The sequence below is a fragment of the Spea bombifrons genome, chromosome 2 (assembly GCF_027358695.1).
Source record: "Spea bombifrons isolate aSpeBom1 chromosome 2, aSpeBom1.2.pri, whole genome shotgun sequence".
NCBI lineage: Eukaryota > Metazoa > Chordata > Amphibia > Anura > Pelobatidae > Spea > Spea bombifrons.
The window spans coordinates 15,984,598-16,056,686 of NC_071088.1; the positions used below are offsets into that span (position 1 = coordinate 15,984,598).

Below are 72,089 nucleotides of genomic sequence, written 5' to 3' on the forward strand. Positions count from 1 at the left end.
AGGAGAAACATTTCAGCTCATCAATGTAAACATGCCTTGAGGAGGACCAACCTGCTTCTTGAAAGAGAAGCTCACCATGGTTGCACCACCATAGTACATAATTAAACTTAAGCAAAATTATGTTACTCAATTGACTACAGCGAAGGACAGACTGGAGATGATAAGGCGGCCCTGGCATGGCCTGGATAAACATGGATGCACGTTTTGTTTTTATAATCGCTGATATCCGGCCAGAGGACACAGACTGCAGCACCCAATCTGCTGCTGGGCCGACTCTATCAATATATACAGGCTTACTGTTCCACCAGGCATCTGCCCGGTATCCCAGATGGCCACTAGGTTCCTGACAACAACTCATCTTCAAACAGCTTGGTTTAGTGAATAAACCCAGTTAGTTTTAAATGGATTCTCATGGTCGCACAGTCTGCAAATTACTATAGGAAGTCCCTGACTTTGTATAACTCGGCGACATGTTTTGTTATACAGTACACTGTACCTTATGTTACCAGTAAACTTGTGCATTCGGATTCTGCCAACCGCTCCTGTGTCTGTCTCCTTTTCTGCAGTTCGGCTAATTCTCTTGCCTCTTCCTTTTCTTCTGTCTTGCATCTTCTTTCTCTGTCTGCTTCTCCGCTCTGTTGTCCAGGCTTCCCCAGAACACTTCTGCAAAACCACCAGGACAGTCTTTCCCCATTCCTTTAATTTTTGTTGCAGAAGTGCTCTGAGGAAGCCTGGACAACTGAGCCGACATTAGGGAGAAGCAGATGAAGAGCGAAGACAGAAGAACGAGAAGAGGCAAGACAAGTAGGGGAGCTGCGGAAAAGGAGACAGGGACACAGAAGCAGTGGGCAGAAAAGGTAGAGAGACATTGAGATTGTTAGTGAGAGTGAGTGATCCGGATCTACATATATAGGAGCTACGTAAGTCGGGGTCCATTTGTATTTGGGGGCTGAGGGCATATTGCAGCCACTTGTTTATTCTATGTGTGTTCTGTATTTCTTTTTTGCCTAATAATAAGACACATGCCTTCTCTGGACTAAAAATGTACTTCATGGCTGGCCCTATGGTTTATTGCACCCTACATGGCCTACGTCTCCAGGCAATATTTTGCAAGGAACATATACTTCATATACTTACTGTTTCGGGAACATTTTCGAATATTTCCCGGGCCTCTTCTTTATTGCACAGTTCCTCAACACATTCTCTTTCAAGGTTCCCTGCTTTACTTTCTTCAAAAAACGAATTTGCTCGACGCTTCCTCATGAGGAATTTGGACGCATGCTGTTGAGACAAAACTTTATAAACAAAAACATTGTAATTTGGGAAATGCTTTATAGAAATCATTTTATTCATTTATCTCAGTTTTTATTTTTGCAGAATATGGCCAATATAAATTCCTAGAATGGGTTGAAGACTCCTTTGACTTGGTCCAAAAGATCAGTCGAAAGTCAAAAGACCCTTGGAGTAGATGAACAAAGAAAATATGGTTCTAATCAGGTCCAAAGTGGCCATCTGGCACACCAGGCAAATACATAGCGTGCAGCCCCGCATGTCCAGCCTTCAGCCGGCAGGTGGCCTTAAAGTGCCAGGGCAGCCTTATCATCACCAATCCGACCCTGGTTCTTACATCATTATTTTATCTGTTTGATATTACTAAAGTCCCTCATTCTTACACCTAGATTTTAGAATAGGTTCAAACTGTAACAAGGAAAAATAGGCAGTGCATTATAATTATAAGAAAAATAAATCAAACAATGATGAGCTCAGGCCATTGAGGGCTTTTGGAGCAACTTCTACATTCCTGAAAATGTGGACCTCTGCAATTTCCTTGTCTAGCTTCCAGGAAGGAATGAAGCACAGAGGCCTTCAATAGACTATGCATCGTCAACACATGGTCTGAATAATGATTATTGCAAAATGGCCTAATATTCATGGGTTTGGCATCTGCAATGGTTAACAGTGGAATAACTGAGAGGGTGGTAGATAAATGGAACAGCCTCCTATCAGAAGTGGTAGACACTAATATTGTGAGGATATTTAAACATGTATGGGACAGGCATAAAACTATCCTGAATCAAGACAAATTAAGGTTGATTCAAGGTCTGAATCAATACATAAGAACAAATGGGCAGACTAGATGGGCCGATTCGTTCTTTATCTGTCGTTAGATCCTATTTTTTAGTCTAAAAGGCAGAGGAAGAAGCTTGTTTTATTTACAAAAGAAAATATTTAACAATGAACCTGGCGAGTTATAACATTGCACAACCTTTACTGAAACTAAAAACGTGAACATGTTGGAAAACAAATTTTGCCAACCAGTTAAACGCCATTCAAGAAAATCTTCAGCGATCAAACTGAATAAATAAAATAAAATGCAGTTACATAGAATTTGGCGGCAGATAAGAACCATTCGGCGCATCTAGTTTGCCCAGTTAGATAACACGGGTTATTCTTATTTAACGGATGCATAATTGGGATAGACAATCATAGGATGTGTTATAAAAGAAGAGTAACTTGATAGTTCTGTGTATTGTATATTTCAGCAAAGGCAATTATAGAGCAACAAGGCCCATGCTTCTCCCACTGCCCCGGCCCCATGCTAGTTCCACCATCCTGTCCCAGACTCACAATGGGACCGTGAGACCCCAAATTTTGGAAAGGGGTCACTGGGGTGACTGATTACCAAAGAGGAGGGATGAGAGCGATGAGGGGGTAGGGCCCTGCTTGTCTGGGCCCCATACCCAAGTACTGGTTGTACCCCCCCTGATGGTAGCTGTAGAACTATAGAGTTGGGTCCCCAGTCTCCTGTGTATAAACAGATCAGGCATCTGACAGATTGAATACATTGCAGCATGTGACAGCATGGGGGGGACAACAGGAGAAGAACAATAAGAGGGCAGACTGAGCTCCTGATCACAGGGACTCTGTACAGGCCACAAGTTAAGCTACATGATACACAGCCCTGTGTGGATTAAATGCCTGTCACACTCTCATGCTCTCATCACACTAATCCACTGGTAATCTCAGATCTCTGCTGCCCCACTGCCAATCCCACAAACTACCCCCTTCCTGGATCCTATCGCTGAGCGCAGACATTGAGAAGATACAATGTATCGCTTCACGAATCTAAAGTATCAAGATGGGAACACCGAGGAAGAGGAAAGTGGGGTAACCCTTCATGTGCCAGAGGCATGAGCTCTACAGGACTTACATGTGCGATCCTCGCAGAAGATGTCCTGATGGAGGACAAACGAAGCCAGCAGACAAGCCCAAATCCTGCACAGTAGGGCCATGCTGTTATACGGTGCGCTTGGTACCGGGATCCCCCCAACCAGCCCTGGCCTGTTCACTGATCACTGAAGCTGGGTGTGAGCTGAGCTCAGCCTCGCCTCCAGTGCAGTGGGGCTGGGGGGGAGCTGTGGCAGGGGAGGCTGGAGGGAGGCCCAATGATCCCAGGGCATTTCCAGGAAACATCCCTCCCCTGTAAACTAACATGAGCTGTACATAAACAAAGCTCCGTGGGGGTCAGGTATCCACAGAGATCACTGGTGGGGGGATTATTGCAAAACGTAGTGTTTACATTGTCCAGACCTGTGATAGGGGGGCAGAAGTGGCTTTCATCACCGAGGTCAGTCTCTGGAGGAGAATCAAATGTTTGCAGTACTTTAGAACTGCTGGGAAGGTGAGGGTAACATCAGGCTGCAGATCTGCCTCCTTTCTTCTATTTTTCTAACTGAATATCCTCCAAAAGAACTAAAGAATGTCTGTTTTTAACCCTTAAGGATAAAATCTTGCTTTGATTTTCTTTCAGCATTCTCGCCACCTCTTTGTTGAATCCTACTATACCCTCTGTCTATATCTCCATCTATCTATAATTTACAATGCCAAAAAAAGGAAATAAAATATTGTATCGCTTTTAATAACTATGCATTTTATGCAGCTAAAGCAAATTATTCTTAATAATTCATAAAAGTTTCTGAAAAGCAGATAACCGAAGCCCTCAAGGGTCATTCTGCCACTTGTCTCTTTTTCCCCAAAGCTCTCGTTAATTATGTTGGAAAATTAAAATAGTTTTTTTTTTTTTTTTTTTTGCACACCCTTTCATTTTATGTTGGTGGGAAGGAGTACTATGGAGGCCAAAGTGCCAATTTGTGCCCCAATATTTGTATAATAATCTAAAGATTTTTGGACAACTTAACAAAAAAGGTCATTATACCAGCCTAAATAACCATTATACTTTTGGATTTACACGAATGTTATTTTTAACGAAATTTGACAATTTTGTGCATTCGTTTGAGATAACAAGGAGGGTCCCGAGCGAAACAAGCGAAAACAAACTGCAATATCTCTGAAATTCCATCAAGATTTGTTCATTCATGGCGTAAAGTAGGACGGGACGGTGTGTAGACGGTGTGTTCCATTGATGGTTATGGTTGTTATTGATGGGTCCAACGGCCTGTGGGATTTTTTTATTTTTACTCTGGCCAATCAGCGTTTACAAGGGGAAGAGCTGAGCAGTAGATACAGGGATGCTGACTCCATTTAACTTGTTAATAGCAGTTACAGACTGACAGGAGTTGGAGTGTGATACAGTCAGTGACAGACAGTCCAGTTAGAGTGTTGAGGCTGAGATCGAGGCACAGCTACCATACTGCAAGTTGGGTTATACATTTTATTTTTTTTCATTGTTACTGACGAGTTCAAAATATTTTGAAAGTGTCTGAGAAGGAGTGATTCCAATTTTCTTGGATTAGGCAGAGCTGCTGGTAAGTGTGTGTGCGAAAAAGTAGTCAGGTGAACCCTGGAATATCCTGGCTGTAACAGCGCTAAAAACCATGCACACCCCACATACCAAAGTAAGGCGCAATTTTAATTACTATCAAGCAATCATGGAGAGATTGTGTTCTGGTGAAGCATGGAAAAAAACACCACCAGTGCCACCACAACCGCCACTGGTTCTACCACTACTGCAAGCACTGCCAGATTTTCCCAGATGGGCAGGCACCGATAATATCAGCAGATCTATTTTTGGTCCAGAAGAACATGAGGAAGAAGAGGGAAGTTGCAGCAGTTCCTCCAGCAGGAGTGGGCCTTATTCCGTCCAAGTGAAAAAGGATGTGTTCATCGACTATGCCAATGGAAATTATGATGGATTTAGATTATGAGCCAGAGGACTCAAGCAACACATCCTCTAGTGAGTTCTCTGTTAGATATTGTTAGATGTTGTTCCTGAGACGCAGCAGCGTAGCTATGTTACTGTTTGCCTTACATGCACTGGCACCACCGCCACCGTCACAATCATCACTAATACTGTAATTTGTTGTACTGCGCAGCCTGTGACTGGGCACACGAGCCAACATAACATGGAAAGGAAAAGTGAGGGCAGTGAAGTGAGGGAAGAAGGATGAAAAGCCTATCAGAGCACACTCTTTGACCATTCTTCCTGCCAGGGTGCAGATGGACACTGGGAGAGGAGCCGCTCTGCACTGGATTAATTAGGTAATACCAGCTGTAGAGCAGCTCCTCTCTGCCTGTGTCTGACCGTCTCTCTCATTAATCCAGAGCTCACAGGAAATTCAGGCGACTGCAAATCTAGTAAGTCTACTACAGGATGGGGACTCGTGCCCCCTACCACTCCAGGGCCCTGGTGCAACACTATGCAGCTAGCAACATCACAATGGTGGATTACGGTGGCCACCCACTAGAGGTTCTTCAACCTCTATATGAGTTATTTTGTTGTGTGTTATATTAACATACATAGATATGATGTTTTCTGGGAATGATGTGATGCACTCCACGATAAACACTGTGTTTACATAGAAACTGTGACATCTCTGGATGTTGTAATGTATCAAGCAGTTGAGATAAACAGATCTAGTGATTATACATGTAAATATACACACAAAAGTGAACAAGGTATGCAAACCTACAAAATAATTCCATTCTTTATATAAAGCTGCACCAGGATCTGAGGGCAAATGGGCATTTAGTTAAACGCCACAACGGACGGGGAAAAGTAGTGAATGAACGGAGTAAGAGGGGTTTGCTGCTTGATAATGTTGGGGATGAGGTTGCTAATCAATTTGTGGGGTAGGATGAGAGGGTTGCCAGATCATGTGTTCAGAGGGGTGGTATGAGAGGGGTCAATAAAGTAGAGAAATGAGAAGAAATTAGATAAGAGACAGAAGAAAGAGGGAGACAGTGAAGAAAGAAGTTGGAAGAGGTCAACAAGGGAGGCAAAGACAGAAGAGGAGTTAAAGAACTAGAGAAAGGATGGAAGGAAGAAATAAAGAAAGAAAGAACAGAAGAGAGAGGGAAGAGGGATAAGAGAGGGAAGAGGGATAAGAGAGAAGAGAGGGAGGGGAAAACATACACAGAGAAGAATGAGGGGGATGTAGAAAGTAAAGAAGTGAGAAGGAGAGAGAGAGACATACGGAAAGATGACAAAAGAAAGGGTTACAAAATGAATAAGCAGTGCACATTATTTAATGGCGGAGACACACGCTAGTAAACAAGTAACGTCATATTATGAAAGTAACAATGTCTTTCTACAGAGGGGAGTGACGGAATAACTGCCCCCCTGTGTCTAGACGGGGACAAGCAGGGTGACTGATGCGTCTCACTAACAATCGCTGCAATCCGTTTACATAAATAACACGCATGATCAGCACTGGACTTCGGACACAGCTATCCCCACGTGCCCTTATAGAAGCTGGAAGGGTGCCTTCTTGTAACCACGGCAACCCGCATAGTAACAGCGTCATTAACAACCTTTGTTGTCATCCAGCTCACGCTGCCTTGGTAACCCCTCCTTTCCATGCTACGCTCTACCTGTCCGCCAATGGCGAGACGCGGCACCTCTGTCACGTGGGCTGTACGTCGCTCGCGACACCGCTATGGCCGCGCAGTTTTGCTGTGGAGTTGGGGGATAATCGGCTGACGAGGGGCCGGTACAGCCGGGAAAGGTTGCTGGTTTGCCCGTAGGTGAAGCAAGAGAGTCCGGCGTGTGATGTAGGCCTCGACGTGAACACTGCTCGCTTAACAGTGAGTTAATTAGCGTTACTATCAATGAATACCATGAGACGTGAGATTATCCGCAGGCCCCTACAGCGGTACCTCAGCTCTAAATACAGACCTAAAACTGACCCCTTATATTGGATGAGTAGCCTTTGGCCAGTGGCATGTGGCTGGCATGGTGGCTTCTGGCTCATCCCTGCCTGTTGTTGTTATTTGGTTTATGTGGAGCTTATTAAGTCTATGGATTTCATTCAGAAATATGTTATTTCCACCAAACACCGTATGAAATAAAAATACACCGTCAGCGAGCCACATTTCCATTTATTATGAAGTAGTGCGACGTGGGGCTATTCACGTACAGCCCGACCCCAGCATTACGGTAACCGCGGAGTACAGTTATATTTATCAGGGTTTAACTCGGAGTCTCCGGGTGAGGGGGCAGATTCTCAGTCCGGAGATGACTCCTTATCCTACATTGCCGTGATCATCTGTAAGACCCCCACTTGGTGCTTATTGATCAGCGTTATTATTATTGTGTTATGGCTGATCTCCCTGCTTGAATGCAGGTGACCCAATTAATTGTATCATTAAATAATGACAAGTCAGGGTTTCCACGGGAACCGTTACTCTAGCAGTTTGAGTAACATTTTGCGACTTCATAGGATCTTCACAATGGGCTATTAAAGAATTAAAATTTAAGAATGTCCTGACGGTCTGCTCATTTAGAAAGCTCCCTGGAATGCAGATATTAGACCCAGACATGGGGTAACGCTGTGCTGTGACAGTCCATGCGCAGGGAGTATATTCACGTACTGAGCAAACATAATGTGTACAAGAAATCATGGCCCAAATGGCCCTGTCACTTTAAGGAATGCGTGCAGTCCTTCTATGCCTTCTTATACTATAGCAGCTACACGGCGCGGGCCCAATCGGCCCCTGAATAAGTACGCAGCCCTAGCAGCCAGCGGCCCACCGAGTACCTGCCTGGCGTGCCAGATGGGCCGGTCTGGACCTGCATGAAACGCATTCAGGCGCTGTACCTGCTGCTGTGTAAAGGCCAATAATGGTCACGGCTACTAAACTGTAGCTATGGGCCCTGTTGCTACCATACAGAGATAGTAAACTCGCCGATGCTTTACCGAGCAGCCTCTGCTTTTAATATTCGCCTCTAATCTCAAAGTTCTAGGTATACCTTTACTTTTATTATATATATCACTTTATTAAATGTATATATGTGTATATATATTGTTTTGTGTTCTATGATGTGCAAATATAATGGATTAAATATATATATATATATATATATATATATATATATAAGATTGTATAGATTACATCGGAAGCAGATTGGATTCTTTACCACTAGCCGTTTATCATATAGTTACCCGTGTTTGTTTGTTTTTTTATAATACTTTTAGGTTCTCTAGTACTGTACAGATCTGACTTGCAGGACCTTTCACGCTGCTCTGGAGGAAGATTATTTTATGAATTCGTGTGGCTTTTATAGGAATGTTTAGTCTGATGGCGAATTGCTGTAATTGGTTAAAACGTTGGCGGGAACCAGTGAGGTAAGTCATATGACTGCAAAGAATTTACAATCTATTTTGTTATTTTCCAATTATTTCCAGATTATTACTACTCTGGGGTTATCTATGCGTCTGTAGGGTTACGTTTGGTCTCGTGAGTTATCATAATAAAGTATTTTGTCACATTTTATATGAATATACCCTAACATGCTGTGCTTTGCTGAATGGAAGTCAGCGGCTTATTTTCAGTGCTGCTTCAGTGTCTTGTAGAAAAAGACATTTTTTGAGTCTAAAAACGTAATGATTTGTTACTATCCTCCTGTAACCATTTACTTTACTGGAGTAAGTCTTTTGTCCTTACTTATGAGGTTTAAGTGTTCATGGGGCCTAGTTTTATATCTTCTAAAATACTTTGTTCTGTTTTTTTTGTGGCACAGTCTGCTTATTAAGATGGAAAAAGATGTATGTAGCCGTATTGACCAAAAAAGAATATAGTATTTAATTGAAAGGCAATGGCTTTTATTAGGACTATATTGTAAAAAAATGTGTATAAGATTTCATTGGGAATCCAGCTCCCTCTGCTTGTTCCACAAAGGCGCAGAAAAGTGGGTGACCCCGAGGTAGAAGACGGGCAGCGGCACGAAAGGTCTGTGAGAGGGCGAGTAGTGTATGTAAGTGTATACTGTAGTGTCAGTCAGTGTGTATGTGTGTATATGTATAGTGCTAGTCAGTGTGTGTCTATAAATGTATGGTGCCAAAGGAGGTGTGTGTGTATGGTGTAAACGTGTACATCAGCATGTGTGTTTTACTGTAAGGTGTTAGTGTTACGGTATGATGTCAGTGTGTGTCTGTACAGTGTTAGAGTGTGAAATTGTATGTGTGCGTATGGGGTTAATATGTGGTGTTAGTATGTCAGTGTGTGGCATTATGGTAAGTATACGTGTCAGGGGTCAGCCTAGGGTTAGTGGATACGCACTGCACAGGGTTACACCGCATCATGGGACCTATGCAAGCGCCAAACATACGCGGAAGTGACAGGCACACTGAGCTCCATCCCAGGTACATTCATTTATGTATTCATTGTTTCATTTATGTTTAGAAATGTACTAATGAAACTTTATTTAATGAACATTGAACTTTTCTCCAATTATTTAATGTATGTATCATTTTATTTAGAAATGTAAATGCCATATATGTAATGAATTGAGCAATACTTTATTAAAAACGTTCTGTTATTTATTACCTATATTTTGTGAGATATCTTTATCTTTCGGACATCTCCTTAGATCCAAACCAAATGTGTCTACCTTTTGGGTATTATACATCTTGTTACGTTGTGTGTGTGTGTGTGTGTGTGTGTGTGTGTGGATAGCAGTCTTGTGTCTAAAGGTAAAGTGAGGATGGAATTTAGGGGAATAATAATGTTGGTCATTGGATTGGAACATGAAACATTTCTGCGGAGTATTCCCACGTGTAGAAGGGCGGCTCCAATCCAGTGTTAGCTGATGTCTTGGATTATCGCTGTAATCCTGTGTATTGGATATTACTGCTATCGACACGTGCCTCTCAAGATGAGGTCGAGGAGATAACTTTAGGGAGAAAATGTAATGACAATATTCTAGTAGAGATTGTGCATGCATATGTACCTAAAGACATTTAATTAACGTCTTCATCACCAGGGAAGAAAATCTATTTGCATTTAGTGTAATCTGCAGATAAGGTTTGTCATGCTTTGGGATATCTAAGGGGCCAAAAGTATTAAGGTCGTTTTGAGGTACGTTTTGGTGATGAAAGAGTTAACTTTTTGAAATAGATTTCTTTCACCCAACATAGCACTATCCCCTATTCAGTTTATTTCTGCCTGCTTTAAAATGAGACTAATAATTTTTATTTTCATTCTTTTGACCCACCTGACACAGTCCTCCAAATTCCATCCACTAACCTACGTCTGAATCCCGCCAACCTTGAATTCCCACCCCCCCCACAAAAAAAAGGGGGACTGCAGCTTTCAGTTTCAGGTGGGGGCATGCGAGTCAAATAGCACAGACTTCGCCTGAATTCTGCTGCAATTTAGACAATGAAATAATTGCTTAAAAATAATGCAACTAAAGAATCATTTATGAAACAAGAGGGAAGGATCGTGATCTCCTCTTGCCCTCTTCCCCTTATGCTGAAGGGTGATGGAAATAAAATAAGCCCAGGTGGGTTATTTATATTAAAAATAAAAAACCCTTTGTAGAGTGATAGTCCTCTATGCTTCTGCCGCTCCCTCCACCCGGCCTTGTGGAATAGGGAGAGTTAAATGAAGCCCTACCTGCCATGCCATCTCACCATGCCAAGTCGCTCAGGTACGCAGGGGCACGGCACGCATTTAACTCAACATTGTTAAATGTCACAATATATATAATACCGTATATTATATTATATATATATATATATGTCTGCGTTCTCCTGGCAGAACTGGCTATGAGGGGGCACCTGATTGTCTAAGTCAGGGGTGTCCTCAGCCAGTGTCATAGCTGAAAGAGCATTATGGGAGATGTAGTCCTGCAGCAGCTGGAGAACCGCAGGTTGGACACCCCTGGTCTAAGTGAAGCCAGCGACCCGCACAGTGTGCCAGAGGGCCAGTCCCGGTCTGAGCATTCTGATTCCTTACTTTTAACCCGTTTAACATTCTGTATTCCGACAACAACACCCTAAACCCCCTCTTGCTGACCTAATTGGTATTCCGGCTCTGTACAGTTGAGTGCGTTTGCGAGCAGTTTGCCTCTGGGCAGAATCAGCCGGATGCAGGATGGGAATGACTTTGTTCTGTTTGGTAGTGTGTTAGCTGAACTTGAAACGTTACACGACTTTGCAGGACTTTTTTGTTCCTTATGATGAGATGGCACCTCTTAAATTTCTTTGAGGACGCCAGTATTCTTATTAAACCTAAAACGTAACACTGAGAATTCGCCCAGTTCGTATTCTCTCGCAGACATGTGACACTTCTCCTTTAACGTGATTGAACGGAGTACTCTGTGGCCCAGAATCCCCTTTGCCATATGGATAGGAATGAAAGTGACCTGTTTTTTTCTTTTCTATCTTTCCTTATATTTTGTAGAAAGGTGACGTTGGTGATGGTGGGACTGGATAATGCTGGGAAAACGGCAACCGTGAAAGGTATCCAGGGAGGTAAGTGCTTTCTGTAGTTGGACTGTTTGTATGGGGTTAAAGAAGAGCACCGACCCTGGATATAATATCTTCTAACACTGGATACATTTTATGTCTATAGCATGGACGTATCCACCTTAATTTCATGTTCTCGGGATTTGGTTGATTTTCTCTTCCTTGTTGGGATGCTGCTTTCGTTTCCAGTCTTTGTCGGGGTGGAAAAGAACATTAAGACTATACATTTATTGATATTTGAGTTCTGCCACCTATTGCCACAAATCTCAGCTTCCTTGGATTCAAGTGTCCCTTTTAAAAGTTACATTTATCGCAAAATAACGAAGCATGTGCTTTTAGAGACTTAAATAGGTGAAAGATTGAAAGGTGCGATAATGACAAGCCCCCCTTATTCAGTGAAAGCCTTTTCTGACTATCCCACAGGTGACGCCTCTGGGCTGATGAGCTTACGCTTCTGTGAAAGTGACATGAGCTTCAATATCATTGTTTGTTGCGCAAACCTTTTAAACGTCCAGATTTTGTGTTTTCACTGTAAAAACAAACAATTCCTTCTACTAGAACATTTTCTTCTTTTGGAACGTAAGCAATACTTGTGGAGAAATGCATTTTTGTGGCTGCAAGGAAATAGGATAACTAAGTGTTTTTTCCTTTAGTTTGTTTATGGAGACTTCTTAATGACCCTTTGTGTGTTTTGATCTTTCCTACAGAGTCTCCTGAAGATGTGGCCCCAACGGTTGGATTTTCAAAGGCCGACATTAAGCAAGGGAAATTCGATGTCACGATGTTTGATCTTGGTGGTGGAAAAAGAATCCGTGGAATTTGGAAGAACTATTATGCGGAGTCCTATGGAGTGGTGTTTGTTATCGACTCCAGCGATGTGGAGAGGATGGAAGAAACAAAGGAGACGATGACAGAAGTTCTAAGACATCCCAGGATTTCAGGGAAACCTGTATTGGTGTAAGTAAAAAGAAGCCGCTCCTCATTCACTTGGGTGGTTGTGTTATTTCAGAACCACCGATTTTATTGTACAGTTTCAGTGTATTTTTTTTTTTTGCATAAGTTGTTTGCGGTAGTTATCGGATATGTATTTGTTTAAAAGCCATTTAGGAGCCATAATAAAATGTATGCTGTTTAACTGAACGTGGAAAACACTTTGGTTGTGCTCATTTGAGCGGGACCCTCCTCACCTGTTGTCTCCGTTAGTCAATTTGTTATGTTACATGCTACTTGTTATGTCTTGTCTACCCGTTGTACAGCGCTACGGTATTTGATGGCGCTATATAAAACCATTAATAATAAATAATAATTGCCGCCATAGGTGTATTTAGACCTAGTCCAACTTAACTAGACTGGCGTTCGGAGAGGGTAGGAGGTAGTGGAGATCTGTCCATGTGGCAAACCGTGACACTTGTATATGATGTTATACCCCATGCCACGCAGGGTGCGGCCACTAGAAGGTATATCTTTGACCTCTGCACCCTCCCCACAGAGCCCCCTCTTTAAATAAAATACTGATTTCTATATGAGAAGGCAAAGCTTTTATCCGTGTATTCCGTTTACTCGGTTAAAGCTAGTTGATCAAGGGTTGTAAATGCTCTACGCTTCCTGCATCTTCGTGATCTGTTTCCTTCTGGAGTTCTGTGATGTAATTATAGTTCTGCCAGATCTCCTGCCGCTATAGGTGAGAAATGGACCACCTCTAATTTGGATACCATGGATCACAAATCTCCTTATCCTGATCGCAGGTGACGGTCCAGTGATTTCCCAACTCTAGTAGGGCTAGCCCAGTGTTCCTTTAACATGTGTTACGAGAAAGAAACCATACAAAACATATAATTAGTCTGAGACTGAAACCCTTTGCCCTCGTTTCACGGAGACTATCCCGTCCTGTTATACTAATCGACACTGCGTAGTTACAATTCACTTATCAGAGCCGTTTATAAGCAAACAGTGGTGGGGCGATAAAAGTAAGCACGGGTTTATGACCGAATGACTCAGGCTCCAATGAAGACGTTGGAATATGATTGAAAGGCGATACACAGTATTTTATTGACTCTCGTCTTTACTGTTTACCGGATGTGCTAATTTGGCACCAGTTTCACCAAAGCAGCCTAGTGATCTCATTGTATGCTAGGAATTGCGACTTGCCGCCGACTTCTATCACAGCCGGGACCTTCAGCAGAGCCCCCCACATCGACCTGCCTTCTGGTGATACGTGGGGTTGGATTGTGCGTGATTGAATGGAGGTGGATTAGTAGCCATGGCCAGCAAGCTCTGTTTTTTTTTTTTGATTAATGAATATATTAATTTATGACGTCATTAAGTTTATCCTGTATGTCATTTCTGAGAGGTGCTCATACGCTTGACTGGGTTCATTCATTGAGCTGCAACGTGCAAAAGGGCCAGAACTTATTTCTGTGTTGCTTAAAGCAAGTTAAGCAAATACAATTAAGACTAGTTGAGATTTTGTTTAAAAATGGTCTATAAGATTAAGGAACAAAATTAGTAACTTCTGAGAAGTGTCACATTTATTATAATTATTGATGTAAAACAAAGAAATATAGCAGAATTACCTGGTTTATAAAAGTATTAGATTGTAAGCTCATGAGAGCAGAGTCTGGTTGTAAAGCGCTCTGGAATCTGCTAGCGCTATATAAATAAATGTAACATAAAATAGTTTCAGTTCTCTGTACGGTAACAGGAATACTTTAACATACAGACAGTATTTATCGAGGCGAAGGAGCTTAAACATTAATGCAGGGGTCGACAAATCCCAGGTCGCCATGGCGACTCAAAATTTTGTCCTGGCGCCTAGGAGTTTGTCAGCCTCTTACATCCACAAAAAAATGCCCCCGTGTCACCACGCGGGGGCGCTGCTGCTGCTGTCTGCCCAGGAGTCTGGGCAGACAGCACAGCCACTCAGAGCCCGCCCCCAAGCCTGTGATCACTCCCACGGAGTGATCCTGTAGGCTGAAACCGCGATTGCAGGGAAACCTGCAATAGCGTTTTCAGCTGCCACAGGCAGCTTCAGGAAAGGGGGTTCAGTGTTGATTGGGTCCCCACACAAGTGTGGGTACCTGACACAACATCCCCCTGCTGCCTGATCGCTCCATGAGAGCGACAGGGCAGCGTTAACCTCTTCAATGCCGCGGCATTTAGGGGTTAATTCCCGTTTTTCAAGGGGCTCTGCTGCTGGTGGTCTGCCTGAGCTAATATAGTTTGGGTGTACAACCTGGGTATGTGACCTTCCGCAAACATCAATACGCTTTGACGTTAAATAAATAGAAGCAATCAAGCAAAATGGTTCCACGTATGAATGTTTCTACTTAGCAGTGTCCTTAATACTGTTCCTTTTCAATCCATCCATTTCTAATGTAATCCATGAAATCCATTACTCGATTCATTGCTTATTTCAACCAAATGGTCAACCAAAACGGTTCCCACAGTACATAAATATGGTAGTGTGAAATTATATATATGATTTACCGTATATATATAATGTAAAGGATACATTCCTTTAGCAACAAGGACAACAGCAGCATAGTAATCTGCATGGATTTTTCTTTTTATATTTCACAGCCAGCCTAAATTTCTCATTAGTCTTTTGGACGTGGTCTTCTGTATTTTTCGTAGCAATTTCAATATTCTCTATCATTTCTCCCTGTTCTTCTACTAAGAGGGAAATCTGGAAAAACAAGTCTTTTAACTCTTTCATCTGATTCTCTAAGTTCACGAGCTCTTTGTGCCGCTGTTCAATCTCTGATAACTTCACCTTGGTGATCTTGACCTCGGTGATCAGGTTCTCGTTGAAGATGTCCCACTTGCCCTGTTCCAGCATCTTGTCCACCTCCTCCTCGGAGACGTCTTTCCCGGCCACCTCGAGCTGCCGTATGATGAACGTTTTACACTTGGCCTGCTTGCTGGCGATAGTCTCGTTATATCGCAGCATAATGTTGTGAAAGTTTTTGCAAAGCGCCGCATGTTGGGTCCTAAGAATCCTCGCGAGACTCGACGACGATCCGTTGTCCGCTTCCGCTTTATTTGCGCGCTGCAATAACGCATCCAACCGCTTCTTGATGTTCTCCGCTTGGGTTTTGATGTCTCTCGTAACACTGCAGTCCTTCTTCAAAACGCTGAATCGCCTCATGGACGACACGAGGACTTTCTGCTGCTGCCCAAACCTTTGGACGTTTTCGGAAAGTTCAACGATATCTTTTTGGATTTTCTGGACTTCGTCCAAATAACTTTCTATAATGGGTTCTTTCTCAAAAATAACCGCTTGCTGCTTGATCTCCGCCGGTTCGTTGAGATCCTCCACGGGGGGCTCTGTTTCTTTTGACAATTCTAATTCTTTCGCTTTCTGGATGAATTCTTGAAGTCGGTCTTTCATTTTCGTCCCTTTATGGTCCGGCAACGAAATATATTACGTGCCACAGATACCGCCAGGATCCTGAATACATATACATAAAAGAAATGATTAATCATTATGAAGGACCAACACTAGTAGGTTTCTCCAGCTAGAAGGGCTGCGCTGGCCCTGTGTAATGTATAATCTAACGTGTACAGAGACTTTGACATTTTATTTATTTAACTATATATTATACAGGACCATCCAAAGCACTTCCAAATATATAGTGATAAATGGAGCTGAAGCCACAACTCTCCAAACAAGTTAGTCTTAAGTTTCTTTTCTTGGGCAACTATTTTATTTGTAATGCTTTTCAAGACGTGAAATACCCAATGAGTGCTAAACATAAAGAGTCATGTAGGAAAGCTAGTTCTGAGCTGAATTTTGAATGAAGAATACTGCTGGTTGCTCCTGATGATTGTTGCCCACCGTGGGATTCTGTCCCTGCCATAAAATTCTTTTAAGCCATGTCGTTCTCCATGATAAGCGGGGCTGTGCTCACTGTTTATAAGTAAACAGCAGTCAAACAAGATCCTGTGTAAACATGATGGAGCTGGACTTAGCGTCACAAGCTGCTAGAGACTCCCTCCGAGTCAACTCTGCTATCAGCGCTCAGGTCACGCTGCACCCTGAAAAGGGACCCCTCGCCAACCAGTGCAAAAATGGGGACATCAATAGCGGGCGATGCGAACTGTGCATCCCTGCGCTAAACCCCGAAGATAGGCCGCACCCCCCAATTTAAAGACCTAAAGTGGGGGGGAAAGTGCAGCATACGATACGGTAATTGCAAAAGGGTCAATTGGCCTTTTAAACTTAACTTGGATTAGCGAACACAACGTGCCATGGGAACACAGGAGTGATGGGAGTGATAACGGGCCATGGGAACACAGGAGTGATGGGAGTGATAACGGGCCATGGGAACACAGGAGTGATGGGAGTGATAACGGGCCATGGGAACACAGGAGTGATGGGAGTGATAACGGGCCATTGGAACACAAGAGTGATGGGAGTGATAACAGGCCATTGGAACACAGGAGTGATGTGAGTGATAACAGGCCATTGGAACACAGGAGTGATGGGAGTGATAACAGGCCATTGGAACACAGGAGTGATAATGGGCCATGGGAACACAGGAGTGATGGGAGTGATAACGGGCCATTGGAACACAGGAGTGATGGGAGTGATGGGAGTGATGAAAGGTCTCTCTATTCCATTAAAAATCAGCTGTTTCCAGCTGCGGTGGACATTTACGTGTATCTCTGTATATTGTTGAATAAGGCATGGTGAGCATTCCAGCTCTATGTAGCATATCCCCAGCTTACATTCATTTGAACCTTTTGTTTGTGTCACACAAATGGGGTCAGCTTTCTAAATTTACAGATATGTCAAGTTTTTTTATTTTTACATTAAAATTAACTGATTTTGGAAAAAATACTTTAAAGCTTTGTGTCTTTCCAAGTGATTGGTTTTTCATTGGTTTGCCTTGATGCATACAGTGTGGACTAATCACTACGTTAAGGGGACTGCACACACCCTTTGATGTGTCACAAGCTTTCTGTGCATGCGCAGCCACCTTATCCGCATAGCTGATAGCGAGCAAGTATATCGTAGAAACTTGTCCAAAGATAGACACTCTCTGTATGTTTGCCCGCAGTGTGACCAGCATAAAGGAGAAATTATATGTTCAAGGCAGATAAGAGCCCTTCGGCCCATCTAGTCTGCCCGTTTTTCCTGTAAGACCTTAATTAGTCCTCGGTCTTTAATTAGATTCTGGATATCCATATATCTAGCCAATGCATGTTTAAATTCCTTCACTGTGTTATCCTCTACCACTTCTACTGTGAAGCTGTTCCATTTAACTACCACCCCCTAAGTAAAGTAAAACGTCCTTACGTGGCGTCTAAAGCCCTGGCCCTGTAGGTTTTAGATTAGGACCTCTTGTTCAAACATTTCTCTCATTTTGACGTAAATGGCTGCCTAGTGGATTGTTTAGAATATTTTTTAATTTAAAAAAAAAACTCTAGTCCTATTTATTTATTTTTTAATTTGCACTGGTCTTCGTCACGGAGCCATACCACATGTCCACAGATCCCCTAGCAGACGTTGTAGACTTCTGTTCAGGCGTTCAATCACCGTTGGCATAACTGGTGCTCGGCATTACACTAAACCTGAGAGCCAGAGGTGCTTACAAAAGGGAGACAGGGCTGCCATCGAAATAACCCGAAACATTGTATACATTTACTGAAGCACATCCAGCTCAGACGCCCAGACTTCTTCTTTTTATGGGTTCGTCTAGTCTATCATGTGAAGCAACCTGCTTTTACCTTTATATGTGCTGCCTATGGGAGCCACTACTCTCATCGGGGGGGAAGTGTGACCAATGTGAAGAATAGATCTTTACAAACTTTATGAGCCGATGACGCCAATCATGTCAGCCTGAGCTCTTACGTCCCCGTCCCCCCCACACTGAGCTATTTGGTGGATTTCTCCAAATATAGAGATATTCCACAGATTCGCTGTAGTTTTGCCCTCACAGCTATGATCGTACGAATGAATGGTATGAGAACTAGTAGCCCTGCAGCTTCCCATGCCCCTGCCCTGTTTCTGTGCCCCCTGCCCTATTTCTCTGCCCCCCTGCTTCACACTCCATTTTTAGAGACTTCAATTTGACAAACTTTCTCAATGATTGTATGGAATTAACGCATGCTGTGCTACTTAACTGTGTGTTCCCCACACATCCCATTATTGTGCCCCCCGGCATGGGTGGGTGTGCATGTGCCCCCTGGCATGGGTGGGTGTATGCGCATATGCTATCCAGGGGCTATCTGGATTACTGTTGTTTCTTTTCTTTTCACTCTGTTGAAATTCATTTTGTTTGTACACTTCTTAGACATGTGGCTCTTTCACATTCTTTTAAATGTTCTGTTTTGTTACTTACATCTCCATGGTAGCGCAAAAAATAAGTTTCCACTCCAAAATACAGCTTGTAAATATAAATAAAGATTTTTTTTTTTACCCTTAAAAAAGGCTAGGAGGCTGTTCCACTTATCTACCACTCCTTCCCATAATTTCCAACTTTTAACCCTTTTTAATATATCCAAAATTTTGGCAAAAGTAAGCTCGTCGATTTTTCTGTAATATGTACACAACCATTACAATGTAGCTAGGTTGAAACAGAGGTCAGCCCAAATATAAAAAATGATTTAACAAAGTGCATGAGGGAAGCTGCTAGAACAAGACGTCATAATCTAGGACTACTGAGTCAGAGGTGTAGGTGTAATGTAAGTTACTTTTACTTTACTGAAAGGGTGGTAGATAAGCGGAACAGCCTCACAGCTGAAGTGGTAGAGGCTAATACATTGAGGGAATTTAAACATGCTTGGGATAGGCTATGGCTCATTGATATATCACGGGGCCAAGGACTGATTAATGTCTGAGTGTTTATATCAAGAAAAGCAGGCAGAGTAGATGGATATAACGGGGCTTATCTGCCGTCAGAATGCTGTGCTTCAATGGATCACCAAGTTTTAAAGGTGCAGCAACCTAAATAACGTCATTTATTAATAAGATCGTAGCGGCTTACCTCGTTCTTGTGATCTGTTATATTCTTTAGTTATTTCAGTCTCTCCGTAGCGATGAGCCGCTCGTTATTATATCTTCAGTAATCCTCTCCGTTTAGGAGTTTCTTCTGATCAGGAAGCTAAGGTGGAAGTGATCAGCGTATGTGAAGAAACCCGGAGCGTTTGCTAACGGCGAGGAATCTTGTCCGGCAGGTTGATGCTGGGAGGCGGATCTCTCTGGTCGCTGACCAATGGAGAAAGGAGTCCAAAGCTACTCAATGCTTACACGTCCTTTCCCTTTCAGATTATGGATAATATTTATTCCGCATGTTTTTCTTTAACTCACGGGTGCATTAAACTGCCTCACTTTGACTTGACAAGTAAAGGGTTAAATTGGAGTTTAATATAAAACGGGGCAAGGGCATCAGACCGGTTTGGTTGGTTTGAAGCTGTAGTAATGTGTTGTATTCAGCGGGGTGACCGGATGCCGATACTGTGCTATTTTGGTTCATGGATTGTGGTGAGGACGACGACAGAAGGGTTAAAAAAAAAAAAAAAAAAAGTCATGTTTTTTGTTTTTGCTGATAACTTCTGTAACTGCTGTTATACTTCTTTGGTAGCGCATTTAAACCAGATTGCCTGGCAGCGAGATACGCAGTATATGGTGACAGAATAATAATAATTATTATTCGTCCCCCATTTACCTTCACTAGAGGGACATACTGCGGCACCAATGATTAATGAAAAAAAAGAGAGAAGCTGCAGCTCCAGAGCCAAAGTGCACTGCCTCCTGTTTTAGTTTTTTTTTTAAGGCCAATTTGGCTTCTTAAGCAGCAATTCAACGGCAGAAACGCACTTCCACGGAAATCAGTGGCACGTTGGGCGCTTGGGGGTCTCAATGGACCTCCCTGTCACAAGCCACAGTTGGATCTGTCTGGCTTAGAAGCTGGGGGGCAGCCAAATACATAGGGGGGGCATAATTTAAAGGAGACACTCAGATGACCATTTTTGATTTTTGCAAACCCTTCAGCTCAGGCAGGTCCACGGAGGGCCACAGTCCGTCAGGGCCTAGAGATGTTTCTAATTGACACAGGGTAACATGCTGTCACTATCACAACCCCGCTTCTATCCAGCTCTCCTATGACTCCTGCAATATGCTAAACAGAGCGATAAGCTGGGAGGTATCGGGTGACTGGTGTTCTAATCAAACATATGACATCATGCAAGGTTATCAGCTCATTATTAGTAAAACAAACCGTACTCATGCAGAATGACATCTTGACACATTCTGCCCGAAAGGGTTACCGGGTACGCTTTCCCTTTAATAACAACTTGAGCCCTGAGCCATGCCGCACCCTCAGGCCAGTCTAGTAAGAAAGACCTCGCGGTGACGATAGGCACAGGAATTTCTATCAGGGGGCGCTCCGGGGCCACAGCGTGTAATTAAATAACCTGATCGGCTTCACTGTAGGAAAGCAGCATGTATGAAGCAATACTGGTTCCGTGTCTAACCACAATTCCTATTTACATTTTAATATACCTTTCACTTTTTCACATTTCTAAAATCCTAGAAGCTGCAGCTGCCTGGCTTCTGGGATTTATTCAGCTACCATTAAGACGACTTTAAACAGTAAGAATAATTAACCATCCTCCGAAATCTAGCGGTGCTTCTGTAGGCCTTCAGACCTAGCAAGAAGACCTTCAGACCTAGCAAGAAGACCCAGACCCAGAGAGCGTCTAGTGTTGGAAGATCTTGGCAGGCCCTGTATGATCTGTATTTAAATCAGTGAGATTTTTTCCCCCATATCCTCACACATTGATTTATACATTATACAGGGCTAGCTCAGCAAACCTGCCAGTGTTGGCATAATGAACAGTAACATGAGGGAGCAGAAACCACTTGTCAAATCTCAATTTAGTGAATAAACCCCTATGTATGGAAGATTAAAGGAAAAGCCCTCTGAACGTTTCGAGTCTTTACAGCAGGAAAAAACAAGCAAATTTGAATGGTTCTAATGTCAACGTTTGTGTTTCTGTGTTTAAACTAATTAGTCGATGTCGTGATCGTAAGTATCTCATTGTCTGCTCGAAACACTGATGGGGTAAAAGTAGTTTTGGTCTCATTAGCAAAGTAATGGAATCCAGTAAACTTGGGTCACTCTGGATCATGGCAATTCGGGGAGTCCTTTACAACACAAACAGTATGTTATGTCCAAACAACACCTTCTATTGTAAAGGCTTCTCAGCTTCATAACAAAAGAGCTCCTGTGTATTAACTGTTTTTATTGTGTCGCAATCATCACATCCGCATATTCTAAAGATAAAACGCTTTGCAAAGTCTATCACCCTTTTTTAAACAATAAGCAGTTGGTTATTTTGACGCTGTGTGTGTGTGTGTTTGAATGTATCGGCCTGTCTGTGTATGAATTCACGCGTTTCGTGTGTGAGAATGCCTTATTAACCTGTCATGCTGTTCATTCTAAATCGCAGGTTGGCAAATAAGCAAGACAGGGAAGGGGCATTGTCCGAAGCAGACATTGTGGAGTTCCTCTCGTTGGAAAAACTGGTGAATGAAAACAAATGTCTGTGTCAGATTGTAAGTCATTCCTTCTTTTTTTGTAATGAAATTACATAATTATAGTAGCAATTAAACTGTAACCAATAAGCAGTGATTATTGTGCGATTCAAATATGTATGTGTGTGTGTAATATATATATATATATATATATATATATATATATATATATATATATATATATATATATATATATATATATATATATATATATATATTATATTATATTATATATCTTACTGTATCTTATTATGATGCACCAGTGAGTTAAATTCCTCAACCCAGCCAGACGGAAAAAAAAAATCAGACTGTTTGGTTTGACCAATCAACTGCTTGGATTAATTAGGGAAATTCCCCAAAAAAACATTTTGCTGCCTGAGCATAACACACAGTGCTGTATACAGTAACAGGTCGGCGTTTAAAAAAACAAACTTGTTTTTATCTCGTTTTGTTCCAACGAACTGCTTTTATCTGCAGACCTGGAGGCCGCCATTGTTGTCATTCATGATGTTTCAGGTGACTTTCGCTGCTCGAGCACCACACTGAGCGGATTCTTTATGGCAATGCTAATGAAGCCTTAGACTTTCATTAGTCAGAGCGTCTGGGTCATTAACAATGAGCCGTCCTATTGTTTACCCCAAAACAGGGTGTTTGTCTACTAGATTGGGTTAAGATAACATTATATTACGTTAAAAAAAGTAATAATAATAATAAAGAAAACGGAACAATATATTTAGAAACATTTTTTAATTTGATAATAGCAATACAAAAAATTGTGGGGGTTTGATTTTATCAGTGCTGCAGAACATCAACCCGTGTGTAATAGGGACGTTTAAATTGAATTATGTCCTGAAATCCTGATACCTGCTCCAAATCTGGTGTCCGTGTGTAGTCATCAATGATAAGAAGCAGTTGGATGGCACAAAGTCCCCCAGTATTTAAGCTTGTTTTAGAGTAAAGTGATTTGTTAACAGTATTTAAATGTTTATTTGGTAAAATCTGAGACCGAGTTGGAATGATGTATGATTTACACTATTATTTTCAGGAGCCGTGTTCAGCGATGATCAGCCAGGGGAAGAAAATTGATAAATCTATAAAAAATGGGTTGAATTGGCTGTTAAGTGTGATAGCAAAGGACTTTGAAACGCTACATGAACGTATTCAGAGGGAAACGGCAGAACAGAGAGCCCAAGAAGAACAAGATAAACGTGAAAGAGCTGAGAGGGTGAAAAGGATACGAGAAGAAAGGTACTGTGTTGCCCCAAAGAGGATCTGCCCCGTACTAAAATACAATCATATATGTTGATGTAATATACAGAATATGAAGAGATCAATTAATTGTGTCTGAGGAACAGAGTACTTGAGGTATTATTGATGGAAATGATTGACAAGTTGATGGGGGGCTTTTTTCTTCTAATTAGAATTAATCATAATCTCTGAACATAAAGCATATAGTTTAGGTCTTTTCAGGTCTGCTGCCCCTGTAATAAATTTTCTCTTTGTTCATTTCACGGCTTTTTTAGCCTTATAGTTTAAGTTGAGCGTTTCACAAAGAGAACTTTGTCTATTGTTCTTAACTCTTTTTGATAAGTGGTTTTCCCAATTCGTGGTAATATATTCTCTCTGGCGGTGCATTCTGGGTATGTACCTGATTTCACAGAGCTCACCATGTCCCATGGGGATCAAGTAGTATAACAAGAGGAAGAGCAAATTATTTGTCTGTAATGCAAGAGAGATCTTATATGCACCCAGCTATAGGTAAAATAAGGGGGTTTATTCACTAAAAGAAGTGTTGGCTGTTTACGGTTTATCATGATGTCCAACACTTTTCTCCAGTAAGAAACCTGACCCTTAAAGATTTTAGATTTAACTCTACATCAAATACGGCCAGCAAAGCTCTCCCTGTAGCAGATGTTCACACAACTCTCCTTCAAACTCTCCCTTTAGTGAATACACTTAAAAGATGTTGAGTGTGCACCCTGAATTGGTAGAAGCCGGTTCATTCTAAATCACAGGAAGCTTTTGTGGGTCCCACGCAGACATTGTCAGTAGAAAGAAGCTATAAAATTAAAGATATGCGGGAGAAACGTGCAGTTGAAACCATACTCTGTAATAAATAACTTATTTACCCTTAATAATATTACTATTAATAATAAGTTGAAATGTTGATCACATGAGCGTAATTAAAGGGACACTCCAGTGTACAAAATCAAATAAAGCATATTCAAATAATTTGTAAATACTTTAATATGAATTCTTTAAACCTAAAAGAATTGGTTGACTTTTGGTAGAGGCTGCAGAGCCGCAGTGCCCCGTCGCTTTTGTGATTTGATGGTTCATGGGTGCTTCATGGGGCAAATGCACATGAAAGGGATCCTGCACAACCCCATATACATTTGCATAGAGAACCCCACGTAACTTTAAAGGGGCCTCTTGGATATCATATGTATTGAAGACCATCAATATACTATTTAAAAAGAAGTCAAGGTTATTACTTTGTTGCATCTATTTTTTGCCCTAGATGTTGCTTCTATTCATAAGCATGGGCTGGCCGGCCCTGTGAGCTTCCTGTTTATTACACCCCTTGTATAAGTCATTGATGGTTGACGGGATGGTACACGGGAGGAAACGCTTGGGTGGCTTTCAGTCTCTCCCGGGTCTGGGATGGCAATGCGAAGCTATAAAGTGGGCAATGTCTGATTTATGAGACCTGTATTAATTCCACGGCCCCCGAGGACAGACTGTGAGAAAATAAACCGAGGCCAGTCTGTGAGCCTTTTAAAGTAGCCAATATCATAACATGCCCAACCCTAATGTAGTTACCTTAATAAAGCTGTGAAGATATTTGCAGTAGCCTTTTCATCTCATTTAAACGAAATCCAGTGTTATTTGCAATATAACTGAGACTATATCATATTGTCAGCAATGACCGTGTACCTATGGTACAGCATGCACACTCCTATATAATATAAATGCTGAATCTACAGCTGAAGCTGCAGGAACATGGTGTAAGAAGGTCTTTATATCGTACACGCAATATGCTTCCCCTCTTTGTTTATTTTTATTTATTCTTTATGAAGCACCATCATATTCCATAGCGCTGTACGACGGGTAAACGGGACATAACAAGTAGTTTATAACATAATAATTTGAATAATAGAAGGAGGGCCCCACTCAAACGGGAGGGTGTATTACTTGAGGTAAAAGTGCCCCTTTTAGGCCCTAAAATAAGCATAATTATATTGTACATGAAACATCGTGCATTGCTGTGGGTAGGTGAGCATGCATTGCCTTGAGTTGTGCCAACGTTGTAGAGGATGAGCCAGCTTAAATGCCGCAATTGTATTCATCTCCTACATAGATTTACTATCACAACACGGCAGCTCCTGTAATAACCTTGATTAATGCCTGACTTTCTATGCTGCCATTCTGCTTGTTTTGTGCCGTTGAAGTTTTCTCACTTGTACTTGATAAATTTACCGTAATGACGCTACTGGGAAAATCCAGATGACCTTTTAAAATTAGATACTTCAAGGGGCAGCCGTGGTTCTAAAGTGAGATACATTGGATTTACAGAGATGAAAAAGAAAAGGAGGATGCAGAGAGGGAAGGGACTCGGGCAGATGAGGAGGACTCCATTCCTGTGGTCAATCCTTTCCAGCCCATATCGGCTGTGATCACTGAGGTACGTTGCATCCGTTAACTAGACCATTATGTGCAAACACCATTCGAAGAGGTATTAAAAAACACAATGACACACAGAGAAAATGTCGAGGTTCCATTTACACTTTTGCATCATAGGGAAGGTTGTGAAGGCAAAAGGCGAGGAAAATATTATATTATGCAACTCCCCCTGTCTGCAATACTTTTTGGTTCTGTACGTGGATAGACTGGCCTTGACCAGCTCTATAGAGCTCAGATGGACTGAACATCTTGAAGGACAGTGGAACATACCCTCTTCATGATACGACTATGTACTGCGAGTGGTTAAACTCAATGAGACTTTCTTCTAGGGAGGGTGGAGCTGGCCCTACATAATACATAGTTTAATAGTGGAGATAACGTTAAAGAAGTCTTCCTATGTTAATTATATGTTATGCAAGGCCTGTCCAGCCGTTGTTTGAGGAGAAGTTCTCTTGCTTCATAATAGAAAGTAAACTCCAGAAGCTCTGTTTGTTTGTCACCTGCACAATAAAACACGTGAGACTTCTGATGGAAGAGGTAGAAGAAGGCCGCAGATTAGCCCACTACATTCTAGAAATGATATATGGCATACATAGTTGGTTCCTGAAGACCACATTGCCAATCATGTATGACACACACACTTGGCACTGTTAAGTTTATCTCATAACGATTGCTGCTACAAACTACAAAAAAATATTAATGTTCTACCATGATAATTTAAGAATGGGTGTTCTTTTTTCCTTTACATCTACCAACTTATATGCATTACTACGTTTGTAGAATGAAGAAAAGATCAGAAAAGAGAAGGAAAAAAAGCGACAAAAGATAGTTAATGGGCAAAATGGAATTGATATACCTCTTGAATCAAAGAATGAGGCGCACATGGAGTCTGGGAGTGAGTGCAGTCAACGAAGCCAGACACCCCCAGAGGGTCATTTACTGGAAGCTTACAAAGATGCTCTAATCCAGAAGCTGGAGCAAGATGATGCCGTCTGTAACTCTTCTGAACGAGGGGATTCAGGTATTTTGTGTTTTACTATGATCATGCGTGACCTGGAATATGGCATTCACTAAAGCAGTTTGTGGGAGAGTCGTAATGAATTACGAGGGAGTAGCATTGTTGGGTCTCTGGTGCAAGAATAAATGAGCCGGTGTGCATTATGCTTAGTTAAACTTCCCCACATTTATTTAAGAGTGGCTAAAAAGAATTTAAAACGTGAAGTGGGTCTTTTGAAGGCAAAACTAGGTTTTGTCAGTCGGGTTTTAGTATTATGCCGTTGGCTAGGCTGGCAGGACAGCATTCTCAGGCAACAAGAATCAATGTGATCAAAATGTTATTATACGTTTCAGATTTTATTTAGAATTGCTGATACTGTAACACACGTTTCAGCTGTTTCTGGCTAGAGAGTTACAAACAAACCATCAAGTAGGGGGGTACATTGTATCTAAGGCTGTTTTTTAAGCATTGATGGCATGTGAAAGATAATGGTTTTTGGAACTAGATCATAACTCCACTCCGTGGGGGTCGTCAACAGGAAAGAAATTATGTGTATCTTTGCTGGAATGCAGGTAGTTTCATTTTTAATGAAGTTCCCCGTGCTCAAGCTAGGATACCCAAAGTTGGTCTGTTTGTAGCCCTTGAGTCTTGGCGTTGTGTACCTCAGTACTAGATCAGTAGCTCCCACCTTGGTTCCTTGAAAGTTTTGGGAGTTTGTATTGGCAACAACACTATTACACCTACCATTTGTGACTTAAGATGTTGCTTTGTCCTTTTAGCGCATAGTAAAAAGAAAGTAAAAAAGCTTAAGTTAAAAAGGAGTCACAAAGTCGAGCCCGTGAATACTGAGGAACCCGACCACATGAGTCCAGCCACACCTGCACCTCCGTTACCTGGTGAGTAATTAATAATGTTGTCCTGCAAATCTTGGAGAAGACCAGAGGACCTCTCGAGTGTCGTTCTTTTTTTAGATGAACGTATAAACTCTTGCTTTTAAGCGCGATCAACACCATCACGTTTTTATACTTTATGGACATGCTTTTCCATCCCTGAATTCCACGGAACCTCTTCCTACTTCTTCCAAGACTGTTTTCATTGAAAAGCAAATCTCACGACCAGAGCCATCACTGTGGGGCACACATTCGTTTTTAAATGAAGTCATCCGGCATCTGAATGCTGCGACTGCTAACGTTTTTAATGCAAATTGTATGAGTTTGTAGTGTTTGTGTAAATTTATGCAGAAATATCATATCAGTATTATAAATTGTAAAATGCACTTTTTTTTAGAACATTTAATATTTGGTAAAATTGATTCCGGATAGATTCTATTTTAACCGCCTGGAGATGATTTGTTGTATTGTTTTTTTAATTGTCTTGTAACAGGGCTGTGTAACTGGAGGAGGGATGCATGTAACGTGTATGAAACCTACGGGCCCCAGCAGTGTGTCAGTTCTTAGATGCTTGAATCCTTGCAGTTCAGTAGGGGAAGCATTTAAAGGCTGCGCACGTCCTCAGCAGGACCCTTACTTTCCTAGGGTGCTATTGTGGTCGGTCCCTTTGTAGATAAAAAGGGCGCATCTGTAATTTCAGAGCACGGTGGCCCCGTAGCCTGTGAATGTCGGAGATATCCAACCCGTTTCTTTAAAATGTAACACAGCTCTGTTTTATAGTATTATGTCTTTACTCTTAACTGTCGCATCTATTTATCATTAAGTTTGTATCAATTGATTTCTCCCTCCTACGTGCCCTTTTTAGCACCACATTTTTGTTATCTTGTGAATGAACCTGTCTCTGTTTTCCCTGTAGTTGGCTGGGGAACCCCAAAAGTTTCTAGACTTCCAAAACTTGAGCCTCTTGGAGAAACACATCATAATGGTAATTGTAAAATGCCTTTATTTTCTGTTTCTTCGCATGCTAATCACTTTCCATTTGCATGTGATCACTTAACCATTAACCCTCGAAGTAAACACCATTTTGCCGCTTTCTTTGACCATTCTGAGCCGCTGTATGTTCTTAACAGATAGAAACACAAGGGTACTGCTTTCCTCCCCTTATGGATTTACTTATATATTCCTATGGAAATTGGCTTATAATCCTCAAAAAGAAAAATATTTGTACATTTATTTAAAAAAAAATTATCAATCTAATTTTGGGAATTGTACTCGCATGTTCTACATCTCTACCTAGCAAAAAAATATTTGAGCCGTACGTTCACAGATTTGTAAAGCTACTATTTTTTTTAGAAAGAAAAAACATTTGTATGCAGGATGAGAAATATCACTTGTTTTAATAAATCACCCATACCTTAGTGTATGTAATTAAATAAAATGGTTAGAAATATAGTAACATCGTGGAAGTGAGAAGCATTTACCCGAATACCATCGCTCACGGTATCCCTCAATTCACATACATGCATGTTTCCGGTACGGTTATTATATATGGTGCGCTCTATGTTTTTGGGGTTGCTTGTGCAATTAATTGCCCACTTTCAGATATGTTAAAACAGATTTCACACATGGACCTTCTGCTTTTGCTAATTTGTCCACTAATTCTAATGTCTGTCTTATGTGTAGCTTTTTATGTGTTATGCTTTTACTCTAAATAAATAACCAACTAACAACTGGATTTTGTTTTTTGTGTACTCAAATATAATTGTGTAATAAACTAAAGCATGTTATGGTCAAAGTACATTTCTTGCCCACATATAATTGTTTGTGTGTATGTAATTTCAGATCACATACAGTCTATATATTACACTACTGTTCAAAAGTTTGGGGTCATTTGAAATGATTTTTTTTAATGGAATATTTTCATAGGCGTACAGAAGTCCTTTATCACTCCCATCACAACTGTGTTCCAACGGCACGTTGTGTTCACTAATCCAAGTTTCAGATTAAAAAGATAATTGATCGTTTTGTTACAGGTAAAAGTTTTCTTGTATTCCATGAAAACAGCTAAATGACCCCAAGCTTTTGAACGGTAGTGTGTGTTTATATAACAACAAAAAGATGCATCAATTTTAAAACACATAAAATGCCATTAACCTTCTAAACTTGGATTGAAACAGATCTCGACGACATATGAGTCTGCATGTTAACTGGTGATATATCAGTATTTATTTATTATAGGCCGCACCCGAATATAGGCCGCACCCTAAAAGTCTTGCCCCCAAGATGTGCCCCTGTGGGAATTCCCAGCAAGGGAGATTGTTAAAGCACATCGTGAACGTCTGCATGATGCGCTTAGGCGACCTCCCGTGCCGGCACTGCCCCCGTGGGAAGTGCCGGCAGGGGAGGCTGTCTCAGGGTATCGGAGAGTAGGATGCAGGTCCCTTGCACCGCTGTGGGGGATCTGTATCCTAACCCTGCTGCCTACCCGGCGCCTGGAACTGCGTGTCCCGGCCGTCGGGCGATACGAATTGCGCGTTCCTGCGCTAGACCCCGAATATAGGCCGCACCCCCACTTAAAGTGGGGGGAAAAAAGTGCGGCCTATATTCGGGCAAATACGGTAATTACATTCAACATAAATATGGTCCTAATGCGCACACCAGCAGCCAGAATACAAAAGATCTCACAATTTTTAGGGTTCACTAAAGAGAAACTTGATGGAGAGTTTGTATTTTGTTCAGCTCCATGACGTCGTTATACATAAGAGCTTCTGCAGCGGGAAGAGTTTGGCTGGCCCTGTTTTATGTATAGTTAAATCAGTGAGATTTCATCTGTCTTCTTATGTATTATGCAGGGCCAGCCCATCCCCTCTTGCTGGAGAAGCATGCCTGTGTTGGCAAATGAACTAAACCCCTGTAAGCGATCACAGAGCCATAGCTATCTCCTTTTGCGCCTGGGGAGAATGGAAAACTGTGCCCCCCATCTATACAGACATACACTGCCCTTACACATGACTGCCCCTACACACGCCTGTCCATACACACATATATGCACATACACTGCCTTTGCACATGTCTGTCCACACACAAGCTTACAAACACACACATATACACAAACACTGCCCTTACACCCCTTTCTCCCCATCTCTTACCTTTCTCAACCTCCATAGTGTCATGGGATTGCGAGGTCTGTTGTTTCAGACCTGCTTTGGCGCTCCCTAATCCCTATGCGCTGGTTATTGATGCAAAGCGCGGGGATGATGCCATATGCCGGCGTTCGCGTCATTTGCTGGAGCGTAGTGATTAGGGAGCATGGCAGACCTTGCGCTCCCTGATCTTGGGCCGGTTAGAGGGGGATTGTGATCTCCACAATGAGCCCTGCAGGCTGCAGCTGCTGATCGGAGTGCCTCTCTCGCCTCACCCTTCCTACGACCCAGATTGATCATATGATAGAATTCAGCTTTAAACCATATCATTGACTGGAAACCATTTCTCAAGTTGATATCGGAAAGTTTCAGCTTTTGCCCCATATCCATTCATGATATTACTGATATTTGATGCTTATTTTCAGTTACGCTTATTGATAACGTTACCCTTTTGTTCTGTGTTTGCTGTTTTATTTTGGAATAGATTTTTATGGGAAGCCACTACCTCCGCTCACAATACGGCAAAGACCCAACAGCGATGCCCACGACGTCATATCTTAAGTATTAAACTCTAACGTCTGTCTCTCGATATAATCTTTATCCATCTGTCTCACGTTGCGTTCGGATTCTCTGCTCCATGTTTCTTCGCCCGCCACGAGTTGTTTTGGCAGATAAATCCTGGTAGCGGATTCACGTCGTTATTGCCGTCATTGAATCTAAAGGTTTTTAGTATTATTACGACTGTTTGTATTTCAAACTTTTGATTACACAACTGGTATAAAATTCCACTTTTGTACAATTTTAAAGGTACTTTTTATATTTTGCACCACTTGCTGACGATATTAATCTAAATACAGTTATTTCCTCCACAGTCGTACTTCTTTTAAATGTCTGTTACGTTGACAGAGCTGACATTTCGATGGCCTTTTGATTGAGGCTGTTGACTTTAAAGGGACTGTAAATGTTATTTGTATATACTTTTTTTTAACAAAATATTAATAAAACCTAAAATATAAAATAAATATATTGAAAAATTATGTGGTCTGATTTTTGTTCCCTGTATATATTGACTTTAAAAGAATTTTTAGCAAACTTTTGACAATGTACAAACTTCCTCATGGTATGCAAAATTCTACGGAAAACGAATGTTTTTTCTCATGTTCATATGGATTTAGAATGATTTTACGAACGTGAGGTGGAAAACTTAATGTAATTGCATTAGCTGTAGCTTTTAGGGGAGCTTCTGTGGGTTCCTCAGCCCAGAACCATGTCCTTATCAGGATTACGCAACACCTGGAGACACTTAGGGGTTAACTCAATGGCAGGAGAGATGAGGTTTCAACTCTCACTTCACTATGTATTATGGAGGGCCAACAGTGGCAAGTTTCCCCATAGTGAAGAACTATGCCAAAGCTAGTGTCCACACTTGCCTTTTAACCATCTCAATGCTGGTCTGCCCGTTACTATTCCTATATCTTAGTACTGGTGACAAATTGTTACCAGGGCGTTTAAGTGGTTCTATTAATTACATATATTCCCTTTTCTTTGTTTATGATACCTTGAATAAAGGTTAAATTGTTTTTTTCGATTATTTCTTTTTTTATTTATTATTTTGGTTTGTTCACCAAATAAAAGTAAAAAATCTTAGGTTTGGAATAGGGGGCCGGGCACGTTCCATACATATATATTTTGTGATATTTTACTCAACTTAACTAGTTGAGGGACAATTATCATAAGAAAATAAAAAAATGTGTGTATAGGGGTTTTCAAATATTTTCATTATTATGTATTCATATTTGATGCTGGACTATAAAGTTAATGGTGTCAAATGAAAGCTCTGAATGTCTTTTAAAAAAACAAGCTATATATAATCTGTGTGGGTCTAATTTTTTTTTTTTTTTTTACTAGGTTTTTGAGTTTGAAATACCCTCCGTAAACAAGGGGTTAACCAGGACCTAGATAAAGTGATCTTACTCGGGTATACCTGCAGTAGCAGGAGCTAGTGGCAAACATGCTATATACATAAGCCGCAGTTTTTATTTAACCCCTTAGCGACATTTGCCGTGCCAAGCATGTCACAGGAAAACAGTTAACGACAATCGACGCACTTGTTACATCATGGGGTTAAATTAGCTTAGAAAGCAATCAACGATCCTATAAATTATTTTTTAGAAATGCTTTATAGGAAATAAAATGTCAAAATAATCTAAAACTCTAAAGAAAGCCCTTCTTGTCCCGAATAAAAACCATATATAATTGGCGTGGTTTCGGTAAATGAGAGAGAAGAAAATGACAGCTAAACACGAGCACCGCAGCCACGGTCACCTAGGGTACAAAAATTAAAAAGCAGTCCAGCTACGAAGGGGTTAAATGTGTTTTATTAAAACTGCTCGTGGGTTGTTTTTTCTTTTTCTTCACGTAACTCTTTCGGAGGTCGGGGTAGAAAGTCACATTTTCCCCCAACACCCATCTAAATGTCACATTATTTATCAATCTTTGTACCGTTTTTAAAGGCACCCTGCAATGACCCTGAAAAGTTAATGGGTGCAAGGCGCTCATTTAAGGCGCTCTGCTGCATAGTTTTCTGCCTAACGTTAACCATACAGAAACCGACGTTCTGTAACTCCCATCACTGCTATCCACATTTGGAAAGACTGCACTAACCCACATCTGCGGATCCACACACCAACGTCTTTGCTTTCAGAGTACAGTGGAAAGCTCCGGATTGGTGAATGAGAGTCACGTGGCGTTCAGGGAAAGACGCGTGAATTCTGGGAATTGTAGTTTAAAGGGGTATAAACCCGTAGATTTGATTAGTGGTCCGGCGCAGTTATTCACCTACACGATCGTTACATAGTTTCTGTTATTACGGCACCCTGTTTCACTAGGGCTGTTATTGGAGGAGATTTGTCACGTTGTCATTCACCGCTTTTTGACGAAGAGAGTAGGAAACAACAGCCAATCAGAATAGACTTTTCGGCAGCGGTTGCTACGACAATTTCCGTCCCCCGGAAGTTTGGGTTAACTTGACTTGACATGCACGTGTTTGTAGGTATTATTATGTTTATTCCAAGGTCGTGATACAAACCAATCACTAAGCTACAGCTTACACTGCATAGCTGGTAAGTCTTGCACCGATTTATCTTTCCTGGCATAGTTAGTACAAAGCAGATGCCGGTAGTACACGTATATATATATATATATATATATGTATATCTATCTATCTATCTATATATATATATATATATATATATATATATATATATATATATATATATGCGACGCCCCATTTGGATCCTGTATACTATACTTCCCAATATTGCGGGTGAGCGAAGAGGGACGCCTTTGGTTTAATAGGCGTGGTTAGGGGCAGGGCTCCATCAAGACTTTACTCACTTATGTGACCTATCGATGCCTATTTATAAGGTATTTTTAAGAATAATAATGTATTTTATTAACACCGTGTGAAAAATAACCACTTTTCTGTTCTTGATACACATAATTGTGACTTTTGGGTCTTTAGAATACTGTGAGCTGAAAACAGTCTGAGCTCCTAGAAAAGAGGGGCATCAGAGGAAGAAGGAGGGATTTAGAGGGACTATTCCTCTTTAAGAGGGACACTTGGGAAGTATGGTATACCCCAGTCCCTGTCTCTCTGTTTGTCGCATATTTCTTTATTTTTGTTTCTGTGTTCCATCAGCATGAACACACATACAGCATACGGCATATATAGACAGTCTATTTGTATCGTAAATGGAGCGATATGATAGTTTCGTTCAGCTGCAGTGTACGTGTGTATAGTTTTAATTAGGAATCCCAATAAGAAAGGGTGCCTTAAAGTTTGCATTAGGTGGGCCATTAATATAGCATAATTCACCATAGGTGTTGGGTGATCAATTGTATTCTGTGACTTCATAACGAGGAAAAATAGTCATCAAAAATGGGTTGTCTTAATCAGCGGTCCCCAACCTTTTTCGCACCAGGGACAGGTTTTGTGGAAGACAATTTTTCCACGGACCGCGGGCGGGTGTTTTGGGTTTGATTCAAGTGCATTACATTTATTGTGCATTTTACTTCTATTATTATTAAACGTAAAATATAATGAAATATATTTGCAACTTCCCTGGTTGTCTTTCCAGCTATAAAAAGTGCATAAAATTGTGCCACTCTGCTCCCCTGATATGCTTTATGCCCCACCAGATATGCCACTATATATGACCCCCCCCCAACTTACCAATGCACCCCCAGACTCCCTGGTGTCCTAGTGGGGGCAGCCGATGTACGTCTGTCATAGAAGTGCCGGCCGCAGCGGAAGTTGTCTGCGCGCATCGGTACCGGTCCGCTGCCCAGTGGTTGGGGACCCCTGGTCTAAATAATCAAGGCTAAATTAGAGTTCCTGGTCGCCAGGAATGGTTGGAACGGGTGGTTGTTATTGTGTCCCTTTAGTTACCGGCAGCAGACGGCAGGAGCCTTTTTTCTAGTACTTGGCCGGTCGGTATCCGTTGTGGATGTGCAGCATTTTTGATCACACGAAGAATATGCCAGTGGTTGTCGATGCGCTCAGATACAGAAGTAATAATAAAACAAATTGCAAACAAAGTGACTTTTTATGTTCTGTGCCGCAGGCAGGAGTAGATGGGAAGACTTCAGAAACGGGTTTGCAAATTGGTGCTGGACTACTTTGAAGCCACGTACACTAAAGAACTGGGAAGCATCGCATGGAGGAAGATCAGGTGGGTGAAATACACAGCACTGATCGATCAGCTCACCCGTCTAATATCCTGATAGTGGCGCATCGCCGCAGCTCTATGCTTATCCCAGCCGTTCCTTGAATTCATTTTGTGGCAGATGAAAGGCTGTTTCATGTATTTACTACATTTTTCATAGCACTTAGTATGCTCCCTGAACCATCCACTCCAACAAGAGCAATGGGCCCTTCTTCTATATGTGCCTCTGAACAAGCAAGTAACTTCCCCTTGTAGCCGAGTCCTGGATTGAACTTGTGTCCCATCAGCGCCATTGGCACTCAAACCAATTGAATGACCAAATGTTGCTGGAAATGGGTGAGAGGCTACACGCGATGCTACAGGGGTAGCATTCAGGGGGTGGTTCAGCTCTTGTGCCCTATAGATTTAAGCTGTGCGCTCTAGTGGTATATTCACTAAGCATCATAGTGACGTAACTTTCCCACCAAGGTCAATATTTTTTACTTGGGATATTCACTTAAATGTTTGAAAACCACCTTCAACTAACCATAACACACATTTGTTCCCCGTAATATAAAATATCACAAAGGACCAAAATTTTGTAGTTTTGGATAATTCTTCTATCTATATACGTAATTTATATATATTAAATAAATTATAATTTTTCTAGGCTGGAATAATAAAATGCTGAGGAGCAGCTGATATATGGGCCAGAACAGCTCTCTTTACTGTTTGAAGTGTGGATTTAAGTACCGTATTTGCTCGATTATAAGACGACCCTGATTATAAGACGACCTCCCAAAATCTGAATATTAACTTAGGAAAAAAAGAAAAAGCCTGAATATAGGACGACCCCAAAGGAAAAAAGTTTTACCAGTAAATGTTAATTCATGTAAACTATTTTTTTTAATAAAAGCTATGATTGAGAAAAAGATTTTTTTTGTTTTTATTTCTTGTATTTTCCAACCTGTCCCCCAGTTACGCACATCTGCCCCCAGGCTTGCCACTCCAATATGGCACTGTGGCCCATGATATGCCTTTTAACCCTCTATATGCCACTGTGCCCCATGGTATGCCTTTTGACCCCCTATGTGCCACTCTGCCTCCAGAAATGCCTTATACCCCTATATCCCATTCTGGCATTTAGGGGGTTAAAATGCATATTATGGGGCAGAGTGGCATATAGGGAGGTATAAGGCATTTCAGGAGGCAGAGTGGCATTAAGGGAGTTAAAAGGCATTGTATAGAGCACTCTGCCTCCAGAAATGCCTTATACCCCTATATGCCACTCTGCCATTTAGGGGGTTAAAAGGCATATTATGGGGCAGAGTGGCATATAGGGAGGTATAAGGCATTTCAGGAGGCAGAGTGCTCTATTAAATGCCCCCTTAACGCCACTCCAGAAATGCCCTATGCCCCCCTTTAACACACACACCCTATACCCCCATTTAACTAACACACACACACACACACACACACACACACTCACTCTCGCTCTCCCCCCTCTCTTACCGGTGCTTCCAGCCGGGCCAGCGGGTTGACGTCGCCTTCTGCTGCAGCCGGAAGGAGGTGTGGCTAACAGCGGGGGTTTGTATGCGTCCGTCGCGTATACTTTCCCCGGCTGTCAGAGATCAGAGACTCTGATCTCTGACAGTCGGGGAAGGTCTATGCGACGGACGCAGACAACCCCCGCTGCTAGCCACACCTCCTTCCGGCTGCAGCGGACGTTGTCTACGCGGATCGCGTAGACGTCAACCCGCTGCCCCGGCAACACAGCAGGAAGCACCGGTAAGTGTGTGTGTATGATGGGGGAGGGGGGGGGTCGGATGAGACAGGAGGATCCAGGTCCCCTGCAGCGGTGCGGGGGATCTGGATCTTAGTCTCCTAATCAGACCTCTATTTGAGGTCTGATTAGAAGACGACCCCGATTAGAAGACGAGGGGTATTTTTCAGAAAAAAACCTCGTCTTATAATCGAGCAAATACGGTAATAGCGAGGTAACGCTTCTGGTGAAACTGCATATTAACCCATATTTTATTTTACACAAACTATTAGCCGCTCCAGGCGATCATCGTGTCTCAGTCTATCCTACACGTGTGTTTTTTTGTGGAGTGTGTACTTTTACTTCTGTCCATTCCTCCGTCTCAAACTCTCTGTAAATTTAGTGTGTGGCGATGTAACGCCAAGTTATTTTATTGCTTTTTATTATTTTCTGTTTAGGGAAATCCTTACGGCTCCTGAATTGTGGCAGTATGCTGTCTTACTGAACAATTTCACATCTCCCTGCGAGGTGGAAAAGCGTCTTCACGAGAAAGGCTATCACCTGCTGCTTCAAGAAGCCTTATCAGCCCGTCCGGAAACGTTGAAGTGCTACGTTAATAAAAGCCCTGGCAAATTTCCCTCGCAGCGGCATCAGTTTGACAGACTTAAAGAGTACTATATCCTAAACGCCTCGTCGCTGCTGCCCGTGCTGGCGCTGGATGTCAGGGATGGAGAGCGGGTGCTTGACATGTGTGCCGCTCCGGGTGGGAAGTCCATAGCGCTTCTGCAGTGTGCATTACCAGGTAAGGCGCCGGACACCTGTCATCCCACTGCTTACACTGTCAGATGTTACTCGTATCGGGTGTAAAAGATCGGTCAACAATGACCCTCCGTTGGTTTATTACAGCTTTCGAGTTCTTTTGATGTCTCCAAATCACATTTCAGCCGCAGAGTATATTTTATTTCTCCTTTTCTGATCATGGTCGCCCTACGTTGTCCTTCAAAGCAGGGAGAATGCCATCCGCTGAACCAAATTCACTACAGAAAGTAGTTATTTGTGATGATTTTAGGATGAAACGAGTCAATTCCGTGAAGGCCCACACTGGTCTTAGAGGGGAGTCGGTGAAAACAGGATAGCAATGGCTTAACTAGCCAAACTCATGCGATGGATACGGAGGATCCAGACGAGTATTGCCTGCCGGGAGACGGACAGCAGCTAAACCCGAAGTAGGAAAAAACACTACTCTTTTAACACAATGGGTTTGCTATTGGCGTGTAACAGTCATTAAAATGTAGAAGTCACAAAATTGGGTATATTTAACTTTTCAGCATACCCAAGAGAGTTGATGCCCGGGCACTTTGGGCATGTGTCTGATTTGCCCCTTCTTAGTGATTTTTGCACCAATCATAAAATAAGGTTTCAGATCCACGCTGGTAAATATTAAGTTCTTTAGTACTATGCGAATAATATGAGTTACGATATAGGGCTTGGGCATGAAACATGGGGAGGAAAGGTAGATACTAAGAAAGAGGAGCGACTATAGCAGGTGTGTCCAACCTGTGGCCCTCCAGCTGCTGCAGGACTACATTTCCCATAATGCTTTCAGCTAAGGTGCTGGCTGAGGAGTATGGGAGATGTAGCCCTGCAGCAGCTGGTGGGCCGCAGGTTGGACACCCCTGGACAATAGAGTGTGTTCCCATACACTTAAAAGCAAAAAAAAGAACTGATAATTGGAACGAATGCTTATGGAGAAAGTAAAAGTAGGATAAATAATCACAGGTATAAAGTATTCAACGTCAATTAAATCCTAAAACATATAAACATAAATTATTATTATTATTTTTTTAATAAAATATACCCAACGCGTTTTGCCTCACTGGGCTTCTTTAGAGGTGAGTATTCCAGTGATAACCCTAAGAACAAGAAAGAAAGAAAGAAAGAAAGAAAGGGAAAGTAAGAGAGAGAGAAGGGCCTTCCCTTTTTTCCCCCTCACTTTCCCTCTCCTTCTTTCTCGTTCTTGCTTCCGCTAAGAATTTTTTTATGTCTATTGACCGATTTATGTTAATATGTTTTAAGATTTCATTGCTGTTGAATATGTTTTATACCTGTGATTATTTACCCTGCTATTACTTTCTTCTTAAGCGCTGGCACCGGTTCCAATTATTATTCGGGGGGTGGGGTGTTCCATCTGTGATTTAATACAGCAGGGTAGGGCTGCATTAAACGAATTCTGGATTACACCTCCGACATCGATCTCATTCACGTGGAATATTTTCCTTCACACGTTTCGGAATGCGCACATAATACACGTGTAATTAATGAAAAATATTCCTATTTACATATGCGTTTTTTTTTTTATTTTGCTGATATCTCCTGTAAAGGTCTGTGGTTATATAGACGTAGCCCAATCTCTAAAATGACATTTCTAGAAGAGCGATAATGCGGCCATTGAGACGCGAGGGACACAATAGTGCTTATCTAGCTGCCGGGATCAAGTCGCTTGTCGGAATCCTTGCTCCGTGTTCACAGCCCTCTGATAACTGCTTGCGCGGAGCATCTCTCCAGCGGTGATTAATGTGACGAGCTGCCAGCCCAGAACTGCTTAGTAGGATATTACAGGCGGATGAGGATTTTGCGTCCGCCTGCTTTTAAGGTTTTGCTTACGTTCATGCTTTTATTAGATACTCGTGTCTCGGGATTTCTTCTTGGGTGATGGTTTTTGATTGTTATGCTTTTAAGCAAAATATAATACCAGCGGGGTTTATTCGCTAAAGCGGGAGTTGGCTGGTGGGTGGGCAGGTGAGTTTTGGGGAACATTCTTCATTATTAAGGGTCAGTGAGCTTCTCCTGCAAAGAAGAGCTTGGATGGTCCTCTGTGATCTGTAGAGATTTTGTGGAAGTCACCTCCCCAATCGAACTGTGATTTGTAGCCTAAATTAACCCCTTTCTTCCTGGGAGGATTTTGAAACGGCAGATTTTTTACGGCAGATAGGAACTCTTCAGCCCTCCTGGTCTGCTCGTTTTCCCTATTGTAGAGACTCGGACCTTAATCAGTCGTTGGTCTCGTCTTTGGTTCGGAAGCCATATGCCTGTCCCATTCATGTTTAAATTCCCTCACTTTATTGCCTCTACCACTTCTAATTTTCCATTTATCTACCACTTCCCTACAGTACTTGCAACTTTGGCAAGCCCTTGCTTTTTTAAATAATCCTCAATGTGCCAACATATTAAAGCCGCCAGGTATTTGTAGTAATTTGTAAAGGATGGGTTATACTTTTTTTATTTTATTTTTTGTCCTCGTTCTTGTATTTGTCTTTGGTCCCTCTTCCTCTGGCACTTGGCCGAGACGCACTGTTTAGTTACCCGGTGGCCATGTGCTGGCAGTTTATCTGTTTTAGTGGTCCGACTGCCTTTCCTGCTTGTCATTTTCAGTAATGATCCCAGTAAAACCCCATCCGTGCCATCAGCGTGGAAGCTCTCATGACCGATTGGAACACCAGAGTATTACATTCTATTTATTTATCGAGAGCTGGCAGTATTACGGCATTGTGAACACGGGCACGCGGTAACACATACCGGCACAGAGGGAGAAGCGGACCCTGCGTCTGCGTGCTTACATTTTTATTAGATTCATCAAACCGAAGGGACTGTTAGATCCTGGGATGCTGAAGAGGCGATTATAAAATCTATCCTGTGACATTAGATTTAGGAGTTAAACGCCACGCAAGAGACAGGTGCAGGCTTGGTTACATCTCGGGTTTGTGCACGTTTCATAGTGAAAGGCTTCTTTGTTCCACTCGGATAGGGGTATGAAGCAAACCCGATTTTAATTATTATTTGTTTTATATATCGCCATCATATTCTATAGTGCTGTACAATGTAATCTACTGATCCCCTTAAACGTTATACAACCATCCCAACCACTGGTGTATTTATCCTTTTTTTAAACACATTTCTTTATTCCCATTATTTATTTTCTAAATTACTGCCTACATGTGTTCTTTATGTCCGCTTGTTCGTTATAAGTTCGTTATAACCATACCTGGGAACTTCTCGGCTCCGGCTACCCGGAGACTTCACTTGCGGGACGTGGCCAGGGCTGCACACTGACGTCAGCAGGCGTTCCCTTGATGGGCGGTACGGGAAACACCCCCTTTTAAAGGGAAAATGGGCAGGGAGCGGGGTGTGTCTTGACCCAGAGAAGCCTTGCTTCACCCGGCAATCTCCGGGTTTGACCAGGTATGGTTATAAGGATCAGGTACGGCCATATAACCGGTAATATGCCTTTGAGTGTTATTTCGGTTCTGGGGCGGCTCCTAGCTAACTTCGTTTGCTTTGTCCAGGATATCTCCATTGTAACGAAGCTGACGTTCACAGATCAAGACGGCTGAAGCAGACCCTGGAATCTTTTGTTCCAAAGTCTCACATGAATTTTATCACCAATTTTGATGTGGATGGGAGGTCAATAGGGAAGCTCTGCCCTCAAATGTATGACAAGGTTTGTAGGCTTTTTAAATTTTTTTTTTTTTTTTAATCAAATGATCAGTGGTATTAATTTGCCTTCAAGTAAAAAAATATGGGTTTCGCTTATACTAAAAAAAAATAAATAAAACAAACAAACCAAAAAATCCAATTACAACCTTGGGTATATAGGTAAAGCGCGATAAAATAGGTAACGATTGCCACCGATTGAATTTGAGCGCCCTGCACCAGAGTTGCTGCCATCAGAAGGTGTAGACTCTTTAGGAAGAATTAAATTGATATGCTAACTAGCAAAAGTAAAACTGCCCCTTTGTCCTCTATATATCTCAAAACAATCCCTCTTTATTGTCAAACACAAAGCGAAAAGTGCAGGTCCTTTTATTTAAGGAATTTATGCTAAAAGCTGTGCTGTTCCCCTTTAACCTTAATGGAACCCATAAAATAATAAGAGATGAAGAAAGTGGAAGAAAAGATCTATTAAGAAAAAATTAGACCTTATGTGTATATACCCCTGTCACCCCTGGGTGGCGCTGTTGTAAAATAGATATATACATTTTCAAGTGAACTATCATACTATATAAAATACATAAAATTCTAAAAAGTAACTAACATTTTATTATATGAATAAACAAATAATTAGCAGCAAAAGGAACATACCACGAAAAGGAAAAAATGTTCACACTCTCTCACTCTCTCCATACACACGCACCCAACATCTCCACCTTATTTGATTGCATAGCAGTAACTTAATATCGAACGCAGGGAAAGATTGTTGGGTGCTACAAAGTTCCGAATAACTAGCTGTAGATCCCACGACTGTGATGAAATGATGGAACGGTCCAAATAACAATCCAAATAAATTAGGAAAATGATTATTTATGTTTTAACGAATAGTATCTGGTTTAGGATTTTATGAGCTGATCGGTTTGAGTGCCGCTGGGGCTGCCTTTTGGCATTGAGTGCTTTCCTGCCGTCGTGTGTTTTCAGGTGTTGGTAGATGCCCCTTGCTCTAATGACAGAAGCTGGCTATTTTCTTCAGACGCTGAACAAGCCACAACTAGAATACTTCAAAGGAAGACCCTCCCTGGCATACAGACAGCGCTACTCAGGTATACACAATACTTTGTAACACCATTTGCTATTTTATTCATAGGTTCACGTGTAGAACATACTCGTTATTCATTATTGATTTATAACCTCTGTCTGTGACGCACATTAATGTTACGTTCGTTAATCCGTGTCCTCTGAAGCCCCCTGAACAATGAATGCATATACAACTACATCGTAGGTACTTTTATATGCATTCATTAAACTTGCAGGGAGAAGCTGCAGCTCCACTGTGGCACGAATCCACAGACCACGGAAGAGGAGGGCAGCCTCGAGTAAGTGCTTTATTCTTGGAGCATGGAGGTGACGTAAGATGCCCCCAAAGAGCACCTGCCGAGCCTGCGCTGGAGCTGACGGGCAGTAAGTATATCACCGGTCCGGGACAGGGACGTATTCTGCAGAATCTCCCCCGCGGTTAAAGGAGGACCATGCAAATGTATGCATTAAAGTGCATATAACGACTGGAGTGTCCTTTTTAATAGACTGCTAGAATTAGATAAGGTAACCGTATCACACGAGGACTGGATCGCTGCATCTTCCAGCTGCCAACATATCCTAGCCTTCTGCTGGCTGTGCATGATGGGATTTGATAGCAAACAATGCCTACAGGGCTGGCTCAGGGACTGTGTCGCACTTATCTTGGTTTTATAATATGAATATAATAGAGTATGAATTATAATATTATAATATTATTATAAAAAAATAAAACCCCCCTAGACTCTAGCTGTCCTTCAGTAAACCCGATGTGCATATTTGTTGTAAAACCAAAGTATTTTAATCTAAAACATTTTTACGATACTTTTTTTTAATGAATAAATTGTATGGCTATATGAGAACCCGTTTTATTACCTGCCCTTTTTCCTCGTTTCCTTTTTGTATACTTTCTCCGATCCTTGTGCTTATTTTAAGTGTGAGGTGTCATTATTCCTCAGACATTTGCTTATGTTTCTGTATTAGCCAAAATCCTCAGTTTCCGCACATTTCCCTTGAGCGTAGCAGGCAGCAGAGTCAGGGCATGACCTCTTGTTCTAGCAGTTTTTTTACTCTGTAATATGCTTTCCCCTCCGACTTAATGTTAAATCGCTTAATGTGCTGGTTTAGATCCCATCCACCTCCTGCCTTTGCAAAGCTAAATGTATTAAAGGAGCAGAGATGGTAAAATAAAGCGATGTGCGGTGGGGGCAGCAATGTTTGTCCAGATAAGAGTGATTAAATGAAACCATCGCCCATCTTATGAAGTCCAAAGGGCGAGAGAAGCGGAACAGGGCGAGAGTGTAGATTACTGCATAATTCAAACCCATAGGACTGGAAGAAATTGGTTTAATGCTAAATGCTGCTCAGGCAATGTGTCGACTACTTCAAGCAGCCAATCAAGTGGCAAGAAATGTCAGACCAAGGAGGGAAGATGCTGCAGGATTTTTTATCCTGTTTTGTTTCGGAAGAACGTGAAGAACCCACAGGGGGTCAGGGTTACTTTAATATGCATTCTTCTATAGTGGGGGTGTCGGGCACACCAAACTGTCCTTTTAGCAGCTGGAGTACCAGGGGGACTTGCCTTAGTCCAATTTTAACACAACTAGGAGACTGGAAAGTAAAATGGCAGATGCATTTCAACGTGGAAAAATGTAAAAACACGCATTTGAGAAAGAAAGAAAAGGATGCAATAAAACTAATTGAAGATAGACTTTCTAAAACGGGCTTGTTTAACCCGCGCCCTTTGTCTTTAAATTGGCCCTAACCAGCTTTAACGGTTCAGTTCCTTAAAACCAATATAAGATGGCTAAATGTTTTTTTTTATTAAAGTTTTTTTCTCCCAGGCTGCCAACTTCTCTCACCAAATGTACAGCATATTTAACCTCTTCTGTCCTGTATTCTTCCACATCTCAATGTTCCACACTTGGAACAGAAAAAAATGACAATGTTGCTCTTTTGATCTTAAATTAGTCATGGAAAAATGTAAGTTAAGTTGCAGTAAAAATGACCATTTGTTCACAGAAATAAATAGTTTAATCGCACAAAATGTTTGGATGCTATTGAAGTATACAGAATGGATATATATATATATAATTTTTTTTAAATCCTAAAAATATGTGGTTATTACCCTAGATAGTTAAAATTAATCAGCCCCTAAAATCTATATTGCGGAGGCAAAATATATATTTTTTAATTATACCACTTTTTGCAAAATAGAAAGCTCTGCTCCAAGAACATTCTGATTTATCACAGAAATATTTGAGCACCTTATTGAAGTAATGCATCTTGTCATCCCTCTTCTTAAGGTAAAATCAATCACAATCTCAGCCCTTCTTTATAATACTCTAGCTCTGTACTCGACGTGAAAAATCAAATCTCTGCATCTGGAGAAAAACGAAGGCATACATCATTGTTTACTATTCCCAACCTCTGGCATGCTGAAAAATAAGACATTTTGCTGCCGTTTTTTATGTTGCATATAATGGACTGCTAACGCCGCTTAATTGCCCTGTAAAGCCCTGAAGAATCTATAGAAATAAGTGTAAAATAGGTTTTTCCGCGGTTAGAGAAAGAATGCTGAATCCATCTTACTTAACAGACTGAGAATGTTTAAATGAAATAAATAATCTCTTACATATTTTATAATCTATTCACTACTCGTGTTGCTGTATAGTGTCTTTGTACTATTTTAATGATATAATATGTATTGTTTTATTAAATATATAATTTTAAGGCCACTTCTTCAGGCCTACTTAATGAAAAGGACAGAGGTGGGCTCTTAAAATAACACCGCTAACAATAAATAACAATCAATGCTTGGAAGTGCGTAGACCAAGTTGAGTAACTTGTGGTAATCCATAGGGGAATTTAAAAAGACACTCCAGCCATTATATACACTCTAATGCATATGATAGCTGTGTGCTCCTTACCCCCTTAAAAACCAGGGGTTTTCTGTACCGTTTTACCATTTATTTGTACGTATACAAATGAATATCGATATCTACCTATATATTCTGGGCAAGTAGGGCTTTTTTAAAAACACAAGGACAAACCAAAAAAAAAAAAAAAAAAAATATATACTTATTCCAAAAATATGTTTGTTAATTTGCCCAGATTTGAAAACCACCCTATACCCGTATCTAGCTAATTCTGCAGTAACGCACACTAAAATAACTACCCAATGTTGCCCAAAAGTACCAGTACTACCGATACTTGAAAAATTACATTAAAAAAAATTATATATATATATATATATATATATATATATATAATATAAATTTTAAACCTGGGTCTTGGGACCCAAGAGATCGCTGTTTCTTACAGTTCTGTGTCATTCTCAAGCAGTGCCTTTGTCATGTGACTATCCGTGCAATGCAATCAAATGCACGGAAGCCATGGAGCGGTTAGCGATAGCGGTAACCGTGCAATTGCGGCAACCTTGTGATATTTGTAAGGCATTCGTTGGGGTGGAAAGGGTGACTGGCGGCTCTATCTAATACCATGTGTTATTTTTTTTTTTTTGGAATGCAACTGGAAGAATTAAACAGGTGTTAGGTTCCACTGGACATTTTTATTTTAAATATTTCTTACCGAATTCTTTAAAAGCTTTTCTGCATGAAGAGGTGACATATTACCCTAGTTCCACTAAAAGAATATAAAGCAACCACAGCAAAAATAAAACGGTCAAAATCAACGTAAGAAACATTTAAATCACAGTTTCTGAAACGTCTGATGTTTTCTGAAATACAATATTGTGGGTCTTTTAACAAAGCAGGTTGAGCCAGTAGATGGCAGTTTGGTGTCATGGAATAATTATACACTGTATATTATAACGTGAGCGGCGGGGTGACTTGTTTCTACTGTCCTTTAACTTTGAAAGTGAATATATTACAGAATCACTAACTCAGACCCTTCTCGCAAGATACAACATGTCCGTTCATGCGATAGAGAGTACTTTATAATATATTAAAATATTAAAGGTGAGAAAATACATTTTGGCCATTTTCTTTAGTTAGATCCAAGGACAAATGTCTCCAAATACTCACCCCCTGGGGTGCTGAATACCTGCTGTCAAGGGAACCTAGAAATCCCAAGGGGAAGCATTAAGAAATTTGGAGGAGCCTTCACAAATTTACTTAAGTAAGAGCAAAACTGTGGGTAGTGCATCGGAAATCATGAATTCTCCTGTGATCCTTGTTTAATCCTAGCGTTATATTGGTACAGATACTCGTACTGCTTGATCTTTTTGTATTAAAACTCAAATTAAACTAATTGAGGTACATAAAAGTAAAGAAGCAATAGCCTACAAAGCCAGATTTACATTGCAACAAAAAAAAATGCTTTTTGGGGAGAACACTAAAAAAGGGGTGTGTTTGGTGGGAGGGGTTAGCATTAGCCCCCACCCATTTTATAGAATAGGCCGCCCCTAATATGTGGTGCTTTTTATATTTTTTTACGGTATAATAGGCACTTATAATGGGGGGGTAAACAACTATTATGTCATACAGAATCTTCAAAAAAATGATCTGGCCTGCATTGTATTATTCATGTTTCAGAATGCAATAGGGATAAATAACATGGGGATATTAATAGCGTAGAAATCATTTTGAAAGTCCAGAGGGGGTATAAAATGAAATATAAATCAATCAAAATGTATAACACACATCACATTAACAAACGAGTCACTGGGTGTTTTTCTTACAATCCAAACAGAGAAATCACGTCTTCCGCCAAGTTTGAAATTTCATCTAATTAGCAGCTGAGCAGTTTAGCGACCTTGTGCCTTCCACCAAAAATGTCACGTCTTTCCGTGTCGGAAGAATGGAAGAAGGCAGGTTACCGTTTGCAAATGTTCCTTATTTACTCTGTGTCATTACTGTGCTCAGGGATCTTACTTTGTCTTCAGTCATTGTATATGTAGAGCAATAACTGTCATCGGATGTTTTGTACCAACCGGTAGTGTTGCACATACAGTTACATAATGTCTTCCAAACCTTCCGCCTTAATGGTGTCTCAAGCATATCGGAGGATATCACTAATTCATTGTAAAATATAGATTGTTAGAGTAACAGGAAAGGGACTCTCTGATGTCCTACGCAGGCCCCTTAACAAAGGATGCCAATGCTTTGTAGTTGGGGGAGGGGGCAGAATCATCTACTCTTAGGAGAAACTGTAGCTCTAGAGCTGCAGCTCAAGATCTCCTCCAGGGCCCCCATTTTGCTCATGAACATAGTGGTCTCATTAACCCCCCTCCCCCCCCCGGAGCTATTAACAAGCCAATGCAGGAATGAACTGCTGGTAAGTGTATCACAGGGCAGAAAATGCAAACCAAATAGCCGGGGACAGGGAAAAGGTCAGATGCATATGGAGTGAGTCTACAGAATCTCTCTGTGTATTGGCAAGGGGATCAAATGAGAATTTAAAGGGTGCTTTTTTCTGTAATGTTGTTTATGTGATAAGTGGACGCAATATTGTGTACTGACAGGGTTGGTCAGCACAGTGTTATTGGTGATTAATAGTCACATAGTCTCACTATATTTACATAGTTTCTTTAATAGTCACATAGTCTCACCATCGATGACCCTAGTCCTGAGAATTTATCTTGACAGCCGCACGCTCAACACACACTTCATATGTAGATTTTTGCAGAAATAAAGGCTTTATCTCTGGGCCTTCCTGGCCAGACGTTTGTAGAGCTAAGTCCATATATCCTGCAAATTGAGGCCAATAGATTTTTTACGCTCAACGCGTGTGAAATTCTGCCATATTTCTAAGTACTGCTCAATGAAGCTCGCACTATTCACACAGCCTCTCCTATCTTACATGATGTGTAGGCACACAGTTGCATAAACTTTGTATAAATCTGTCAGCCTGAACAGTGGTGGCATTTAGCTTTACGAGCTACAGAATCATCCCTGCTCCATTTCACCAGTAGTCTTCCACAACGGCCGGAGAACTGAATTTTTATGATATCAGAAACCACCTTTCTGAAATTCACCCAATCCGATCTGGTTGTTGGGGGGGGAGTCTAGGTTGTCTGTAAAGAATTTATTTAGGAACCTGTGATGTTTGAGAAGCACGATGTATTTTCAGATCGTGAAATATTTTACTGTGACGCTGATTTATGTTCTTGCTTAATGTACTTTGTGTGATCGTTTTAGGTTGTGAAGAGGCAAGTTTAGGATACTCTTTGTGTTATGTTTTTTATTTCCAGATACTTTGTTTCATGCAAAAGTTATCTCATTAATACCCCTACAATAAGTGTCTAGAGCATCACTGGCGTTAGGATAACTCTTGGGATGCTTATATAGGCTTTAGGGATGACCATGCTTCACCCGACAGACTCATAACTTCTTAGTATGTGTGTATGTTTGTGTGTGTGTATAGATAGATACTGCGGAAAAATGCTGTAAAGTAAGAATGCTTTCAAAAATAGACATGCTAATTGTTTAGTTTTTTCATTTAACAAAATGCAAAGTGAGTGAACATAAAAAAATTGGTGTGACCTCCCTTTGCCTTCAAAACAGCAACAACTCTTCTAGGTGCACTGACACACAGTTTTCTTTTTTTAAAGAACTCGACAGGTAGATTGTTCCAAACATCTTGGAGAACTAACCACAGTCCTTCTGTGGATTTGGGCTCCATCAGGTGCTCCCTGATGTTGAGATCCTCAACATTGCCCGTTTCCGGAAGTCCCTGTCTGTCTTGAAACGTTTGTCTGGGAGAGACCTTGATGATGCAGTGTAACTACCTTGTACCTGTGCTCTGTCTTGCCAGGGTGTATGACTTTTGACATTAAACTGTCTTGAGCAACCTCACCCTGAGTTTAGCTGTTTCTTACCCAGTTCTTTTATCTTCACAGCTGTTTCTGTTTCAGTTAATGATTGTGTTTCAACCTACATATTAAATTGATGATCATTAGCGCCTGTTGGTATAATTGTCTAATCATACACCTAACCATATGCCTACAAAATCCCCGACTTTATGCAAGTGTACCTAGAAGAACTGATGTTGTTTTGAAGGTGAAGGGTGGTCACACCAAATACTTGATTTGATTTAGATTTTACTTTTTTCACTCGCTATTGTTTTTTTTTTTTTGTTTTTTTTTATCATTCTGACTTTACATTTTCACCTTCCTAAAACTTTTGCACATTACTATATATATTATACGTGTGTGTGTGTGTGTGTGTGTGTGTGTGTGTATACATATATATATATATATATATATATATATATATATATATATTCGTATAGATTTTTTTATTCATAATAGCATTCTTTAATAAATGTCTCTTCTGTGCTCAGATAAGTAAGGATGTTCCTTTGCTGTTTCTGTCTCTTCATAACCTTGAGCACTACGGTTCAACCAAATCCCAGATATGTCAAGTTTCTTATTGTTTTTAAGTCTCAATGCAATTATTCTGGTTCCAGCTTAATAACAGCATCAAGGCTGCAGTTACACCACTGTGCTGTGCAGAAGTTGAACGTACTGGATAGGGCATAACAGATGCAGCATATAACGAAAATGTATTTGAGAGGAAATGAGAAATTTATGGCTGGAGGGGCCGTATCGCTACACTTCTCCGGATCCAACGCCGAGAATCTTTCTTTGTCATCGCCAATTGTCCTGCAGTGTTGTTGTGTTCCAGTCAAAGCTTAGGGAGTTGGGCAAATGTTTACCAGTTTGTTAAAGTTTTCAATCCTTTTTTTTCCCCTCTAACTTTATGATAAAATCAATCAATATAGCTTGGTCTGAATTAAAGGTTTGCAGACAAATATTTGGTATTGCGCAAACATCTTTGTATTGCTTCTTAACATTGCATTGAAAAGCATTACTAATGCAGAATTAGTAGAAATAGCCAAACAAGTAACTGGAACAGGGAAAGAAAGCTTACATTCTATTTTGGGGAAGAAAAAATGTACATATACAAAATGTTTAAATGTATTTTATTGAATCTTATTTTATAATAATTAGGACTATGGTCTTCTAGCAGACATTGCTTGTTTAACTCAGTCCCACCGTTATATGCAGTATCTGGTATCCTAAGCATTGTAAAGTCCAACTCTCATAATGCTCGGCCAAATAACTCAACCAATTAAAGGAGCGTTTCAACCAATTTACTTCACTATATATTAAGATGGGTAACAGGAGCGAGCTTTTCCTACAAAAACGGCTGCGCTCTCTGTTTATAGTGCGAAGTTAAACTATGCACTGTGTTGGGTCAGCTCTTACAGAAGAAACTTCAGGATTGGCCCTTCATAATCTATTGTGAGTTGAAACTACCGAAGCCGTAAAGATTTACACGTGTTTATGGTAGACATGGGCCAACACAAATAACATTAACATGTTATTAATATAAATAGCTCAGGTAGTCAACAAAATGAAGTTACGCAGGTAAGTGAAAACCTTTGACTGTTTTGGCTCTAGGTAGTCATCCGCTTGGAACTGCTGGCCTGAGGCAGACCTGGCCCTTCGCTAGTTTGCCCAATGCTATATAAACCCTCAGCTATATGCAGGAAAAACTTCAGAAATGTGGGCGCACTGTTATGTCCTGTAAGGTCTATCATATGTTGTCCTCTGCCAACACCTGCATAGGCTGTTGTGGTGCAACCTCGTTTGAGGACCAGGAGGTCGGAAATGGCCAACACCTTTCCCCTTAACAATTCCGAATTTGTTAAAATCTGTAATTTAATATAAAACCTGTGGCTGGTTCTACAGGATTAATTATAGAAGTATAACGCAAGCATTTAGTATGTAAAAATAATAAAATAGACGTCCCAGTGGTTTAATTATTTTAATCGCTTGTACTTGCATTCTGTTAATTACACAAATACTAAAGGCGGCAGCAATTTTAATATGGCAGCGAGTGAAAGAATGAAAACACGGTGACTATTATTCACTATATAATAAGTGCAGTTATTTGTTTTGCTTTCCTTTGTGTCAGTCGATTATGTTCTATTAGTTATCTAGCTAGACAGGAATTGTTTGTTCTAATGCTTTAGTATTTTATAGCGAGCTTGCCTTGAAATTTGTAAAAAAAAAACAACAAAAAATACTTTGCCTTTTATTCTAAAGAGAGCTTTCATATTCTTACAGTACATAGACAGTTTTTTTCCACGTACCGCCAAAGGAAAATATTTTTTTTTTTCTTTTTTAATTTATTTTGCATGTGCTGCTCTCTTAATGAACATTTTGACCTTCTACCACAGGAAGTGCCGTATACCCCCTATTAACTATGTCACAGTGGGCCAGTGAAATGTATATTTTTGCTATTAAATTATTAAAATAGTAACATCGTATACTTCCAAGATTATTGCTCTGTAGATTGGGTTTAGAGACATAACAAGGTCAAGCCATAGTAAGGGTCACACTCCATAACTGCTTTTTCGGAATACTAATGTTTACAATTTGGGTAAAGGAAGTAATTCACCTCTGCATTAATTCTGTGTCCTTGCACACATGCTGAGTTCCTTTCAATAGACTGCAACCATTAATAGAAATCATTTAAATAATAATATTGGGATGATTAGGAATTGAATGCGGAATATTTAGCACTTTTGTGATTTAACATTGAAATTCTTAAATTTATTTTAAAAAAAAATAGTGATCACCGGAACAATGTGTTTTTCTTTTAAAATTAGTGGGTGATTTATTCTGATACCACATAACATGCTTTACCAAAAGATGTGGTGTTGTGGTGTGGCTCAACAGATACTGGCTTAAAGAGGACCTGTGAGCAAAGTAATACTAGAGAATATACAGAGCTAATATTGGCACCCTTGGTAAATATGAGCAAAGGCGGCTTTGTAAAATTATCTGTATTGTTTAACCCTTTCCTTAAAAAAAAATTCACAAATACTCTGCTTTCGCAGATACAAAACTATTGCAAACACAAGTTTATCGCAAAAAAAATTATATATATTTGTGCGGCACAATTATTGGCACTCTTTTAGTCAGTACTTTGTGTTCCCTCCCTTTGCCAGGATAACAGCTTTAATTCCAGTGATTCTTTAATAATGCCTGATGAAGTTGGGGAATACATGGCAAGGGATCTGAGGCCATTCTTCCACACGGAATCTCTCCAGATCCTTTCAATTTCGAGGTTGACCCTGGTGGGCTGTCCTCTTTAGTTCACCCCACAGATTTTCTATGGGGTTCAAGTCAGAAGGCTGGTAGGACCTTGATTTTGTGGTCAGTAAACCATTTTTGTGTTTATTTTAATGTATGCGTTGGATCATTGTCCTGCTGGAAGATCCAACCATGGCCCATTTTTAGCTTTCTGGCAGAAGCGGTCAGGTGTTTTATTTAAGATCTGTTGATGTTTGATAGAATACGTGGCATCATAAACGCTAACGCCCAGGTCCTCTGGCAGAAAAACAGCACAAAAACATTAAAGAGCCACCACCATAGGTACTTTTCTATATGGCTACTTCTCCGTGTGCCAACACCCACCTCTGGTGTTTATTGCCAAAAAACTCTATTTTGGTTTCCTCTGACCATAGAACCCGATCCCATTTGAAGTTCCAGCAGTGCATGGCAAATACGTTTGTATTTTTGTTAAGAGTAACTTCAATGTGAGAGTGACATGGTCATGTAGGTGACCACAGATTGTAGTTTTAGAGACTTTCTTACCCCAAGACGCAACAAACTTCTGCAATTCTCCAGCTGAGATTGTCTGTCTGTCCACTTGAACCATCTTCTTTACAGTGTGTTGAGACGTTATAGACACACGTCCTCTTTCATGTTGATTCATCACATTTCCAGTTGACCGGACCTTCTTAATTATTGCCTGAAGGTTGAAAATGTGCATTTTCAATGCTTTTGCTGTTTTCTTATACCCACTTCCCATTTTGTGAAGCTCAACACCCTTTTGCCGCACATCATAGATATATTCATTGGTCTCACCCATTGTGTTGAATGACTAAGGGAATTTGGCCTGTGTGTTATCTAATATTTATACCCCTGTGAAACAGGAAGTCATGATTGAACAATATCCTGTTCCCAGTCACCCAGGTGTACTAAAAATGTAAAATACCAGTGGGAATATAGTTCATACGGGTGCAAATAATCGTGCCAGACATACATTTAACAATTTTTGTTTATAAAATTATATATTGAATAATCAAAACCATAATCTATACTCTTATTGAGATATGTTGAAGATCACTCCCCTGATTTACCTTTTTTTCCGTGTTTTATTTATTTTTTTATCATCACAGGTCAGCAATTCATGCACTTCGCCCTGGTGGATCATTGGTGTATTCAACCTGCACTCTGTCGAAGGCGGAAAATAGTGATGTTGTCGCCAATATCTTAAATTCTTGCGATGATGTTATTCCTGTGGACCTCAGTGATTTGGGTACTGCGTTATCTCACGAGTTTACTTTTGCCTCAGGTGTACGTCATGGACTTTTGGTTCTTCCAGACCAAGGAAAATCATGGGGCCCCATGTTCGTAGCTAAATTCAGAAAGAAAATCCAATGACTGCTTTTAGTTTAATAACTAATTATTATTGTTATTATTTATTGTTTTATATAGCACCATCGTATGCCACATCCCGATGGTACATACAATGGGTAAATGGGACATAACAAGTAGTGCATCACATAACAATAACAAAAGGTGAGGAGGGCCCTGTTCAAATGAGCTTACAATCTAGGAGGAGGTAGGAGTAAATTACAGAAGCTCATTCTCATTACTGATTAAATGAATAAATATAACTGCAAAACAAAGATTTTTTTATAAATATGTATAATCTAAAATAAAATGTAAAAAAGTAACAATTGTGTGTTACGAACAAAATATTTTTTCACTTAAGTAATCTGGTGTTCTGTGTATGGAAGTTGCACACGTAAACTAGATAAACACTTATTTTACATGGGATATATGGCTAGTAAAATAGGGAAAATACGAATGGTTTTGTTTTGCCATCCTATGTATGTACAATGAACATATTTCATGTAGATGTGTTCTTGTAAACATTTTGTGAATCCGAACAAGTTGTTCCGTTACAGACATACAGTCAACCAGGCATTTTCCCAACTAAACATAGATTGAGTTCAATTGAATATGGTTTTCATGGATCATGTTTAATGAGGAATTCTGTCAGTTTTTACAGTCTAGTGTGTGCCAGTAACATGTCACTTAATGAAAAGACTCCTTACAGGGTTTAATGTGTTTTATAACCATTGCAGGAGACACTTTATACACCATTGCAGTTCGTAGAGGACTGAATTGCCGCGTGGGCCCCTCTACGGCCAGTGCAAAGTAGGTTAACATTAAGGGTAATATTGTGGATTTCACGATAAACTCAAGACATCAAACCCTTTTTTGAAAAGACGGAGAGAAGAGAGAAGGTTCAACGATCACGGATGTTCGAAAACTTGAATTCTCTACATACAAAATGCATGTATGCAACAATTAGAGAAAGTATTTTGTGTTACTATACTGGTCCAGATTATAAAGTGTCTTAAGTGTTCATTTGTATTTTAGTGAACTCTTATAATTCTCGTTCAAAGTTACCGCAGCTCTGCAACCACCTGACTGTTGGGGTTTTGTATAAAAGTAATTCACCTGCACCAGAATTGATTGTATTCACTAGTTATTGATTTCTATATCGCCATAATATTCCTCATTTCTGTACAATGGGTAAACAGTGAAAAACATAATAATTTGGATTTACAGAAACAAAAAGGAGAGCTCCGACGAGCTTACAATTGGCACCTGTGAAAAAGAGTTTTTTTTCACAATAACGATATAAATGCAAACATTGCAACTTTTCATGATTATTTGTGCAGTGTACAGTGTCCCATTTTGAGAATAAAACACAATTGTACTTTTTTATTCTTGTATAAAACCCTCTTATGATCTATTATGTTTCATACATATCATGTAGATGTAGACGTAAGAAATTGGAACAGGAGCGCCAGTTTAAATACATAACCATCTAAATCCTATCCGTTAACCGCTGAACCACAAACATTTAAGGACTCAATTTAACAATAGTTAATGTCTCATCGGTATAGGAAGGTAGGATTCTTGTAGGTCAAAATAGCATGACTTATACAAAAAAATGAATGTGAAAAACTAATATTAGCTGCGTCTGGTCACATCTGAAACCCTATGGATTAAAGGCTAACTGAACAGTGAAAGTTAACATTTTTAAGTTGTGAACGGATATTGCAGTCGGATAAAATAACTATAAGACAATTAATAAAAGGAAATGTATATATCTGCTATAATTCAGAATATCACCTTATAGTAAGATTTTCAACTTTTGACTTCTACGATGACAATGAGACTTTCAATTCTCTTTTTAAATTTATGTACGTCTTATTTATGGTTTAGATGTAACTCATGCATGAACATTAACCGTACTTTCATTTTAAATGCATAAAGATTTCTTTGAGAGACGATTTATATTCAGACGCTGTCATAGGAAAGCATAAAGAGTCTTATTTGCTATGTTGTTTACTGGTAACGAGAGACTTGCGTTTACGGCAAAGGTCAGGGTCTCTATTGACATTGCCTTTCATCTTTTCCAGATTAACTAAATAGAAATTGAAAGGTTAAACTATGTCAAAAAAACAGCTTGAGGTTTCTTCCTCTAGCTTTAAGTAGTCAAGTTGCCGCAGCGTGTAAATTGAATTACCAAAGATGATTAGTAACAATAATTGTTTTGTTTTCCTTGTGTTGCATATAAAACCCTCCAACCATGAGAAACGCTTTCGCTGTTAACTATAATTTTATTTCTTTGCAATAATTGTCTCCCAACATTCAAAGCAATATTTTGATACCCAATGGGAGTTGTGTTCATTACATTTCAGTAATTCTGGCTCCAAATGGTAAAGGTGGCGGCGTCAGGGGGAACATTCTTTCGGTTACGACGGTGATTGCTACCAATTGGCACCAAAATTGCTCTAAAATGATAACAATTGGGAAAGATTTTTATCTTTTTCTATGTTGGCTCAATAAAAGATATCAGGTCCCTTCTTCAGATGGACTCTCTCTAGTTGAAGTTCTGAGATATTGAGAGCGTATGTGATACTTTATAATAATCTGCTAGTCCTCTGTCAGAAACATGTTTGGCCTGTCTTCTCTGGAACCCATAAAGCAGTGTCCATTTTTGCGTTATGCTGTTAAGAAATACCAGCAGGGCCAGGAAAGTGAAGAAGAAAAGTATCTTAAACACGCATAAAAACCTATTTCTGAGGATGTTTGGTTTGCAATTTTTTCTTTTATTTAAAAAAATTCTCAAAATTAGCTGTAAGCGGTTCAACCCGAGGAGAACTGTATCTAGCAGGGCTGACATTCACCCGCTATTGCAACACCCCCTTCTTATTTCCTTTTTCAATATGCTATCTTGCAACAACAATTTCTTCCCATCTGTGCTGTTAGCTTTAATTTTGTGCTTCTTTTTCACGATGATCACAAACATTGGCTGGTAACCTATTCATGAAACCTTTAAGGCGACGTTAGCCAGGCAGCCTCTTTATGAATTACTGTGCTTTGTTCCGGGATCCAGTCATATGGTCCTTGTCTTTTTGTCTCGGACACATCTCTTTCTTGTCTCAAGCCTTTAATCTCTGTTTTACTTTGAACTTCTCCTTCTATCATTAAATTTGTGAACCTTAATTGTGATTTACCTTCCTATGCTGTTTAATCAAGTTTTAATGTTCTTATGTGCATTTTGTGTCTTGATGTGGTGCTACGGAAGTTCTTCCATGGAACCCATTTCTGCTGTTTCCTGTTCCCTTCTTGAGGACACACAACCCAAAGACAATGAAGCCTGAGGGACCAACCATTGGGTGAAAGAGTTTGTGACAGTACATTAGTTCATGTGTAGACCCTAGGTTCTATCTATTGATAGATATATGTGGAACAGTGTTATGTCAGTAGTATTACGCCTACATAAACAATGGCTGGCATCTAAAATGTTGGACACACTTCCCCTCCAGAGAGATTACTGGCATCTTATCTTGTGAACAGAGTTATCCATCTCCATTTACAGTTGGATAAGCTGTGACACAGTATGATATTAATCATACAGATGGCTCTGCATTCAGGGTGGTTATTGAACCTGCAACATTGTCCATCAATTCCTGAGGCAGGAAATATAAAACACCTGCTCTAACCATAGGTGGTGTTACGCCTTGAGCTATCTACAGAAATGAAAATGAATACTAAAACACTTTTTGATAACTTAATACTTGTACTAATTGTACCGGCATCCAACAGTGGAAATATATGAAGGCCTTTCTGGTATATTCTGTGTGATCGGTATGTCCGTGTTTGAACAGCTGTTCTGTAACAGCAGGTCACTATTTCGCCAGCCATCCACAGAACACTGCAGCCCTATGCTCGGACAGGGTACTTTTTATTATCTGTTGATATAGTTTGTAATATAAGTGAGCGTGACCATATCTTTACGGCATCTGTAACTGGCACTCGTAAGAGCTCATATAGTATAAGTATGGCTGCCTTACAAAATGTGCAATCTCCCCTTCTTTCATAGTTTCATTTTCTTATCTTTTTATTTCAAAAGATGATTTGTATGTTCATAAAATATTTGGTTGTTAATACATATGATACGCATTATTTTATAGATTTGCCGGGTTGCATGCTTTTAATGGATATTTCTGTAAATGTCTAATTCTATTTCAATATATTTACTCTGTAGGCGCAGAGTCCAAAGACAAGGGGGAGTAAACTGAATGAACTTTATTAATACAGCAGTAACCTGGCTGTACAGACAGCTCATATCTGTGAATCTCGCTATGTCAGAATTGTGTCTAAAGCCAATAACTTCCTTTTATCTCTAGTGTAAGTGCTTCCTCAGCACATTGCTACGCAGGTTGCAATACGATTGCCATCTATCCAGGTTTCACCTGGCAGCTCTGAAATAAAGAGGTCAGTCGAGTCCTGACTTTACCTCTGAAGGTCCCAGGTAATGCTGATTTGGCAGTGATTCTAGTCCTTGTAGTGGGGATACTGGGCAACCTTGAGATTAGGGAAAGTAGCTGACTGCTTCACTTAGCTGAGTCTTGCAACTGCATGGTGCACGGTGGGATGATCATTTGCGTAGGGAGAGAGTTGACGCGCCATGTACACTTGTGTTTATGTGCAGAAGATTACAGTGCTTACAGTATTTGGATGTGCTTGTAGGCTTCTCTCCCTTCTCCCTCTTCTTATTTCACTTTTCTTTCCTTTTCTGTTTTCTCTTGTCTCCTTTCTATCTCTTCTACAGTCTCTCTTCTCCTATATTTTTCTCCCATCCTCCATTTTCTCATCTGGTACGTTAACTCTTCTCCCCCTCATTTCTATCTTCTCTCGTCCATTCTCTTTGTTCTCTCCCTTCTCTCTTTCTCTCATCTCTTTGTTCTCTCTCTCTCTCTGGGGAGGGGGGCTATAAAAAAAGACTGACCCCATGCACATGGGTAGAAAGTGTTTATATTGATTTCAGTGTGAGTGCTTTCCTGCCACTGATTGGCTGCTTTAAACAACCAACCATTGGGGAGGAAATGGGACTATTGTGAGAGTGTTCCGCTGCAGCTTCTCTTAAAGGTAAGTATGTTTTAACAGGTTGAAGAACACATACTAAAGTATTTTTAAGTCCCGAAGCGTGGGACACCAAACTTTCTCTTTAAAAACATGTTGCTCAGAACCTTGAAAAATGTAATTATATTATTTCAATCTGCGTATAGGGAGATAAAATATGTTGAGTCTGAAATAGATATTCATTTTTCAGTTTGAACAATTTAATGTCAACACTATCATCGTGTTTTCCTCGCCAGTCTTATAATCAGTCATTGCTGATCTTTCATTATGCAAGTTGTTTGAGGAATAAGATCGAGCTTTTACCATAAAGTGGCAGACACTGTCCCTGTTAAATCACTGAGTCCATTCCACGAAGCAGCCTGTAAATCATCATAAAAAACATCTCCCAACCATTAGCCAATGTTTTTGCTAATTTCCAGAGTAGGTGATGAATCACGTTGCTGCTCCGAAGAAGACATCTTGTACTTCTGTTTCCCCTACCCAATATGATGATCGGTACGATAACTGACAGAAATCAAATACCTTGTTTTCCCAAGTAATATTTGTGGCTTTTCCGTAAATCAGTAATTTTCATCCAGACGCCTACTTTAATTTGTAAGTCTGAACATCTTGTGTATATTGGAAGAAGTTATTCCTTGTAATATAATAAAATATTTAAGTTTCTGACAGCTAAATGAATAATTTAATAAAACTTTTGTTTTGTAAAATCTATCAATACATTTAATCCAAAAACAGTGGGTGACCGTAGAGTTGGTTACTTTTATGACTTCAAAATAGCCACATAGGTTGGTGTGTTTTTTTTTTTTTTTACTTTTACTGAAGCGGTGATTGATGAATAAACAGCCAAGTGGAAAAGGGTAATACAGTGAGGACATTTAAACACAGATGGGATAGACGTATGGCTATCCCGAATCTAAGACGAGACAAATGACAAATTTAAGGCCTGAGTTTCTACATCAGGAAAAATGGGAAGACACCATATACTTAAGTGAAGAAAATTAAACATTTGGGAAGCCAGGATGATTAGGACAAAGACACAACGCTGTATAAAGACTAACCTCTATTTGAAATGAATACACAAATCTGCATATTTGTGAATTTTTCCTTGTCTGGCGAAGCCTAATGATTTCCTTCACTCTTTATTATATATTTGGTCGTTAACATTCCTTCACCATTGGTACTTTTAATAATAGTTTATATTAAATTTCTAAGTCAGTTTGGAATTATAGCAATCGGTGCAAGTAGGCCTGCTAAGGTGACTCAAGTGTAAGCGTGTGAACCGGGCCCTCTTTACATTAATAGTGTCAGTCTGTCTATTCTAGTTTTGTCAGACCCTTTGAATGTATGTACTGAAAGAAGCGCTGCATAAATTGGTGCTTTATAAATAAAAGATGATATTAATAAAAAAAGGAAACACCAACACTAGCGAGGCATGCCATAATAGTGCAGCTCCAAGGAGTGAGAGTGAAGTAAAGGCTTGCAATTCTCGTAATATCCAGCATTTTGTAACCAAGTGGAAAACAGACATGCGCAAGAAAGCACAGCACACGTGTGGCACCGGGGGATTTAATCATAGGCTTGGAACTGAGGAAAGTCTTACTTTTCCTTAATAAAACAAAATGGCTACCTCTAGTCAGGAAAGATTGTATATATTAAGGGGCAAGCTGTTAAAAATTAAATAACCTCAAAGTTTAAAGATACGTTTCCAAAAGATGATTGTCACAACATAGACATGTACCTTTGAATGGATGTATGAGCTTTAGGTGAGGATTTAGCCGCATGTCTGACAGGGGAGTGTTGATCTATTTAACTATTGCACTGATGTTAAAGTGACCCAATTTAATTTATGTCAGCTTTGTCATTGTTAGGTTATTTTGTACCAAACACTGTGATTTCACTTTTGAATCACAGAATTATAATCCAATCATTGAGCTATTTTAGTTATGCTCATACTATTGTGTGTGTATAAAAAGCCTGGGAAACACAAGCCAACTCACCCTTTGGAAGACATATGATGATAAACTAAGTCCTATCTGCCCACATCCATACATGTCCTTCCTTCCTTGCGGAATCAATTGGATTTTTTTCAAATTTTGGGGCAGGGAGGGGGTTTATTCATGTGAATGTGTCTTTCTGCCAGCGCCTAAACTCTTCCCTGCCTCTGCAGCTCAATCCCTTTCTTTACTCTGGGGGGTCAGTTCTTTTTTTCTAATATTAGGGGAGATTTAGTCCTATAAAATTCTGTACAGACTGGGTTTCTCTGTCTGGCAGAGCTTGTGCTTTGTCTGTCCTTCCTCTGTTGCTGTGGCTCAGTCTCCTTCCTTACTCTGGAGAATCAATTCTTCTTTCTTTCTGATATCAAGGGGAGGCAGTCATGTAGAGTTGTGTCTGTCTGCCATTGCCTGCCCTAACCCTCCACCTCAATGTCCTTCTTACTCCAAGGGATCAGTTATTGTTCTTTTTTTAATATGGGGGAGGGGATACAGTCTTGTGGCTGCCCTGTACCCTGCCCCTGCTCCTCAGTCCGGGAGGGGATTCAGTCTGTCTGCCGATGCCTGTCCTGTGCCCTGCATCTACTGCTAAGGCTCAATCCCCCCCATAGTCTGCCTAAAAATGAATGCGACAAAAACAACATTTTTGTCTGAATCAATTTTGCTTGCTGTGCAAAAGTTTATTGGCCACTGCCTGAAGCTTTTTTTGTACTATGTATGCTGTTGCATATGTATCCATTGGGATGCCTAGCTCAACAATGACTCAACAAAGCCTTTACGTCCTGACTTAATTCTGTGCTCTATTTGTTGGCAGGACTTTTCGGTGCATATTGAACACATTGTTAACCAGGTAAACCTTGGGCTGCTTTAATACTGAGCCACATGGCTGGACTTGTCCCCCCCCGGACTGAATGCCGCCAGCCATCCCCTACATATAAGATTAGTCACCCAAAAGGACATTGGGACAAGCCTATTGCACAGAAATGTTCAAACCCCCCAGAGAGAATTGACATTATGTGAGGGCTAATGGGAACAATGTTTAGTCCGCCAATCTTTCACATGGTGCCATTTACTATGCGGATACAATAAAATAATATTGTTTTTTAGAGCTTTTATTTATGCCTTTTCATTTTTTCCCATGTGGTGTAACTAAGACTCTTATGTTAAAGAGGACCCGGGCCACACATAAGCAGACATTCCCAGTAAAATGCTCCCATTTGTGACATTTAATTTACAATGAAATATAATATATTCAGGCTATTATAAAATGCTATTTCATATCAGCATATTTACATATTTTATTTCATATATATTTTTCCTTAACAAGAAGGAAAGAACCTGACTCGTTTCCCATAATGTGTTTTTTTTCAGTTTTATGACACTTTGCTAAAAAGATATTATTCTAACTACCTGCTGTTTTTCTTCCTCCTTTCCGCAAAATCCTAATCTTGCGGCTTCTTGCTGGGATTCCCTTTTTTGTGTTCTGTGCAGAGATATAATTCCTGAAAGCTACACATTGGCCTGTGTCCCAGAAAATGATTGTTAATGTCCAACAGAGACAAAATGGTACCTAAAGCTGTAATGGTTTTCTATTTTTCTTATCCCTTCCAAAAAATGTGCATCTAAATCCTAAACAAATAAAAAAGGTTAGAATATTGTACAGACTGATATAATGTAATGTTCCAAGGAAGTAACGTTGTTTTCCTTACCAAATATTTGATTCTGACGTACCTACAGTAATCAGGTACACCAGTGCTGTGGGGTGTGAGTAGAGGCAGGGGCCAACACACCCATCTTACATGAAGAGCAACCTCACTGAGATCAGCTGCAAATTGTTGCAGGGTGGCTATGAGAAGGCTGTAGTAGAGATTTTCCATTGACTCTACAGATCCCTAGCTCCAGTAAGGGGGAATCAGATGATCTCACCAACTCTCCCATGAGCCTCATTGTCTGCAAAAGTGAGACACATGCTAACACCACACACACAGATATTTGCTTTTACCTGCTAAGCTGGACTTCGCTCTCGACACATGATAGCTGGGTGCCACAATTCCTGCCCACCCTCCCCTAAATGTCACGCGATCTGGCATTTAAAAATATAACAGTTTTCCAGCGTTTGCGCCGGCAGCTGTTACATGAGATCGGGCAGCAGAAAGCCGGCGATGCTGGATCCTGCTGTCAGAGGGGAGTCCAGGCCGCTGCAAGAAGGGCAGAATGTACCGGTATGCCCATAGGGGATTCTTGAGATGCATTTTTTGGATGTATGGTACGTCCATAGGGGACTGAAAGAGTTACATCTTTTGTCCTGTCTTGAGCCAAGTCCATTAAGTATTGCATGGTCATGTACGCAGTGTGACATCACGATGATGTGTGTCCCGTGTTTTGCATCTTGTCACCTATTTAATCCTGATGCTGAGCATAGTTCCTCTTCTGAGTAGTGAGCCTTGGTAATGCTCTTCTAGGTACACTTTATTGTGATTGTATATCTGACATTTTAACTATAATTGTGACTTGCAAGTTCTTAGCCTGTCCCAACCCTTTGGCGTGTTTATTGGTTCTGTTTTGGTTTTGCCCCTAGGGTTTGTTTGCACCTAGAAGAGCAGTCCTGGTGGTCATGGTACTTAGACACATGAGTCCATCCTCAGACGTGGTAGCGTCACAACAGTTGACAAAAACTACAATTCTATAGTGCTACACCAACTCAGCTCTCTTTCTTACTTTTTTCAAATGCTCATAAAAATCGTGTGTTTTCGAAGAGGCCTACAGGTCTCTCTGCTAACCCCAGCCATTTATACTTTACTAAGACTTCACATCGCCTAAGGTATTCTTTCCCCTTCTCTTCAAACTGTTGTGCCCCAAATCTTTCTAGACTATAAAGCTATAGGTAGCAGCTTTACAACACAATGTATGAGATAGCCTCGTGTCTGTCCTTTAACAAATAGTTTCTTGCCTTGCACTATTTATAGTTATGATACAAATAAATGAAACCACATCGTAAATTAGATCACACAAAGATATATAATTCCGAATGTCTTTTTTTTTTCCCACTAACGTTGAGCGTGTCCAAAAATTTGAAGTTACGTCTGAATCCAATTATTTCAGGGCACACGGAAGAGTGAAAGCACTTTCAATCTTACGTTCCGAAAAGATTTAGCTGGAGATATACATGGATGGATCCATAACCCTGAAAAATAAGCCGAGACTTGTAGCAGATGTCAGGAGTCTTCAAATTAATCTATTCTCTCACTGCTAGCAGATGCCACAGTATGGTAGGAATTTATCGGAAGCTATAGGGATGTGTTCGGAGATTCAGATTAGTAGCAGTGAAAGATGTCAACAAAAGGAAAAATGTTTCCTAAATACCTTGAGTGAGTATCCTAAACAAGACATATGCTTGTTTTTATTCATTTCTTCCCCTTTTTTGCATAATAAGAAGTTTAAACTCCACTAAAAGCACAATACATCTTGCAGGGAATGTGAATAGAATCTTAACTGAAAGTGTGATGCTAGACATACTCAATCATGTTGTCTTGCCTCATCACCTGGAGCATTATTCCTCTCATTTTTTACATAATGCCGAGAATATTTATGCCAGGAAAACAAGTTTGCACAGTTGGGGAGGGTACGTGGAGTTTGAAAGCCATAACTTTTATGAAGAAGTTGTCAACTCTAATGTAATTGGTGTTCATCTGGCAAAAGAACGCAGCGAGAGCGAATTGTTATTGTTTTGATTCTCCCAGAAGGACAAAAAGTGTGGATTCAATAAAATGGGTAAAACTAGGAAAACTTTGGTATTTTACATTACTTTATAAAAGCTATGCAATATAATTTAATACTAAAAATAGAGATAAAATTAACAAACGTGTATGAGCTTAAATGTATAAATAAACTTCTAGGAGAAAAAAGCTACAAAGGCAAAATCTGTGTTGGTGAGGACCGTCTTGGATATTAATGTGACCCCAGTAAAGCATTTGCTTTTGGCCCCCAAATCTCACAGAATTCCAAGTTCCAACTCTACATCTTAAAGCTTTTTCTTACGTTATTAGGTGACCCATTGTGGACTCCTGACGAATGAATGGTCCCATTATTGTATCCTAAAAATGACCCTGAATCTGGTTCTCAAATCAATGATAATATTAGGGCTAAACTGTCTTCTTCCTGAACTAGATATAGTTTGCCAAGTTATAGAAAGAGCTTCACGAACAGTGAAGCAAACATCAATTTTAGACGTTTTTGTTAGATCTTGTAACAAATACGTGGGACTTGTTTGTTTTAAACACCGCCGCGAGTTTCTTTATGAACTACCATAATAGACACAATAAAAGTTTGGAATTCACAATGGGCTCAACAGCCATAGCACTAGTGTTTATTATTACTATATTTAAAGGATAGAAAAGTACCATTTATGGGAAAAAGTATCCTGTGCTTACGTTATATATTTTAACACTGAATGTTTTACTTTTGAAAGATTGCTGTTGCTTTCATTCTGTTTCTTATATTTTAAAATCAATGTAGCGCTTCCCGAAAATGGGCCAAGGGCTTCTCTTTTGCGTGTTATTGTATAAACGCATCCATATACCTATTGATTCTAGAGAAGAGAAACATTGTATTAGTACTATGTCAGCATATTAAACTATTACGCAAACAGGAGAGTGTAAGAGATTGGGCAGTTTTATGTATCTGTTCTTTATACGTTCTGTTTCCATTGTCATGTGAATAAGGGATTAAGGAATTAGTGTAATCCTTATTTAATTTGCTGGTTTTCCAATGCACATACAAATGCTTAGAAAAAATCAAATGAAAGCTTTCCTTTACATTAAGGACATTGAACAGCAGAAGAAATGGTATGATTAAGCAAAAAATAATGGATCACCCTTGTAATAAATAATAAAGTTGAATTCTACAGTAGGAGTAGAAGTTACTATACATATTTGTTTTGCATTTCATGGTAGTTATGCCCTTTTTTGATGAATTGTTTTGTATACACAACTAATCTAATATCCTTCTGTTGTCCCCTTCATCTTTTTTCTTCTATATTGTTATCAAACTGTATCTGATTGTGTTAACCAGTGAGGTATTGGAGGTGCTGCATGAACCAGGACCGGCTCCTTATATGCTCTGCACTAAATAACATAAGATAATGATTATGCAAATCTTCTATGCACACTTTGAATATAAGTAAGATGTGAGTAAACCATCCTTACAAATTAGTGAAGAATTGGGATAGGAAAATGAGAAGATCCCAATCACCAACCACTATGGCTCACTTCACTATACCAAACTATTGGTAAAACAGAGATATACCATAAACAAAACGCCACACTTTGACTTGTCAGCAAAAATTCATAGAAACAAATCAATATAAAAAGCAAAAAGCATGTAACAAGAAGAATGAACATTCTACTGATTAGAATCCCTAATAAATGTATGGAAACCGTGATTATTTCCCATTTTGTACATATTTTGCCATAACAATTACAGTAGGTTAAATTTGAAACCAAGCATGTTTTATATAGCTGTGTAATCATTCCAGCATGCTTAAATATTTAGGATTTTTTCTAACCTATTTTTAAAGGTTTTGGATGACGGATTCATACAATCCCAACAATCTGTGAAAGATCATAGAAAAGGTTTTTTTGTTCGCAAACCTATACTTTTTTCAAGACAGTTCGTGAACTAGGTGTTGACGCCTATAATATCTTTCAGTAATTACAGCCCGGTCCTGGCTAACTCAAGAGATGCATGTTATGTGACCTTACAGATAAAGCAAATTGCAAAAGAGACAGGGAAATGACAGGGTGGTGCGCTCAAATTGTGACTTAATGTGTACTGCCACATTCTATTTCCTCTAATCTAATTACATTCCGTTTTGAGCTTTGGACTTGAATAGGAACAGGTAATGAAGGAACTTAAACTGAACACCAAATGAATCGGTACAGTCGGCATTTCCATTAATGGACTCTGTCCATTATTGCTATCATCACTATAACGGCTAAGATTAACTCAGTCATGCGCCAATATTGACAGATGGTGCAAGTTAAATTAAAGTGTTTCAGATCTGCTTTTTTCAAATGAATTTTGGCAGATCCAAGTCCGCTGCCCCAAAATGTGTATTTTTATTGAAGCAATCAAGATCTCATTACATTAGGCAAACAATATACACCGAGAGCAATAGGACATATAAGTAAGTTTAATATTATTCATGATTTTGGTCGTCGGCACCCACTAGGAAATTCGATATAGCAGTTCTCTTAGAGATGACCTTGTCTAACATATTGAATGCATTATTTTATTTCTCTGCTCAAAAAAATTGATAATGCATTTTCTACTAAACAGTAATTTATTAGGGCCAAAAGTAAACGCAAGCAGCTCTCTGACTAGTAATATTTTACCTTTTATGTGAATAAGTATAAACTTTTTCTTAAATTAAAATGTTACCTTTTGAATTCCAAATGCGAGTGGATGGTTAATTGAGCTAATTCAGTTTTTATTTTATTATGAAATAATATAGAATAGAAAAAATGAGTTTAGAGTATATACAAGCCCTGAAAAATACCTTTTTGATCAAGCACATATTTACTACCCTCCCGTTGGATGACATTCTAAATTAATCACCAAATAATAAAATGTCAGCTAAAGGGAAAAAAAATGATTAGGGAATACAGTATTTATATGTAATGTAACCTCTAAGTCTTTTCTGCTCTTACGTTTCTTTTCTAAATAGATTTTCATTCATATATTTCCTGTTTTCTTGCGAATATAAGTTGACTCACACATTATTATGTCTTATCAACAGACAATAGTCTGGATCTATCAAATCCTAATTCAAATACCATTAACAAACTTAATACCAGAAAGGGATATAATAGAAACCAGGTACCCAAACAAATATAATATAATAGAAATCAGGTACCCAAACAAATATAATATAATAGAAACCAGGTACCCAAACAAATATAATATAATAGAAACCAGGTACCCAAACAAATATAATATAATAGAAACCAGGTACCCAAACAAATATAATATAATAGAAACCAGGTACCCAAACAAAGCAGTCAAACGATGGTCTCACAGACACAAAAACAGGGTTCCCCAGAAACAAGGTAGTTAAATACCCGGTATCCACCCAGTGTCCCAAAGGTTCAAATAATACAGGCAAATTAAATATATAGAAATAAAAACATATTATAAATACTCAGCTTGCTCATATGGTCGTCCAAATGATATACATCAAGGAATGAGCAGTCCCAGGAGTCCTACCAAATCTTTTAGTAGGTCCCATTAGAGGCAATTTCCTCTTCATTCAAATATACATAAGTGTATATGCAAAATATAAAATTGAGAGTTTATAGTGTAGCTGTCTTAATCTTTATTAAGATTGAGATTATTGCACTCTCATTTAAAATAATTAAAGCAAGCACTTCATCCAAAATAAAGTAGGGAGAAACAAACCTATTGCGATGCATCCAAATGATCCAGCTGCTCTCTTTACTCGGGCTATTACTCGTTGGTTATTCCAACCCGAAATAATCTAGAAAATCTGGCAATCAGCCAGAGCGTGTCTAAGACTCAGTCCCACCCTTCGCTTTTTGTGACATCATCGCCTCATCCCTATTACTATACTATCCCTATATATTATGATTATATGTGGGTCAGGGCATCTACCCTTGTCTTTGTTGGTCCTACACTGATTGAATATTAACAAAGTCCATCGACACAAGTCCATCAAGTTCAGCGCCACTGGTAATCCAGAAGAAGGCCAAAAAACCTATATTTAAGTGATATCCAACTGTGCCTCAAAAAGGAGAATATTTCCTTCCTGAGTCCAAAATAAAAAGAAGATGACTGATCTTCAACAAATTAACAGATATAGGAAAGGTTGAACTTGATGGACGCATGTCTTTTTTCAGCCTATATAACTATGTAACTATGTAACTGATATAGCTGTAGAGTACTACTGGTTTTTGCCATGATGTAACACACTTTGTGTTTAAAGCATTGTGAACATGTAACTTCAAATACCTGTCAAAATTAAATGTGCAAATAGCTTGTGCATACAAGACAATAAGCTGTATCTTCTGTATTCCCCCTCATCATTTTTAAACACCTTTCAAATATGTTTTGATTATTATTTTCAGGGCTTTTTTGTCATGCCACGTTTTGGCATATGATGTATTTTTGTAGACTGCAACACTTTTTTTGTATGTAAATTAAAATGTCGACAACTTTTAAATCTTTAGCTGGTGAATCACTGTTTTCTTTTTGTTTAATTGTTGATGTTTCTATTTTTTGAAAAATGATATACTTAGGTGTAGCGATAAGTCATATTACTCTGCCAATTCGATGTGATATTCCGTCTTATTTGTTTTTGATTTGATTTGTTTTAATTAATTCAGCATGTGATTTCGTTAATATGGAAAAAATGAAAAAAACTGGAGAAATGCTTTTTTTTAATCCACCATCAGATACTATGTTTCTAAGTTTGTGTACTTTGTTGTGTGCTCTGATCATTAATAGAGATATGGTAACTAATCATAAGACGTATCATATAAATTGTCATGCCATACCAAATCATTGTTTCTATTTCTCATTAGTTCACATTTTTAAAGCAGATTTTGCTTTTATAGAGAGATAATCAGTGGCAGACATATGTGAATAGGAATACACACAACAAGCATAGCAGGCTGACATCACAGCTATATACTGGATAAGTGGTTTATCAAATAAAAGATAATTTTGATTTACCATGAGTAATAGACCGGAAACGTAAGTGAAAGAATAGATAAGTAGAATAGTGGACGCTATGACAATATAATAACAAATACAATATCTATCCCATGTATATTAACTGAAAATGCATCTTGGAACAGTATAGATGGCAAGAGGGAAAACAACACACATTTTTAGGTTAATAAGCGACAAACCACGTATTTCAATAGCAGATAACATTTTGAAAGCCCGATAAAGACATTTAAGGGTTTAGACTTGGGTATTTTGTTACTCAAGAAAAAATATAAAACATCTAGAAAGATCAACAAATAAAGATACAATATCAGAAACTTATTTCGGTTTTGTAAATTAGTAAATTAAGTCTTTTCAATGTAGCAACATATTTGTGAATGCTAAATGCACTTCTTTTTTAATTAAAACCTGAGTCGTTAACAAAGAAAACTTTCTCTCGGGTTATAAACTTTTAATGGCACTTGTATATTTTTTTATTCCTTAGAAACACTAATAGTTTTGTATAATGTTCTGGTTTCATAAACTGAATTTTGCTTAAGACAAAATAGTCTTTAATCTTTTCTCCTACTCCTTCACTTTATACTCTTGTAAGGAGTTATAATAATTAGTATTAAAAAATGGCAAAATCTTCAGTAATTGGATTTGGATAGTGGGTCAGTGAACTGGAACATTTTTTCATTGTATTAATTATATTCTCAATTTGCAAGTTCCTTAATTTGCAAGTCAGCAATTAGTATGCCTCTTCTTTTTTTCCATTTTAAGGCATTTTTTTTGTTCAGGCAACACGTAATACATTATGTTAACTTCTAATGAAGAAGAAAAAAATCTTTCTCAATCAATTATTTGTAATGCTCATTAATGCCAACACAGGTAAGTCCTCCAGCAATGCATCATTAAGGTGCCAAGGAGGCTTAGGCTAGATACCCTTGGAGATGTTATTCAAAGGTGCATAACCTTAAAAATGCAGGCCAATATAAAAAAAAAATCTGTGTAGCATAGAAATAAAGAAATATGCCAAATTCAGCTGTAAACCCATATAAATCTAATATAATAAAGTTTGTAAATACTATTAAGCACTCTTTGGTTATAATGTATGGAGATTTGTGAGTTGGAAATAGGGGAGTGTAAGCATGAATATACCAAACGAGATAATTATGCATTACCCCCTCACTTACCATCCCCTGGGCTGCAAAATCTGAAGTAAGCTAATATAAAAAAAATGTCATGACCTTCAATGTCATTGAACTGAATGGGAACCTTGCTTCTGAACATATGCATGTCTCTGTTTAACCCTAGTGTTTGATGAGCATCCCTGGTGCAGATGCTCTGTTTCTTTACAGTGGAGTCAGGGGAGATAGGTGGGTTAACCAAATTTCATTTGACAACCAGTTTATTCCATAGCTCTATGGGATTAGTAATACCCGAGCAAGTGGGATGGATAATGGAGCACGAGGCTTTAGGGAGCCATATGCAGGGCCGGCCGAAGACTTAACGCCGCCTGGGGCGAAGTTTAAAATGCCGCCCCCCCCCGCCGACGCCGGGGGGGGCGGCATTTTAAACTTCACCGACGCCCCCCCCCCGGTGCTTACCTTTAAAGAGTCCTGCGGCGAGTCTCCCTGCTCTGCCACGGTGCCGGCTTGTAATGCTGAGCGCCGGAAATTGACGTCACTTCCGGCGCTCTGCATTACAAGCCGGCACCGGGACCGAACAGGGAGACTCGCCGCAGAGGAGAGAGAGAGAGGGGCGCCGAGCGGGTAAGCGAAAACCACTCGGTGCCCCTCTCTCTCTCCTCTGCTT

At 39.9% G+C, this 72,089-nt stretch overlaps 4 protein-coding genes across 8 annotated transcripts in view; 2 read left to right on the top strand and 2 right to left on the bottom strand.

Annotated features, from left to right (window-relative positions):
• Nucleotides 1–3,550, bottom strand: part of PROS1 (protein S) — a 16,708-nt gene extending 13,158 nt beyond the window's left edge. The window contains exons 1-2 of one of the 3 annotated variants that reach the window (XM_053456913.1): nucleotides 3,212–3,550; nucleotides 1,138–1,295 (exon numbers count right to left, since the gene is read on the bottom strand). In XM_053456913.1, coding sequence (XP_053312888.1) covers nucleotides 1,138–1,295; nucleotides 3,212–3,293 — 240 coding nt within the window. In that variant the 5' untranslated portion in view covers nucleotides 3,294–3,550. The remainder of the gene's footprint in view (nucleotides 1–1,137; nucleotides 1,296–3,211) is intronic. The other 2 variants (XM_053456912.1, XM_053456914.1) reach the window with 2 other exon arrangements.
• Nucleotides 3,551–6,890: 3,340 nt separating this feature from the next.
• ARL13B (ADP ribosylation factor like GTPase 13B) lies at nucleotides 6,891–32,002 on the top strand. 2 transcript variants are annotated; one of them, XM_053456916.1, is made up of 11 exons: nucleotides 6,891–7,044; nucleotides 8,436–8,585; nucleotides 11,647–11,717; nucleotides 12,419–12,668; nucleotides 22,170–22,275; nucleotides 23,300–23,502; nucleotides 25,831–25,939; nucleotides 26,719–26,959; nucleotides 27,715–27,831; nucleotides 28,742–28,810; nucleotides 31,453–32,002. In XM_053456916.1, exons 2-11 carry the CDS (start codon nucleotides 8,527–8,529, stop codon nucleotides 31,527–31,529), a joined length of 1,302 nt encoding a protein of 433 aa, XP_053312891.1. In that variant the 5' UTR covers nucleotides 6,891–7,044; nucleotides 8,436–8,526; the 3' UTR covers nucleotides 31,530–32,002. The 2 variants fall into 2 exon arrangements, with proteins under 2 accessions (XP_053312891.1, XP_053312890.1); XM_053456915.1 differs by lacking the exon at nucleotides 31,453–32,002 and having other exon boundaries at nucleotides 28,742–29,557.
• On the bottom strand, nucleotides 15,229–19,890 carry STX19 (syntaxin 19). Its single transcript, XM_053456917.1, has 2 exons — nucleotides 19,703–19,890; nucleotides 15,229–16,161 (listed from the first exon to the last, which is right to left on the bottom strand). Exon 2 carries the CDS (start codon nucleotides 16,099–16,101, stop codon nucleotides 15,229–15,231), a length of 873 nt encoding a protein of 290 aa, XP_053312892.1. The 5' UTR covers nucleotides 16,102–16,161; nucleotides 19,703–19,890.
• Nucleotides 32,003–33,966: 1,964 nt separating the features above from the next.
• Nucleotides 33,967–54,782, top strand: NSUN3 (NOP2/Sun RNA methyltransferase 3). 2 transcript variants are annotated; one of them, XM_053456862.1, is made up of 6 exons: nucleotides 33,967–34,020; nucleotides 35,594–35,701; nucleotides 37,895–38,238; nucleotides 41,780–41,934; nucleotides 42,906–43,027; nucleotides 54,219–54,782. In XM_053456862.1, exons 2-6 carry the CDS (start codon nucleotides 35,604–35,606, stop codon nucleotides 54,481–54,483), a joined length of 984 nt encoding a protein of 327 aa, XP_053312837.1. In that variant the 5' UTR covers nucleotides 33,967–34,020; nucleotides 35,594–35,603; the 3' UTR covers nucleotides 54,484–54,782. The 2 variants fall into 2 exon arrangements, with proteins under 2 accessions (XP_053312837.1, XP_053312835.1); XM_053456860.1 differs by having other exon boundaries at nucleotides 33,970–34,090.
• Nucleotides 54,783–72,089: the final 17,307 nt, after the last annotated feature.

Coding starts and splice junctions, on each gene's coding strand:
- ARL13B (XM_053456915.1), top strand. CDS start 8,527: ATGTTTAGTCTGATGGCGAATTGCTGTAATTGGTTAAAACGTTGGCGG. Junction 8,586..11,646: donor CGTTGGCGGGAACCAGTGAG/GTAAGTCATATG, acceptor TATATTTTGTAG/AAAGGTGACGTTGGTGATGG. Junction 23,503..25,830: donor AAAAGGATACGAGAAGAAAG/GTACTGTGTTGC, acceptor TTGGATTTACAG/AGATGAAAAAGAAAAGGAGG.
- NSUN3 (XM_053456862.1), top strand. CDS start 35,604: ATGGGAAGACTTCAGAAACGGGTTTGCAAATTGGTGCTGGACTACTTT. Junction 35,702..37,894: donor ATCGCATGGAGGAAGATCAG/GTGGGTGAAATA, acceptor TTTTCTGTTTAG/GGAAATCCTTACGGCTCCTG. Junction 41,935..42,905: donor GCCCTCAAATGTATGACAAG/GTTTGTAGGCTT, acceptor GTGTGTTTTCAG/GTGTTGGTAGATGCCCCTTG.
- STX19 (XM_053456917.1), bottom strand. CDS start 16,101: ATGAAAGACCGACTTCAAGAATTCATCCAGAAAGCGAAAGAATTAGAA.